Consider the following 65,000-nt stretch of genomic DNA (forward strand, 5'->3'; position numbering starts at 1 on the left):
CAAAGGGATATTCATTGTCTGCTTTTTTCTATATCTATCTACCAATAGGTTCCTTTCTTTAAGAGGCACTGGAAAACCTCCCTGGTCTTTGTGGTTGAATCTGTGTTTGAAATTCTCATGCTCGACTGAGGGTCTTTATACAGTAGATAATTGTATTTGTGGGGTACAGAGATGAGGTAGTCATTCAAAAATCATGCTAAACACCATTAATATTATTGAGTTCATGTAACTTGTGACTTGTTAAGACATTTTTTACTCCTGAACTTATGTAGGCTTGCCATAACAAAGGGGTTGAATACTTATTGACTCAAGATATCACAGTTTAAAATGTTCAATGAATTTGTAAAAATATAGAAAAAAAAATTCACAAAATAATATTGAAATCATTCCACTTTGACATAATGTGATGTGTGTAGGCCAGTGACACAACATCTCAATTGAATTCATTTTAAATTCAACGGTAAACAGCTGTCTCTGATTGGGAACCAATTCAGGCCACCATAGGCCTACATAAACCTAGACATACTAAAACCCCATAGATGTACAAAAACCTAGACAGGACAAAAACTAAACAAACCACCCTCGTCACACCCTGACCTAACCAAAATAATAAAGAAAACAAAGATAACTAAGGTCAGGGCGTGACAGTGTGAATACATTCTGAAGGCGCTGTAGATTCCCTTGGATTGTTTGGCTCTTCTATTGAATTTAAGGGCGGCAGGGTAGCCTAGTGGTTAGAGCGTTGGACTAGTAACCGAAAGGTTTCACGTTTAAATCCCCGAGCTGACAAGGTACAAATCTTGTGAGACAAATCTGTCGTTCTGCCCCTGAACAGGCAGTTAACCCACTGTTCCTAGGCCGTCATTGAAAATAACCATTTGTTCTTAACTGACTTGCCTGGTTAAATAAAGGTAAAAAAAATAAATACAAAATTTAGATTAGTTTCTGTCTGATTGTAAGACGACTGAGTACCCCACCAATTCTCCCACCATTTCATACGTAATGACCGTATTATTTTAAGTCTACACTGAGTATACAAAACATTAAGGAACACCTGCTCTTTCCATGACACAGACTGACCAGGTGAATCCAGGTGAAAGCTATGATCCCTTATTGATGTCACTTGTTAAATCCACTTCAATCAGTGTAGATGAAGAGGAAGAGACAGGTTTAAATCATTATTTTTAAAGCCTCGAGTCAATTGAGACATGGATTGTGTATGTGTTGACATTCAGAGGGTGAATTGGCAAGACAAAAAATATTTAAGTTCCTTTGACCAGGGTATGGTAGTAGTTGCCAGCCGCACCAGTTTGAGTTTTGAGCTTTGTGAGCACTAATGGTGTTGAACGCTGAGCTCTAGTCAAATTGAGTCAACATGGGCCAGTAATCCCTGTGGACTGCTTTCGAAAACCCCTTGCCCCCCACGGGCCTGGGGCCAGGGGCCAGGGGCTTCAGCCCCGGTAAGGTGATGCATTAACCTGGCCCTGCTTGTAGAGTCCATGCCCCTGACAAATTGAGTCTGTTCTGAGGACAAAAGGGGAGTGCAACTCAATATTAGGACAGTGTTCCTAATGTTTTGTCCACTCTGCGTATTTATTTAAGTCTACACTGTGATAATAGTTACAAGTTTTCAAATATTACTATTGTTGATAGTCGTATCACTTCATCACTTGTAAATTATGATGCATATATTTTCACACATTTAAGTTGTCTCTTGGAATCAGCAAGGTTTCTGTCTCTTTGCGGTAGGTTATATGACATGCATGAGCAAACCTATGACAAACTGGAACTGGTGTAAAGGACTCTTTGATGATCTTTTTGGTAAGTAATTATAGTGTATAAAAAACAACAACAACATTAAGATGGCTAGAAATGAAGACCCCAGAAGACGGGGAGATGTTTCTACGTTTTGAAGTATAAGTAGTTTGAATACAATTAGTCGACCGGTTAATTAAATGTTGTCTAATTTTTTACTGTGGATTTACTCTAGCTTCATCACCAAAGAGGAAACGACAGTACAAAGGTAAGTCAATAATAAACAACTTGTCCTGTGCATGATAAGTTCACGTTTAACAGGGTTTCCCTCGCCACTGAGACCTATCTGAAACCTATCCCTTAAATATATATATATTTTTATTTTCCCCCTCAAGACTTCCTCATCTGTTCAATCCACGGTGGGATTACTGCAACAGCGAAATGCTAGAACTTGTTTTACGAGGTAATACTCTTTCTTGTGAGGAAATGTATGACATTTCCCTTGTCAAAATGTATTCATTTGTGTTTTCTTTTCTTTTCTTGGTTTGTTTTTAGGGGACGGTTATGCATTTGCAGGTTTCCAAAGCAACAGGTGACCAGTAGAAACACGACAAAAAAAAAAAATTAATAACGTATTTTGAATGAATCATCCACAAACACAAGAGTTTGATTATACCTTGAAAATCATTATTTTGTTTTATCTTTAACATTTTGAAACTATTTTTTTTTTAAATGTAAAGCACTAAGACTGTCTTTTATTACATAGACAATGAATAAACATATAAATCACAATTAAATGTTCAACTTTGGATACAAAACACACATGGGATTGTTTTTCAAATCCACAACAATGACTTCACAGTGTTTGCAACCCACTGTATTTAAAATGTCCACAGTATTTTAGTGTCCACATTATTCTACAGTGTCCACAGTATTAGTGTCCACAGTATTTGTGTCCACAGTATTTTAGTGTCCACATTATTCTACAGTGTCCACAGTATTTGTGTCCACAGTATTTTACAGTGTCTACAGTATTTTAGTGTCTACAGTATTTTAGTGTCCACAGTATTTTACAGTGTCCACATTATTAGTGTCCACAGTATTTGACCGTGTCTCGAGTATTTTAGTGTCCACAGTATTTGTGTCCACAGTATTTTAGTCCACATTATTCTAGTGTCCACAGTATTTTACAGTGTCTAGAGTATTTTAGTGCCCACAGTATTTTAGTGTCTAGAGTATTTTAGTGTCCACAGTATTTTACAGTGTCCACAGTATTAGTGTCCACAGTATTTTACAGTGTCTAGAGTATTTTAGTGTCCACAGTATTTAACAGTGTCCACATTATTAGTGTCCACAGTATTTTACCGTGTCCACAGTATTTTACCGTGTCCACAGTATTTTAGTGTCCACAGTATTTTACAGTGTCTAGAGTATTTTAGTGTCCACAGTATTTTACAGTGTCCACCGTATTAGTGTCCACAGTATTTTAGTGTCTAGAGTATTTTAGTGTCCACAGTATTTAACAGTGTCCACAGTATTTTACCGTGTCCACAGTATTTTACCGTGTCCACAGTATTTTACCGTGTCCACAGTATTTTACCGTGTCCACAGTATTAGTGTCCACAGTATTTTACCGTGTCCACAGTATTTTACCGTGTCTAGAGTATTTTACCGTGTCTAGAGTATTTTACCGTGTCGAGAGTATTTTACTGCATCTAGAGTATTTTACCGCGTCTAGAGTATTTTACCGCATCTAGAGTATTTTACCGTGTCTAGAGTATTTTACCGTGTCTAGAGTATTTTACCGTGTCTAGAGTATTTTACCGTGTCTAGAGTATTTTACCGTGTCTAGAGTATTTTACAGTGTCTAGAGTATTTTACAGTGTCTAGTGTCTAGAGTCTAGAGTATTTTACCGTGTCTAGAGTATTTTACAGTGCCTAGAGTCTAGAGTATTTTACCGTGTCTAGAGTATTTTACCGTGTCTAGAGTATTTTACCGTGTCTACAGTATTTTACCGTGTCTACAGTATTTTACAGTGTCTAGAGTATTTTACCGTGTCTAGAGTATTTTACCGTGTCTAGAGTATTTTACAGTGTCTAGAGCCTAGAGTATTTTACCGTGTCTAGAGTATTTTACAGTGTCTAGAGTCTAGAGTATTTTACCGTGTCTAGAGTATTTTACCGTGTCTACAGTATTTTACCGTGTCTACAGTATTTTACCGTGTCTACAGTATTTTAGTGTCTAGAGTATTTTACCGTGTCTAGAGTATTTTACCGTGTCTAGAGTATTTTACCGTGTCTAGAGTATTTTACCGTGTCTAGAGTATTTTACCGTGTCTACAGTATTTTACCGTGTCTAGAGTATTTTACAGTGTCTAGAGTCTAGAGTATTTTACAGTGTCTAGAGTATTTTACAGTGCCTAGAGTCTAGAGTATTTTACCGTGTCTAGAGTATTTTACCGTGTCTAGAGTATTTTACCGTGTCTACAGTATTTTACCGTGTCTACAGTATTTTACAGTGTCTAGAGTATTTTACCGTGTCTAGAGTATTTTACCGTGTCTAGAGTATTTTACCGTGTCTAGAGTATTTTACCGTGTCTAGAGTATTTTACAGTGTCTAGAGTCTAGAGTATTTTACCGTGTCTAGAGTATTTTACAGTGTCTAGAGTCTAGAGTATTTTACCGTGTCTAGAGTATTTTACCGTGTCTACAGTATTTTACCGTGTCTACAGTATTTTACCGTGTCTACAGTATTTTACCGTGTCTACAGTATTTTAGTGTCTAGAGTATTTTACCGTGTCTAGAGTATTTTACCGTGTCTAGAGTATTTTACCGTGTCTAGAGTATTTTACCGTGTCTAGAGTATTTTACCGTGTCTACAGTATTTTACCGTGTCTACAGTATTTTACAGTGTCTACAGTATTTTACAGTGTCTAGAGTATTTTACCGTGTCTAGAGTATTTTACTGTGTCTACAGTATTTTACCGTGTCTACAGTATTTTACCCTGTCTAGAGTATTTTACCGTGTCTAGAGTATTTTACCGTGTCTAGAGTATTTTACCGTGTCTAGAGTATTTTACCGTGTCTAGAGTATTTTACCGTGTCTACAGTATTTTACAGTGTCTACAGTATTTTACAGTGTCTACAGTATTTTACCGTGTCTAGAGTATTTTACCGTGTCTACAGTATTTTACCGTGTCTACAGTATTTTACCCTGTCTAGAGTATTTTACCGTGTCTAGAGTATTTTACCGTGTCTACAGTATTTTACCCTGTCTAGAGTATTTTACCGTGTCTAGAGTATTTTACCGTGTCTAGAGTATTTTACCGTGTCTAGAGTATTTTACTGTGTCTAGAGTCTAGAGTATTTTACCGTGTCTACAGTATTTTACCGTGTCTACAGTATTTTACCGTGTCTATAGTATTTTACCGTGTCTAGAGTATTTTACTGTATTCTACAGTGTTCACGGTATTCTAGTGTCCAGGGTAATTCTAGTGTCCACGGTATTCTAGTGTTCACAGTATTCTAGTGTTCACAGTATTCTAGTGTTCACGGTATTCTAGTGTTCACGGTATTCTAGTGTTCACGGTATTCTAGTGTCCACGGTCCATTCCAAACAAAGTTGATGCAACTTGTTATGAGGATGTTCTAGTAAATCAGACTACATTTGATAAGAGTTGGGCGTAATATATATGTATCCTTCTCAGTCTTTGCATAGGGTTTTCACTTTTGATTGAACCACTATGTAAAAGTGTAGTTTGGTATGGAGTTGTGAAGTGAGAAAATCCAGTTGACATTCAGCATCTTTTACTGTAGACCACCAAGTGAAATCCATAACACCAAAACAATCCAGTCCATCTTTTTACTGTAGACCACCAAGTGAAATCCATAACACCAAAAAATCCAGTCCATCTTTTTACTGTAGACCACCAAGTGAAATCCATAACACCAAAACAATCCAGTCCATCTTTTACTGTAGACCACCAAGTGAAATCCATAACACCAAAACAATCCAGTCCATCTTTTTACTGTAGACCACCAAGTGAAATCCATAACACCAAAACAATCCAGTCCATCTTTTTACTGTAGACCACCAAGTGAAATCCATAACACCAAAACAATCCAGTCCATCTTTTACTGTAGACCACCAAGTGAAATCCATAGCACCAAAATAATCCAGTCCATCTTTTACTGTAGACCACCAAGTGAAATCCATAACACCAAAAAATCCAGTCCATCTTTTTACTGTAGACCACCAAGTGAAATCCATAACACCAAAACAATCCAGTCCATCTTTTACTGTAGACCACCAAGTGAAATCCATAACACCAAAACAATCCAGTCCATCTTTTTACTGTAGACCACCAAGTGAAATCCATAACACCAAAACAATCCAGTCCATCTTTTTACTGTAGACCACCAAGTGAAATCCATAACACCAAAACAATCCAGTCCATCTTTTACTGTAGACCACCAAGTGAAATCCATAGCACCAAAATAATCCAGTCCATCTTTTACTGTAGACCACCAAGTGAAATCCATAACACCAAAAAATCCAGTCCATCTTTTTACTGTAGACCACCAAGTGAAATCCATAACACCAAAACAATCCAGTCCATCTTTTACTGTAGACCACCAAGTGAAATCCATAACACCAAAACAATCCAGTCCATCTTTTTACTGTAGACCACCAAGTGAAATCCATAGCACCAAAAGAATCCAGTCCATCTTTTACTGTAGACCACCAAGTGAAATCCATAACACAACAAGTCTGTATTTTCCAACCAGGTTACTGTAGTATGACACCATTCAAAAACAAATGAACCAAACCACTTATTGATGCAATTTTATTGAGCCACTGGTCAAATAAGCATTCACGTTGTCGTTATATTGTAAAAGATGACCATGTTCTTTAACAAACACAATATTACAGATTCATCTGTATTCGTCATGTAAAATATGATGCATTACTCAGCGATAATTCTAATCAAAACTTCACCGTGTGGTAGTGAATAAATAAACTATCATGAGTGTGTGTGTGTGTGCTTTTGCCTGGCAAATAACAACTCTAGCTATGCCTCCACCTTCTTTCTCATCATTAGTGTGAAATGAAATAACCTGTAATGAAATAACCTGTAATGAAATAGCCTGTAATGAAATAGCCTGTAGCCAAAGAAAGTGGTGGAACGTTGGACATTCAACATGGATAAGCGTCAGAGAAACAGCATTTAACAATACAAATACAATAAAATAATTTAGTTGAACTTAACAGTGGCCCACCTATTCAGGTGACCTCTTTACCTCGTATGATTCAAAACGGAAACTAAAGTTCTTCTCGGGACATGGAGTTGTCCTAGCCCGATTCCCGGATCTGTTTGTGTCGTCTTGCCAACTTACAACTCAAAATGACAGCAGTGGAGTTGGTAATAACAGCACAAACCGATCTGGGACTCGGGCTAGAGTTGTCCTGTCATAAGTACCACAATTCTTGAGAGCGTAAAATTATTCTGAACACCTTAATAAACATAAAATGCTTCCATTAAAATAAAACATTATTTTCAGAGTCCCAAATGGCACCTTATTCCCTATTTATAGTGCACTACTTTAGACCAGAGCTCTATAGAACCCTATTCCCTATATATAGTGCACTACTTTAGACCAGAGCCCTATGGCACCCTATTCCCTATATAGTGCACTACTTTAGACCAGAGCCCTATGGCACCCTATTCCCTATATAGTGCACTACTTTAGACCAGAGCCCTATGGCACCCTATTCCCTATATAGTGCACTACTTTAGACCAGAGCCATATGGCACCCTATTCCTTACAGAGTGCACTACTTTTGACTAGAGCCTATAAGGCTCTGGTCAAAAGTAGTGACCTAAATAGGGATAGGGGATAGTTTTCCATTTGGGATGCACCCTTAAAAATCAGTTTCAGGTCCTTTGGATAACAGTAAAACCTGCTTTCAAATTGCTTCAAGAGAAACCAACAGTTCACAAAAAAAAAAAAAGTTTCCTTTCTTCTGCAATTGCACGATAGTCTCTTTCTTAGCCAACGTGCCTTGGGGTACAGCTACATAATGTTGCCCTTCCATCTGATGGGCCCGACCAGAACACGTCGTCATTGATCATTGCGAGGAGTCTCCCATCAGGTGGACAATGAGTTCGTAGGTGGAGAGGACGATGGCTGTGTTGGGGATCTGTCTGATGAGCTGTGGAATGAGTCCTCTGTAAAACGCAGCGTAGCCCTCCTCCACTGCCACCAACCGGGCTGTCTGGAAGAAGTACAGATATTTGCTGCCCTCTTCTCGCAGCCTTGTCCGAATCACCTCTGATGAAGGGAGACAAGACGCGTTAGAAGGTGATTTTGAATGAAGTTTACAGAGTATTTGACCCAAAGATGGAAGGAACGTTGGGAGTTTAATCTAAAAAAGACTGTTCACTCAAAAGGTCAAGTCTGTAGCTTTCTGGGCGACCCAACCAATAACACATAGAAATGCGAGTTATAGAGCTGTCGTTCTCATTGAAAGCCAGTCTAATAAGCTGTAGAGCCATTCTATGAGCGCCATTTCGATGCTTCCCCCTTTTTTATTTTTTAAAAGTTTAGATTTGGTTTTGTACACAGGCTTCAAAACAGCTTTAAAATGGATGTTTGGGTTATTCAAAAGACATTTCACAGGGGTTTAGATTTGTACAGATTTTAATGATTCTCTACTACACATCTTGTTTTGGCACAAACTGAAATTAGGCGAACATGATAGAATTTTGAGTCACGATGTGCGTTTGCTTATTCCACAGTAGACTCGATGGCCGTTGACTGGGCCGTTGTCATTTAAACAGCTACGGCTTGGCCTCCGACATCAATGTGCATTTTGTCCGTTGAGCTGTGGTTTGACAAGTTAATATCCTAACATCTTATTCACTACCCATTAATCCCCATGCTTACCGTGCGGGTAGGCTATGCAGGAAGCACAGCCCTTAGCGAAGGCAGCCGCCATCATCAGGCCTAGGAAGTCCGACGCCCCTTTTTCCGTCTCGCTGTTCGGCGACGTGAAGCGCGCTTCGTTCAGGCGTTTCTTCAGCGTCTCGTAGATGAGGAAACAGATCATGGTCTCGGAGATGCCAGCGTAGGACGCCGTCAGGCCCCGGTAGAAACCTCTCATGCCCTCGGTCTTGTAAACGTTACGGGCACACTGCAGCGCGTTCGTCTTCTTCTCCCCTCGCGCCCTGGAGGAAATTATCGAAGGTTAGATTAGACTGAAATAAACATTTTTTTAAGTAGGAACTTAAAATTAGTGGAAAACAGAAGAAAAACGGAGTGGTTCTATTTGAACCAATAGGAAATACTTGTTTTGCGCCAGGTTGCTATGGTTCGCCTCAATGCGGGGCTCCCGTGTGGCATAGCGGTCTAAGGCACTGCATCTCAGTGCTAGAGGCGTCACTACAGACCCCGGTTCGAATCCAGGCTGTATCATAACCGGCTGTGATTGGGAGCCCCATAGGGCGGCACACAATGGGACCAGCGTCGTACGGGTTTGGACAGGGTAGGCTGTCATTGAGGTGAGGTGTCCCCTAAAGCACCAGGTGTAGAGGTGTCCCCTAAAGCACCAGGTGTAGAGGTGTCAGGAGCTAGTCAACACTTCCCCTCCCCAAAACACATAAGTTGTCGTGTGGAGAAGTCAGCATACCTCAGACTCCAGTCAAATATGGAGTCTGAGGTACAAGCATTTCGCTACACCCGCAATAACATCGGCTATACACGTGTCTGTGACCAATAACATCTGCTATACACGTGAATGTAACCAATAACATTTGATTTGAATAGGTCACAGGACAAGATGAGGGGGGCATTCTCTCTCAAACAATACATCCTATATTCCATTTCCTTTCTCAAATATACATTTCAGTATATATATTTTTTAGCATCTTAATACATTTCAGAATATATCTTAGAAGAATATTTGATGAATTTTTCCTCTAGCAGTTAACACTAGTTTGAGGGACGAGCTATATAACACTAGTTTGAGGGACGAGCTACATAACACTAGTTTGAGGGACGAGCTACATGACACTAGTTTGAGGGACGAGCTACATGACACTAGTTTGAGGGACGAGCTACATGACACTAGTTTGAGGGACGAGCTACATGACACTAGTTTGAGGGACGAGCTACATGACACTAGTTTGAGGGACGAGCCATATGACACTAGTTTGAGGGACGAGCTACATAACACTAGTTTGAGGGACGAGCTATATAATACTAGTTTGAGGGACGAGCTATATAATACTAGTTTGAGGGACGAGCTATATAACACTAGTTTATAACACTAGTTTGAGGGACGAGCTACATAACACTAGTTTGAGGGACGAGCTATATGACACTAGTTTGAGGGACGAGCTACATAACACTAGTTTGAGGGACGAGCTATATAATACTAGTTTGAAGGACGAGCTATAACACTAGTTTGAGGGACGAGCTATATAACACTAGTTTATAACACTAGTTTGAGGGACGAGCTACATAACACTAGTTTGAGGGACGAGCTATATGACACTAGTTCGAGGGACGAGCTATATGACACTAGTTCGAGGGACGAGCTATATGACACTAGTTTGAGGGACGAGCTACATGACACTAGTTTGAGGGACGAGCTACATAACACTAGTTCGAGGGACGAGCTATATGACACTAGTTTGAGGGACGAGCTACATGACACTCGTTTGAGGGACGAGCTACATGACACTAGTTTGAGGGACGAGCTACATGACACTAGTTTGAGGGACGAGCTATATAACACTAGTTTGAGGTACGAGCTACATGACACTAGTTTGAGGGACGAGCTATATAACACTAGTTTGAGGGACGAGCTATATGACACTAGTTTGAGGGACGAGCTATATAACACTAGTTCGAGGGACGAGCTACATGACACTAGTTTGAGGGACGAGCTATATGACACTAGTTTGAGGGACGAGCTATATAACACTAGTTCGAGGGACGAGCTATAACACTAGTTTGAGGGATGAGCTACATAACACTAGTTTATAATACTAGTTTGAGGGACGAGCTACATAACACTAGTTTATAACACTAGTTTGAGGGATGAGCTACATAACACTAGTTTATAATACTACTTTGAGGGACGAGCTATATGACACTAGTTTGAGGGACGAGCTACATAACACTAGTTTGAGGGACGAGCTACGTGACACTAGTTTGAGGGACGAGCTACGTGACACTAGTTTGAGGGACGAGCTACGTGACACTAGTTTGAGGGACGAGCTATATGACACTAGTTTGAGGGACGAGCTATATTTTTTATTTATTTTTTATTTTACCTTTATTTAACCAGGCAAGTCAGTTAAGAACAAATTCTTATTTTCAATGACGGCCTGGGAACAGTGGGTTAACTGCCTGTTCAGGGGCAGAACGACAGATTTGTACCTTGTCAGCTCGGGGGTTTGAACTCGCAACCTTCCGGTTACTAGTCCAACGCTCTAACCACTAGGCTACCCTGCCTCAAACACTAGTTTGAGGGACGAGCTATATGACAATAGTTTGAGGGACGAGCTATATGACACTAGTTTGAGGGACGAGCTATATAACACTAGTTTGAGGGACGAGCTACATGACACTAGTTTGAGGGACGAGCTATATGACACTAGTTTGAGGGACGAGCTATAGAACACTAGTTTGAGGGACGAGCTATAGAACACTAGTTTGAGGGACGAGCTATATAACACTAGTTTGAGGGACGAGCTACATGACACTAGTTTGAGGGACGAGCTATATGACACTAGTTTGAGGGACGAGCTACATGACACTAGTTTGAGGGACGATCTATATAACACTAGTTTGAGGGACGAGCTATATGGACAAGTCCAAAGGGTAAACAGGATTTTAGGTCACCAGTTAACCTGCTTATCCTTGTAACTGACTTCAACACAGTCCTCTCTGCTCCAAAAAAATGGCACCCCCATATTCCCTACATAGTGCACTACTTTTGAATAGGGCTCTGGTCAAAAGTAGTGCCCTATATTAGGGAATAGGGGGAGGGGGGGTGCAATTTGGTACGCAAGCAGCCGCTTAATATAGCCTCCTCCTCCTCCTCCCACACAGCCTAATGCGTCAGCAGCTCGGGTATTTATGGACCTGCCTGGTCACATGTTAAACCATGCTGCACTGCGTAACACAAGGACAGCACTGCAGCTAAGATGTGGGGGCTCGTCAAAGGGCACATTACACGTGGTGGTGACCGGTGACTAGACTAGTTACAGTAACCCTGACATGGTCTGTACCATTAGTAGAGAACAAACTCTTGAAGGTGTCCGTCTGCATTTAAAGATGTAATCAAAAGATTTTAAAATAAATAAATAAATAAAACAAGAGCTGAACAGGTTAGGAATGTACTACATATATAACAGGAATGTACTACATATATAACAGGAATGTACTACATATATAACAGGAATGTACTACATATATAACAGGAATGTACTACATATATAACAGGAATGTACTACATATATAACAGGAATGTAAAGTACATATATAACAGGAATGTAAAGTACATATATAACAGGAATGTACTACATATATAACAGGAATGTACTACATATATAACAGGAATGTACTACATATATAACAGGAATGTACTACATATATAACAGGAATGTACTACATATATAACAGGAATGTACTACATATATAACAGGAATGTAAAGTACATATATAACAGGAATGTAAAGTACATATATAACAGGAATGTACTACATATATAACAGGAATGTACTACATATATAACAGGAATGTACTACATATATAACAGGAATGTAAAGTACATATATAACAGGAATGTAAAGTACATATATAACAGGAATGTACTACATATATAACAGGAATGTACTACATATATAACAGGAATGTAAAGTACATATATAACAGGAATGTACTACATATATAACAGGAATGTACTACATATATAACAGGAATGTAAAGTACATATATAACAGGAATGTACTACATATATAACAGGAATGTAAAGTACATATATAACAGGAATGTACTACATATATAACAGGAATGTACTACATATATAACAGGATGTACTACATATATAACAGGAATGTACTACATATATAACAGGAATGTACTACATATATAACAGGAATGTACTACATATATAACAGGAATGTACTACATATATAACAGGAATGTAAAGTACATATATAACAGGAATGTACTACATATATAACAGGAATGTACTACATATATAACAGGAATGTACTACATATATAACAGGATGTACTACATATATAACAGGAATGTACTACATATATAACAGGAATGTAAAGTACATATATAACAGGAATGTAAAGTACATATATAACAGGAATGTACTACATATATAACAGGAATGTACTACATATATAACAGGAATGTACTACATATATAACAGGAATGTACTACATATATAACAGGAATGTAAAGTACATATATAACAGGAATGTAAAGTACATATATAACAGGAATGTACTACATATATAACAGGAATGTAAAGTACATATATAACAGGAATGTACTACATATATAACAGGAATGTACTACATATATAACAGGAATGTAAAGTACATATATAACAGGAATGTACTACATATATAACAGGAATGTAAAGTACATATATAACAGGAATGTACTACATATATAACAGGAATGTACTACATATATAACAGGATGTACTACATATATAACAGGAATGTACTACATATATAACAGGAATGTACTACATATATAACAGGAATGTACTACATATATAACAGGAATGTACTACATATATAACAGGAATGTAAAGTACATATATAACAGGAATGTACTACATATATAACAGGATGTACTACATATATAACAGGAATGTACTACATATATAACAGGAATGTACTACATATATAACAGGAATGTAAAGTACATATATAACAGGATGTACTACATATATAACAGGAATGTACTACATATATAACAGGAATGTAAAGTACATATATAACAGGAATGTACTACATATATAACAGGAATGTACTACATATATAACAGGAATGTACTACATATATAACAGGAATGTACTACATATATAACAGGAATGTACTACATATATAACAGGAATGTACTACATATATAACAGGAATGTAAAGTACATATATAACAGGAATGTACTACATATATAACAGGAATGTACTACATATATAACAGGATGTACTACATATATAACAGGAATGTACTACATATATAACAGGAATGTAAAGTACATATATAACAGGAATGTAAAGTACATATATAACAGGAATGTACTACATATATAACAGGAATGTACTACATATATAACAGGAATGTACTACATATATAACAGGAATGTAAAGTACATATATAACAGGAATGTACTACATATATAACAGGAATGTACTACATATATAACAGGAATGTACTACATATATAACAGGAATGTAAAGTACATATATAACAGGAATGTACTACATATATAACAGGAATGTAAAGTACATATATAACAGGAATGTACTACATATATAACAGGAATGTAAAGTACATACTTTCTCTCCAGCTGCATCCTGGTCTTAACCATCCAGACAGGGTTCATGAGGGAGTTTGTAACAAAGGCTGAAACAGGAAGTAGAAATAGAGAGTTTCATGTCATATCACTGGATGGAGCAGGAGAGAGAGACGAGAGAGAGAGCGAGACAGAGAGAGACAGAGAGAGACACAGACAGAGAGAGACACAGACAGAGAGAGACACAGACAGAGAGAGACACAGACAGACAGACAGACAGACAGACAGACAGACAGACAGACAGACAGACAGACAGACAGACAGACAGACAGTGAGTGAGTTCAGGGAAAGAACAAAAGGTCAGGGAGGTCAAATCCTCCAGGATTCCTGACAGAGCAGAAATTAAATCATTGTACAACACATTATAAAAAGTGTGCAAAGCTGTCCATCAAGGCAAAGGGTGGCTATTTTGAATAATCTCCAGTATATTCTGATTTGTTTAACACTGTTTTTGTGGTTACTACATGATTCCATATGTGTTATTTCATAGTTTTGATGTCTTCACTATTATTCTGTCCAAACTTTTGACTGGTACTGTGCGTGTGTAAATACATACATACATACATACATGTTTTGGTGAACAAAATTCCCTCTATTTTTTTTCTTCATCGTGCTTAGATGCAAATGTTGCTCCTGTTTACACAACAGGTATAAAAAGCATTTGTTTGCATAAAGGCGGAAGCATTTACACGAATCCATCGCTTTGCGTTTCATACAGAATGAGGGTGTAGTGCTTCCACAGACACAGGGCTCTATATCCTCTACGTCCCAGGGCTCTATATCCTCTACGTCCCAGGGCTCTATATCCTCTACTTCCCAGGGCTCTACTTCCCAGGGCTCTACGTCCCAGGGCTCTACGTCCCAGGGCTCTATATCCTCTACGTCTCAGGGCTCTACGTCCCAGGGCTCTATATCCTCTACGTCCCAGGGCTCTATATCCTCTACGTCCCAGGGCTCTATATCCTCTACGTCCCAGGGCTCTATATCATCTACGTCCCAGGGCTCTATATCCTCTACGTCCCAGGGCTCTATATCCTCTACGTCCCAGGGCTCTATATCCTCTACGTCCAAGGGCTCTACGTCCCAGGGCTCTATATCCTCTACAATCCAGGGCTCTATATCCTCTACGTCCAAGGGCTCTACGTCCCAGGGCTCTATATCCTCTATGACCCAGGGCTCTATATCCTCTACGTCCAAGGGCTCTACGTCCCAGGGCTCTATATCCTCTACGCCCAAGGGCTCTACGTCCCAGGGCTCTATATCCTCTACGACACAGGGCTCTATATCCTCTACGTCCAAGGGCTCTACGTCCCAGGGCTCTATATCCTCTACGTCCCAGGGCTCTATATCCTCTACGTCCCAGGGCTCTATATCCTCTACGTCCCAGGGCTCTACGTCCCAGGGCTCTATATCCTCTACGATCCAGGGCTCTATATCCTCTACGTCCAAGGGCTCTACGTCCCAGGGCTCTATATCCTCTATGACCCAGGGCTCTATATCCTCTACGTCCAAGGGCTCTACGTCCCAGGGCTCTATATCCTCTACGTCCAAGGGCTCTACGTCCCAGGGCTCTATATCCTCTACGACACAGGGCTCTATATCCTCTACGTCCCAGGGCTCTATATCCTCTACGTCCCAGGGCTCTATATCCTCTACGCCGCAGGGCTCTACGTCCCAGGGCTCTATATCCTCTACGTCCCAGGGCTCTATGTCCTCTACGTCCCAGGGCTCTATGTCCTCTACGTCCCAGGGCTCTATATCCTCTACGTCCCAGGGCTCTACGTCCCAGGGCTCTACGTTCCAGGGCTCTATATCCTCTACGTCCCAGGGTTCTATATCCTCTACGTCCCAGGGCTCTATATCCTCTACGTCCAAGGGCTCTATATCCTCTACGTCCCAGGGCTCTATATCTTCTACGTCCCAGGGCTCTACGTCCCAGTGCTCTATATCCTCTATGTCCCAGGGCTCTATATCCTCTACGTCCCAGGGCTCTATGTCCTCTACGTCCCAGGGCTCTATATCCTCTACTTCCCAGGGCTCTACTTCCCAGGGCTCTACGTCCCAGGGCTCTACGTCCCAGGGCTCTATATCCTCTACGTCTCAGGGCTCTACGTCCCAGGGCTCTATATCCTCTACGTCCCAGGGCTCTATATCATCTACGTCCCAGGGCTCTATATCCTCTACGTCCCAGGGCTCTATATCCTCTACGTCCCAGGGCTCTATATCCTCTACGTCCCAGGGCTCTACGTCCCAGGGCTCTATATCCTCTACGATCCAGGGCTCTATATCCTCTACGTCCAAGGGCTCTACGTCCCAGGGCTCTATATCCTCTATGACCCAGGGCTCTATATCCTCTACGTCCAAGGGCTCTACGTCCCAGGGCTCTATATCCTCTACGTCCAAGGGCTCTACGTCCCAGGGCTCTATATCCTCTACGACACAGGGCTCTATATCCTCTACGTCCCAGGGCTCTATATCCTCTACGTCCCAGGGCTCTATATCCTCTACGCCGCAGGGCTCTACGTCCCAGGGCTCTATATCCTCTACGTCCCAGGGCTCTATGTCCTCTACGTCCCAGGGCTCTATGTCCTCTACGTCCCAGGGCTCTATATCCTCTACGTCCCAGGGCTCTACGTCCCAGGGCTCTACGTCCCAGGGCTCTATATCCTCTACGTCCCAGGGCTCTATATCCTCTACGTCCCAGGGTTCTATATCCTCTACGTCCCAGGGCTCTATATCCTCTACGTCCAAGGGCTCTACGTCCCAGGGCTCTATATCCTCTACGTCCCAGGGCTCTATATCCTCTACGTCCCAGGGCTCTACGTCCCAGTGCTCTATATCCTCTACGTCCCAGGGCTCTATATCCTCTACGTCCCAGGGCTCTATGTCCTCTACGTCCCAGGGCTCTATATCCTCTACTTCCCAGGGCTCTACGTCCCAGGGCTCTACGTCCCAGGGCTCTATATCCTCTACGTCCCAGGGCTCTACGTCCCAGGGCTCTACGTCCTCTACGTCCCAGGGCTCTATATCCTCTACGTCCCAACGTGTTCTGCTTCAGACTGAGTCTCACCTGCAAAGCCAGCTGAGGACATGTGCACCACTCCACTGTTGGGGACGAAGACCCCGTTGAACGTCTCTTTCGCCTTCTTGTAGGCAGCAAAATAAATAGCTCTGCAACGACACAAGACGGAGGGAGGTGAGAAAATGGAAATGACAAATTGGTGATAACCCCCTGAATGAATGAATAATGATCCCATCTTTAGAAGTGTGTGTGTGTATGTGTGTGTGTGTGTGTGTGTGTGTGTGTGTGTGTGTATGTGTGTGTGTGTGTGTAACATCACGTTTCCCAGAGATGCCTGTGCTGTGAAGCAGCAGTCTCTGACAGGGCTAGCCAAACATGCTGTCTGTCCTGTCCAGAGCAGTCTCATTTTTTTCTGCTATGCATTTGGAACAGCCAACCCCAATCCCTGTGTGTGTGTGTGTGTGTGTGTGTGTGTGTGTGTGTGTGGGGGGGGGGGGGGGGGGGAAGAGTTCACAGGCAGGAGCAGAATGGGCTGATTAAGAACAGAGAGGGAGGATTAGATGGCTGATACTTAGTGAGGACTGTATACTATGTAGTGTATACTATGTAGTGTATACTATGTAGTGTATATAAACCCTGGGGTGGAAAAGGGCTCAGGTCTACATTGGGATCATCCTGTTACCTCCGTTAAAGTAAAGAACATCAAAAGGCCTGAAGCTGTGTTTTTCTTGTATCCCCCCCTCTGTCAGTATACAGTATAACCACGTCTGGCTTTCCAATAATATCCCGCTCCGTGAATGAAAACAAAGGGTTCCATGAAATACGGACTACTTTCTGTTAATGTTTACATGACCACGGGTCAATGTCTTAACGATGTCACCCTCTATCCCTAGAAAAATCAACACTATACTGCAACTGTGTCACTTATAAAGCGGCGTCGTGTTCATCAGGGCACAGTGTAGCAAAAAAAAAAAAATTTTTTTTTTGCGACGGAAAACAAAAGCACGCGTTTCTTATTGGACGAGTTCAGATAGAAGCTCTCCATTTTGTGTCTACTGAACAGGCCCCTGCTTTGTTCTCTTCCACCTCACCATTCTGCTCTGCCATCCTATCACCACAGGTTACTGGAGCTGCCATCCTATCGCCACAGGTTACTGGAGCTGCCATCCTATCACCACAGGTTACTGGAGTTGCCATCCTATCGCCACAGGAGGTTACTGGAGCTGCCATCCTATCACCACAGGTTACTGGAGCTGCCATCCTATCACCACAGGTTACTGGAGCTGCCATCCTATCGCCACAGATTACTGGAGCTGCCATCCTATCGCCACAGGAGGTTACTGGAGCTGCCATCCTATCACCACAGGTTACTGGAGCTGCCATCCTATCACCACAGGTTACTGGAGCTGCCATCCTATCACCACAGGTTACTGGAGCTGCCATCCTATCACCACAGGTTACTGGAGCTGCCATCCTATCACCACAGGTTACTGGAGCTGCCATCCTATCACCACAGGTTACTGGAGTTGCCATCCTATCGCCACAGGAGGTTACTGGAGCTGCCATCCTATCACCACAGGTTACTGGAGCTGCCATCCTATCACCACAGGTTACTGGAGCTGCCATCCTATCGCCACAGGAGGTTACTGGAGCTGCCATCCTATCGCCACAGGAGGTTACTGGAGCTGCCATCCTATCACCACAGGTTACTGGAGCTGCCATCCTATCACCACAGGTTACTGGAGCTGCCATCCTATCACCACAGGTTACTGGAGCTGCCATCCTATCACCACAGGTTACTGGAGCTGCCATCCTATCACCACAGGTTACTGGAGCTGCCATCCTATCACCACAGGTTACTGGAGCTGCCATCCTATCACCACAGGTTACTGGAGCTTCCATCCTATCACCACAGGTTACTGGAGCTGCCATCCTATCACCACAGGTTACTGGAGCTGCCATCCTATCGCCACAGGTTACTGGAGCTGCCATCCTATCACCACAGGTTACTGGAGCTGCCATCCTATCACCACAGGTTACTGGAGCTGCCATCCTATCACCACAGGTTACTGGAGCTGCCATCCTATCGCCACAGGAGGTTACTGGAGCTGCCATCCTATCGCCACAGGTTACTGGAGCTGCCATCCTATCACCACAGGAGGTTACTGGAGCTGCCATCCTATCACCACAGGTTACTGGAGCTGCCATCCTATCGCCACAGGTTACTGGAGCTGCCATCCTATCACCACAGGTTACTGGAGCTGCCATCCTATCACCACAGGTTACTGAAGCTGCCATCCTATCACCACAGGTTACTGGAGCTGCCATCCTATCACCACAGGTTACTGGAGCTGCCATCCAATCGCCACAGGTTACTGGAGCTGCCATCCTATCACCACAGGTTACTGGAGCTGCCATCCTATCGCCACAGGTTACTGAAGCTGCCATCCTATCGCCACAGGTTACTGAAGCTGCCATCCTATCACCACAGGTTACTGGAGCTGCCATCCTATCACCACAGGAGGTTACTGGAGCTGCCATCCTATCACCACAGGAGGTTCCTGGAGCTGCCATCCTATCACCACAGGAGGTTCCTGGAGCTGCCATCCTATCACCACAGGTTACTGGAGCTGCCATCCTATCACCACAAGAGGTTCCTGGAGCTGCCATCCTATCACCACAGGTTACTGGAGCTTCCATCCTATCACCACAGGTTACTGGAGCTGTCATCCTATCACCACAGGAGGTTACTGGAGCTGCCATCCTATCACCACAGGAGGTTCCTGGAGTTGCCATCCTATCACCACAAGAGGTTCCTGGAGCTGCCATCCTATCACCACAGGAGGTTACTGGAGCTGCCATCCTATCACCACAGGTTACTGGAGCTGCCATCCTATCGCCACAGGTTACTGGAGCTGCCATCCTATCACCACAGGTTACTGGAGCTGCCATCCTATCGCCACAGGTTACTGGAGCTGCCATCCTATCACAACAGGAGGTTCCTGGAGCTGCCATCCTATCACCACAGGTTACTGGAGCTGCCATCCTATCGCCACAGGAGGTTCCTGGAGCTGCCATCCTATCACCACAGGTTACTGGAGCTGCCATCCTATCACCACAGGAGGTTCCTGGAGCTGCCATCCTATCACCACAGGTTACTGGAGCTGCCATCCTATCACCACAGGAGGTTCCTGGAGCTGCCATCCTATCACCACAGGTTACTGGAGCTGCCATCCTATCACCACAGGAGGTTCCTGGAGCTGCCATCCTATCACCACAGGAGGTTACTAGAGCTGTCATCCTATCACCACAGGTTACTGGAGCTGCCATCCTATCACCACAGGAGGTTACTGGAGCTCATTAGTGATTGGAGGATTGGTAACCAGATGCTGAAGTTAACGGAAAGAACATCACTCCAGTAGATTATTGGCCTTTCATTTTAAGAAAAGGCCAACTATTTCCCCATATCCTTAGGAGATGGTTAGATTAGAAAACATAATAATAACTGGGCCCAGGTTGGGGTAATCTGGGCCTTTCGCACCAACACAGTGAAACAAAGGAAAACCCTGTTATTAGGAAATGGTGTTGTCGTAAGATATTGTTCCTGCCCAGTTGTTAAAGTCTAACCATCTGTCAATTGAGATGGCATGGTGTGTGTGTGTGTGTGTGTGTGTCATGTTAGTGCACACGGAAAGTTAGAAACACATCCACACACAAAACAGTACTTCCACCAAATCCACTCTGTTAAATGCAGTGTAGAAGGTGGACTGCAGGGTGGGCTTACCTTGAAGGGGCGACACCGACAAGATTTGGACCCAGTCCCCGGAAAAGAGACCTTGGACCCTCTTTTTCTAGAATTGACCTAGAAATGGGAAGATTTTTTTTTTTTTAAATACATTTTTCATTGACTTCTAAAAAAAAAAGGTTTCTCATTGTGATGAATCTTTTTTTTGCAGAAGATTCTTCTGAGTTTGTTCCGTAAAATTCACACACAGTTTGCTCACACACACAGGTATTGTTCTCACACACTCACAGGTATCGTTCTCACACACTCACAGGTATCGTTCTCACACACACACAGGTATCGTTCTCACACACACACACAGGTATCGTTCTCACATACACGCAGGTATCGTTCTCACATACACGCAGGTATCGTTCTCACATACACACAGGTATCGTTCTCACATACACACAGGTATCGTTCTCACATACACGCAGGTATCGTTCTCACACACTCACAGGTATCGTTCTCACACACTCACAGGTATCGTTCTCACATACACTTATTTATGACCCTAGGAAAGGATGACCTTTATGCCAGTAGCTGACAAACAGGTATGAGTCAGGTGGGTGGACACACCGACAGGTATGAGTCAGGTGGGTGGACACACCGACAGGTATGAGTCAGGTGGGTGGACACACCGACAGGTATGAGCCAGGTGGGTGGACACACCGACAGGTATGAGCCAGGTGGGTGGACACACCGACAGGTATGAGCCAGGTGGGTGGACACACCTACAGGTATGAGCCAGGTGGGTGGACACACCTACAGGTATGAGCCAGGTGGGTGGACACACCTACAGGTATGAGCCAGGTGGGTGGACACACCTACAGGTATGAGCCAGGTGGGTGGACACACCTACAGGTATGAGCCAGGTGGGTGGACACATCGACAGGTATGAGCCAGGAGGGTGGACACACCGACAGGTACGAGCCAGGAGGGTGGACACACCGACAGGTACGAGCCAGGTGGGTGGACACACCGACAGGTATGAGCCAGGTGGGTGGACACCCCGACAGGTATGAGCCAGGTGGGTGGACACCCCGACAGGTATGAGCCAGGTGGGTGGACACACCTACAGGTATGAGCCAGGTGGGTGGACACACCGACAGGTACGAGCCAGGAGGGTGGACACACCGACAGGTACGAGCCAGGAGGGTGGACACCCCGACAGGTATGAGCCAGGTGGGTGGACACCCCGACAGGTATGAGCCAGGTGGGTGGACACCCCGACAGGTATGAGCCAGGTGGGTGGACACACCTACAGGTATGAGCCAGGTGGGTGGACACACCGACAGGTATGAGCCAGGAGGGTGGACACACCGACAGGTACGAGCCAGGAGGGTGGACACCCCGACAGGTACGAGCCAGGTGGGTGGACACCCCGACAGGTATGAGCCAGGTGGGTGGACACACCTACAGGTCGGCTGATGCATAAGTCCCACTCTCTGCTATATAAAAGCACAGCTGTTTTCTAGGACAATGTTGCCCGCACATTTTGGTCCCCTCTCCCTCACTGTAACTACGTCATTTTAGTCAACTAGGCCTAAAAGAAAAACACTGTTCATGTTACTACGCGGCACAATACGGACTTACAGAGTTAGTTATATCGCCAAAGTAAAGACAGCAACCAAGCATGAACTTCTCACATTGGAAAAAAACAAAACAAGGATTTTGAATACAACAATGATTGGCTAAATGAACCAAAACAGATACTTGAAGGCTGTTGTGTAACTTAAGAGTTGCAATGGCTCATGTCCAAACTGCACTGGGTAAACCGGTTGACAATATTATTTGAGCCAATCACCCATTCAGCGGGAGTCCTGCCCACACTGGTTCAGTCAGTCAGCCAAAGGCCTCAAGCTCTAAATCCTTGAAGTGAGAAACATGAGAAACCCCCAGAGCACAGTAGAAGTGGTCAATTCAGCACAGCTTCCTCTTCGTGTTCAATTTGGCAGAGGCACAGTGACACCATGGCTCTCACACCAGCGAACCGATTGCTGCAGCTGTACATAGTCCATCTGTAAAGAACCCACCCAATCTATCTATCTCATCCCCATACTGTTTTTATTTACTTTTCTGCTCTTTTGCCCACCAGTATCTCTACTCGCACATCATCATCTGCTCATTTATCAACTCAGTGTTAATCTGCTAAATTGTAATTCTTCGCTACTATTGGCCTATTTATTGCCTACCTCCTCATGCATTTTGCACACACTGTATATAGACTTTCTTTTTTCTCTCCTGTGTCACTGACTTGTTTATTCCATGTTATTCCATGTGTTGTTGTCTGTGTCAAACTTGTTTTAAACTAGTTTTAAACACCCTCTGTGGACTGAGGCAACCCTGCTTGCTTCCTGCCCAAAACAGGCCCTGAGCCTCAGGCTCAGCACTTACATAAGTAGCATCAGCACTTACATAAGTAGTCCTCACTGTACGTGTGTGTCCTTGCCTGCCTTCCTAGTAGTAAAACACATTCCCAACATGCTCTGTGGTGGAGGCGGCAGTGTGTCTGTGCTCCCCACACCTGGACGAAGAGAGATTAGATCAGAGCAGGATTCTCAGTCTTTAATCTTAAATACTTCTTTATAGAATATTAATTTAAACTGAACAAAAATATAAAAACACAACAAATGTTGGTCTCATGTTTCATGACCTGAAATAAAAGATTCCAGAAAAATGTCCAAATTAAAAAAAAAAAAAAAGCTTATTTCTCTCAAATGTTGTGCACAAATTTGTTCTAACACATCTGTTAGTGAGCATTTCTCCTTTGCCGAGATAATCCATCCACCTGACAGGTGTGACATATCAAGAAGCTGATTTAAAAAAAGGATGATCATTACACAGGTGCACCTTGGGCTGGGGACAATTAAAACAACTAAAAAGTGCAGTTTTTTGTCATACAACACAACCCCACAAATGTCTCAAGTTGAGAGAGCAGTTGGCATGCTGACTGCAGGAATATCCACCAGAGCTGTTGCCAGAGAATTTATAATGTTTCTTCTCTACCATAAGCCGCTTTCAATGTCATTTTAGAGAATTTGGCAGTACGTCCAATCCGGATTCTACACCTGCGGGACTGTCGGAGACCACGAAAACTGTGGGTTTGCACAACTTGAAGAATTTCTGCAACAAACAAAAAAACTGTCAGAAACCACATCCACTGACAGCTGGAACAGCGGGCATCTGGCAATCAGGAGAGTACTATACCAAGTGGATCGGACATTGTTATGGGTAGGGAACGCAGGGGGGGTGAAAGTTGATCATATCCTGATCCTACACGAGGCTGTGGTATTAGTTCTTCCTGCTGTGGCGCTGTTCACTTGTCTCCTTCTATAGACGGGTGGGGTTGTTTAGCCAAAAAATGTTTTTTTTAAAAATGATGCGTGCGCCACCGTGGTGTAAAACAGGCAGGGTTGGCTTAGAATCAAAGGATTGTTGACGTCATGGAAACTATATATTTTCTCTCCATGGTAACAACTATATCAAGCACGTGGTTTCCATGTAGTTAATACCACTTCATTCCCCCATGTTCCGGCCATTATTACGAGCTGTCCTGCCCTCGGCGGCCTCCTGTTCCCCCTCACTTATACGAGCCCCTCACCGTAAGACCCACAGTAGAGACTGTCCCCACGTTAATTGAGCTCACCAGCTTGTAGCCCTAAAAACCAGTAATGAGTTACTTCTGGTTGGTTCAGTCATTCCTATGGGGAAAATTAATTGGGGAAAGAATAAGGTTGTGGGATAGACGACAATAATAAGGTCTGAGGTGAACACAGGCTTAGGAGATCTGACCTCTGTGAATTATGAAGACTTCATGTTTTGTTCTATGAGATAATATCAGTCAGTTAACATGACCTCTATGAATGATGAAGACTTCATGTTTTGTTCTATGAGATAATATCAGTCAGTTAACATGACCTCTGTGAATGATGAAGACTTCCTGTTTTGTTCTATGAGATAATATCAGTCAGTTAACATGACCTCTATGAATGATGAAGACTTCATGTGAGCTTCAGAATTCACAAAAAGTGACGTTAGCCGATGTAGCTTATATCATAGAACAAAACGTATACGATCTCCTAAACCTGTGTTTACCTCAGACCTTATATTCAGTGATTATCCAAAAACGGCATTCATTTTCCCCATAGGCTTTGTCCAACGAACAATGGAGGAGTGCCTACAAAAAGACGCCATTTCCATTTCCCTCTATTATAAGAAGAACAACCCCTTACCGTAACACCCATTGTAGATGAGCATATGCTAATAAGGAAGGACAACCCCTTACCGTAAGACCCATTGTAGATGAGCACCATGCTAATAAGGAATGACAACCCCTTATCGTAACACCCATTGTAGATGAGCATATGCTAATAAGGAAGGACAACCCCTTACCGTAAGACCCATAGTAGATGAGCCCCATGCTAATAATAAAGACAACCCCTTACCGTAAGACCCATAGTAGACTACACGCTAATAATAATAAGAAGAGGAACAACCCCTTACCGTAAGACCCATAGTAGATGAGCCCCATGCTAATAAGGAAGGACAACCCCTTACCGTAAGACACATTGTAGATGAGCCCCATGATAATAATAAAGACAACCCCTTACCGTAAGACACATTGTAGATGAGCCCCATGCTAATAAGGAAGGACAACCCCTTACCGTAAGACCCATAGTAGATGAGCCCCGTGCTAATAATAAAGACAACCCCTTACCGTAAGACCCATAGTAGACTAGCCCCATGCTAATAAGGAAGGACAACCCCTTACCGTAAAAGCCATAGTAGACTAGCCCCATGCTAATAAGGAAGGACAACCCCTTACCGTAAAAGCCATAGTAGACTAGCCCCATGCTAATAAGGAAGGACAACCCCTTACCGTAAAAGCCATAGTAGACTAGCCCCATGCTAATAAGGAAGGACAACCCCTTACCGTAAAAGCCATAGTAGACTAGCCCCATGCTAATAAGGAAGGACAACCCCTTACCGTAAAAGCCATAGTAGACTAGCCCCATGCTAATAAGGAAGGACAACCCCTTACCCTAAGACCCATAGTAGACTAGCGCCACACTAATAAGAAGAAAAGGGACAACCCCTTACCGTAAGACCCATAGTAGACTAGCCCCATGCTAATAAGGAAGGACAACCCCTTACCGTAAGACCCATAGTAGACTAGCCCCATGCTAATAAGGAAGGACAACCCCTTACCCTAAGACCCATAGTAGACTAGCGCCACACTAATAAGAAGAAAAGGGACAACCCCTTACCGTAAGACCCATTGTAGATGAGCCCCATGCTAATAAGGAAGGACAACCCCTTACCGTAAGACCCATTGTAGATGAGCCCCATGCTAATAAGGAAGGACAACCCCTTACCGTAAGACCTGCAGCAGGCCAGGTGGTGTAATGGTGCCTGAGCCTGGTCTGATGACCCCAGTACCATTGAGAGTGCCCAGTTGGACCTGGAACATGGGCCGTAGCGTGATGCCTGAAGACTGCAACCTGGTCTTCAGCACCTCCAGAGGACAAGTCACAATGGCTCCCACCGTGCCGCTACATCTGCAGAGAGGAAGTTGAACATTTGTTGACAACATTTCTATAACACGGTAACAACAATATATAGGTCAGGGCTTTTAAGTCATCTGCACTACATCTTTAACGAGAAAAGGAAAACTAATCAATAAGACATTATTAATAAATTACTAACATGACGGAGGACAATAGAGACGGAGCTCAAGTAACCCGTGTAAAAGATTACCAGAAGTGGATTACCGCCAGAGGTGGAGAATGTTTGCTGACAAATGAGTGACCAGGTTTTTTTTTATGTGTCAGGGGTAGAACACACAAAAAAAGGCATCCCTATAGCCCAGGGGTGGGCAACTCCAGTCCTCGAGGCCTGATGGGTGTAACACTTGTTCTCCATCCCTAGCAAACACCGCGGATTAATCAAATTGCATTCTAAAACTGGAGATCGTGATTAGGTGATTATTGGAGTCCGATGTGTTAGCTGGGGGCAAAACTGTGACACCAATTAGACCCTCGAGGACTGGAATTGCTCACCCTCTCTATATCCTGAGCCTAATAGACGTTTAAATCTCCAAACCATGCACTTTATTTAATTTATGACTGTAACAAGTCAGGGATAGTCTCGAGTGACATCATAAAAATACCCGTCTACAACCCCTGTCCATCCAAGACAAGTTTAGACGGGAGACAGAATCAGATTAGTTTAGCATAAGCTTCATCTAGTGTGTCAATCCTGTACTCCCTGCCCTGTACTCTGTGTCTAAAGGGCAGGTCAACTGCCAAATGCAAGGGATTCCAATTCCTAACACCCAGCTAGACATCCATTCACTGTTTATCATGTCATTCCTCCTAGCGGCCTGGGACACCATAAGATAAGATAAATGATACAGAGTCACATAACCCTACGCACCCTTGGGAACTAACCGTAAAATGGCTACAGGCCAGATGCCCTGATTGACACTCAAAGTTAAATGTTTACATTTGAAACTACCACTCACTGGGCATTCATTTACAAATGAAGGCACTGTGAGAGTCCTGTGTAAATATAGACTAGTTCTCAATGTCATGCCTGGAAAGTGCACTGCACCGTGGCAGCCTATGCAAAGTACCAGGACCTGCAGGACAAGTGAAACTAGATGTAGGATCTCAAGCAAAAAAAATAATGTAGTACTGTCTGAAATGATAAGAGGAAACTAATCTGTTTGCTCCAATCAACTGTAGATACACAATGGGGTGTGTGAAGTAGCTACTAATCTTCTTTTTTTTGAATTATCATATCATGCATGATATGACAAATAAAGTTATTATCACCATTCTGGTACTTCTTGTCATTGGCTAAGATATTCAGACACACACACACACACACGATAGATATACTACATATGACTGGGATTTATATTCCTCTGTGGGATTATTATAGTATCAGTGTGTAGTAAATGCAATATCGGCGCTAGGTATTGAATGGTGCTTTCCCAAATATCAACAGCTGTCAATGGATGACCTTAACTGATTGAGTGATAAGTACTGGCTTCCAAAACAAGGTTTCAGCTTCCAGGTTAAAGAGATGGTTGGACTCGCTCTCGCTCTCTCTCACGACTTGCTAGCTAGTGTAGCTAGCTATATATTAGCTAATATACATTTTTAGGATGGGTACCTTAAGATCCTCTTTCCCCTCTATGGCAGAATCAAATGTTATCTATGTATAGTTTAGAGTCGGCCATTGTGTAAACTGCAGTAGCTAACACGGAGACAGTTTGCTAGTTTAGCACTTAGCATGCTCTATAAATCAGGGATTCCCCAAACTGTGGCTCCCCTCCCTTGGTGCACGTTGTTATTTTGTCCTAGCGCTACACAGCTGATTCAAACTTTGGTTATTTGAATCAGCTGTGTAGTGTTAGGACAAAATAACCAACTCATCTTCAAGCTTTGGTTATTTGTATCAGCTGTGTAGTGTTAGGACAAAATAACCAACTCATCGTCAAGCTTTGGTTATTTGAATCAGCTGTGTAGTGTTAGGACAAAATAACCAACTCATCTTCAAGCTTTGGTTATTTGTATCAGCTGTGTAGTGTTAGGACAAAATAACAAAACATGCACGGAGCCTCAGACCGACTTTTTGGGAAACTCTCATGAAGATAATACATTTTTAAAAAACGATGATTAATTTTAAAAAAAGTTAAGGTTAGGCATAAGGTTAGTGCTATTGTTTAGGTTTAAAATCTGATTTTACGAAGATACATTTTAGAAATAGGGCAAAGAGTTTTGTGGCAACCATGTGACGTTAATGAGGGTCAGAAAGACTGCGCCACTTGACATCTAATACCACATCAAATTAAAAACATTCATCATCTTGATATTTACGACGCTGGTGTTTTATTATATCTCAAGTGTTATCAACTTTATAGAAATAGACAGCATCACAAATGGCTAAGATGCTCACATTTCCTGCATAAAGTTAGCTAACGTAAATGTTAACGTGATAGCTAGAATAGCGGCTAGCTCGCTTCAGAAATCAATATGCGGTTGATTAATAACAGTGAGAATGATACTAATTGGCCACCTGACATTGCATAACTACTCTTGAACCTGTACATTTGCTTGACGAGACGAGGTATAGGACGAGATACCCAGCCGGTACCGGTTCAAACTAAACGGATGATACTAAAAAAGGGGGTGCGTTCGTAAAAGCATCAGTTAATTCTGCGCTCTAAAATCGAAAGTAAAAAGCCGAAGCGAGTTTATCGAACGCACCCCAGTAAACATATACTAGTTAACCAGTTAACAAAACAACTCGTCTGAAACACATCGACATTGTACATCATTACAGGTAGCTAACAAACGCATGTTATAGCTAGCTAGCCAGCTAGCCCTTCTCACGCCATCGGGAACGAGAGGCAAATAGCTAGCTACTGTAACTTCCCTTTCAATACAAATATTCAGCTACGCTATCTAGCTGTCACATTTGAGGGGGAAAAAATGTCGGATAGGATGACTTACCCCCCCGCGAAGAGATGTAATAACGTATTATTATTCTGTGCCATTTTTTTTTTTTTAAACACTATAACCATAATCTTATTTTTCTTCCCGTAAATATAATATTTATGAATCAGAGACTTCAATGTGGCTTTTCTTGCTCATCAACTGTTGTCCTCCACCCGGCTTTCTCTGAATAGGACCAACTCTGCTGCAACAGCATCTGAAGAGATTAATTAATTTGCGTCATGGGGGGCTGGTAGGGGGAGTTGTCCGTGACGTAGAGAGGTCTGACAACAGCACAGGGGGTGTCTCTTTTATTTATGGAAAGAAGATTGACCAATTGATTGACAGAACGGTTGACAACAAAGAGAAATGAATAGTATCCAATAGAAACAATGTACTCAAAGTCTGATGTCCTATTCTACCCTTAGTCAATGTTACTGATAAAAATAACTTTACAGGTGGAAGCAATTGCCATTTAACGTTACTTTCACTGAGCCATTGTACTAAGAGAGAACATAAAGGAGAGAGGACAGAAAGCTATCTTAATGCATACAGAGTGATTCCACTAGTGGACACACACAAGGCTATCTCTCAATCCATAGAGTTGAAGGTCTCCACACCATAGAGAATGATAGAGGCCTCTAGATGTGGATAACCCAACTTTTTGCATGGACATTGCCATTGAGGGCTTCCACCATTTTAAAGTAGTCAACTGGGTGGGGATTCCTATGGGTTAAGGAAGGATTGCTTATTTCCTTCCAGGTCATCAGGAGGGCTCAGCCAATTAATTATACTCGTGAGCAAACATTCCATAACTACAGGTGGTTGTAAATCGCCAATCTTGGCTTTATACTTGTTCAAACAACACCCTCCAGGGGGCAGTATGCACCTTTTCAGTTTGTTTACCAACTCATAGAAGTAGTAGAAGAAAATGGACTGCTTCAAAATGGAGATGACCCATGCTCTCTCAGACACCATAATGAGACAGATACAATGATGCGATGTCTATCTAAGTCTATGGTCTATACCTGTGACCACTTCAGCACAACAACCCCACCTACCCCCACCTATTGAAAGGGTAAAGGCTTGATTTGTACTGGGCCACAGGCTGGCTTTTTCCAGTTTTCAACAGACCAATTGTCTGCTGCTAGGTTTATTACTAATTTACAAAAGTGAACCGATATGTGAATTCATAGGCTGCGATTCTGGATACTGATCAATAAGTTACAAACGTCCCAGTTTTCACCACACACAACAACAACAAAAAACATTTGTTTTCATAACATCTGGATGACAATTTTAGCAGGGGCAACTATGTTAAACACCAATGATTTGTTTTGGTTTTAATACTGCACAGCACCTTCACCTGTTTGAGAACAAAGTAAATCCCCTTTTGTCTTACAGTAGGCCTGTATGCCAATCATCTACCTACTTCTACTTTTCCCTAAAACAAGCAGGCATAAAAAAATATATATATACATATCGTTCTTCCATTTTAGTTTAGGGGGTGAACATGACACCTGGACACCATGACCATTCACTGTGGCATCCGAAAGAGGTCTGTAGACACGTGACATGGAGTGTTGTGTGTCTACTGAGCGGCCAGCCAGCCCACCCAGCCAGCCAATGAGAGGTGAGGGTGTGCAAACCCGGGTTCAAGCACTATTGGATATGCTTGATTGAGTGTGCCTGTTGAAATGGAACCAATCAGAAAGACAAAAAAAAAAAAAACACAAACATCGACCATCTGGCACTAAAACAAATGCTCAAAGTATTTTGAAAGATTTGAAATAGTGGTTGAACCCAGGTATGGAGGTGTGTAAGAGGTGGAATGTCATTGGATGGCTCACATTCTTACCAAGGGGAAATAGCTTCAGTATCAGGTTCTTCCTGCCCAGAAACTCCAGAGAGGTTTAAGACGGTCATTCTTACCCACATCCATGAGGCGTTTTAATGAGAGTAATGATTAACTGAAATTCTGATGTCTTCTTATGAACATTTTGTTGCTTGTTTCCCCAGAGTAGGATCCACAACAGCATTTCATAACTCTTTTGAATCCATTATTTTCTGGCTGTTAAGATGCATGTGCCTTCATGTCTGTTTTGTTTTTGTTTTTTTGAAATCATGTGTTTGTCATTATTACAGGTCTTGTCCTCATGATTTATTGATGTGGAGAGATAAAACAATTTCCCCAAGTTGGGATCAATAAATGTACTACTTGACGATGATATCAAGGGTTCATCACCTATGAAATAGACAGATAAGTAGGTTATTCAACCACCTGGAAATAGTGCTGTTTGTCAGTGGAAAGTTGCTCTCAGGGAACCGGTTTTATTGGTCAGGGTAATGAAAAATAAAAACAATTCCAGGAGATCGTCACCATTTTGTCATTTTAGAGCATTTAAAACCTCAACAATTCACTTAATATTATACAAATATGTCTGGTTTCATAAATGATATTGAATCATATTATGAACAATGACAAATATCTTCATTCTTTTTTATTTATTTATACCCAGGGAGACATTAAAAACAGGTACGTTGACTTATAGAAAAGTAGTGGACGGTCAGTTTGTTTTTTTGATGCAAGAGGCAACTCTGCAGAATGATCTTGAGCGAAAATCAGTTTTGATATGGTCTTAATGATCACACAGTGCTAAGTCGCGACAGCAAATGATTCACTTGGAGTGAAATGTTTTAGAAAGAGATTCGGCTGAAGGTTCATACAGGTAGTTGGTGCTAGAAGGCCAGTAATCTGCTCTTTGGTATCCCCCTGACGACTAGATAAGGAAGAACCTGGCGGAGCTCCCATTTCCTACTAAATCAGACGTCTTCATCCAAAGTGAGTGCATATTTTTTCGTGTGGGTGGCCCCAGCGGGAATCAAACCCCATGATTATTGGAAGCGACAGTTGAGTTTCAAATTTTTACCATTTTCAAACTTTACACACAAAAAAAATATTTAAAAAAATACCCACTTGGTTCTATTACCTTGTCAATACTTTGGAGGACTCCATGAAATTATACACAACAGCACAACACAAAATATATTTTGAAATAAACTTTTATTATGGAAGTTACTACATAAAGAAAATTAAAATGAGCAAACTAGAAAAAAACCGATCGACGCAGTCAATGCCCAGCACAACGCCGACTACATCCGCCCATTTAAAAAAAAAAAGTAGACCACTATACAGGAAACAGAGTACCGTTTGAACATATGCTTTCCAACTAAAACAAAACAATAGATATTAAAAATTAAAAGAAGACCCCACACCTTCCAAAGACATCCCCACACACATTTCAGAATTACCTAACCATCCCTTATACCCAAACAAGTCCTTGATACACATGAAAAGAGTCCATGGGTCCGAAGCAGAGAGAAAGACTATTGGTCACGGACATTGTACAGTGAATGGCTTGGCGACCAATGACAAAACAGTCTGCTAGTACATGTTAGAAATTCTCACAGCGATGTCATCATTCATATATAAAAAGCTCTTCCATAAAAATCTGTTGGGGACATCGGTACATTTAACAGGTGCTTCAAATATTGCATGGAGAAAACCTGATTGCTCTGCTGCGCTGAGTTAAAAGGCACACTTCACCCAAATAAAATTATACTTTCTTTTTTTTTCACCCTGAAAGCAGTCTATGGATAACGGGATTCTAGGTAAACGAACCCAAAGCTTGGATTGTACTCCGTCCTTGTCCAGACAGCTTATACTGTCATTGGGGGGGGGGGGGGGGGGGGGGGGGGGGGTGTAATTTGGGTGAACTGTCCCTTTAAAAGGTTGGGGGTAGGTGTACGGTCACCTTGAAGGACACACTGCGGTGCTGGTGTTTCCAGGAGTAATGGAGTTGTATCACCACCTTAGTAACAGGTGGTCAGTGCATGGCCATCACCAGGCGCACGCAGTCTGGGCTGAGATCAACCATCATCTACTGGAGAGTGTGAGGAAGGTGAGCACTAACTAACTTTATTAAAAACCTTCCAAGGAAATCTCATAAAATCTCTCAAGTATATAAAAAGGAGTACCATTTCCTGATGGATCACTAAAAAAGAGGAGGAACAAGTAAAGATGAGAAATGGCACCACCTTGTGGTTGGAAAATGTTTACAAATAGTTTTCAACACGCAATAAACCCATCTGTTATACCACACAACGGCCCTCCACCAAACTGAAGGGGGGGGGGTTGGACTCCAACACAACAAACCCATCTGTTATACCACACAACGGCCCTCCACCAAACTGAAGGGGGGGGGGTTGGACTCCAACACAACAAACCCATCTGTTATACCACACAACGGCCCTCCACCAAACTGAAGGGGGGGGGGGGGGGGGTTGGACTCCAACACAACAAACCCATCTGTTATACCACACAACGGCCCTCCACCAAACTGAAGGGGGGGGGGGGGGGGGGGGGGGTTGGACTCCAACACAACAAACCAACTATTTACCAACAGGACATGTCATGCAGCAATCACTTGATTGAATTTTCATTTAAGAAGACAAGACGGAAAAGGAGAGAAAGTCAAAATCACTATTAAGGAGGTGTTGCGGTCACAACAGACTGACCGTACCATTTAAACTCATTGCACTTCAACACAGACAGACAAGACATATTGTAGTACCAATATGGCAGTCATCTCAAAGCCCTCTGGACCAGCAAAGATACGCATAAAGCCCTCTGCATGTCATGCCTGTCATCAACGTGGATATCTCAGTATATGATTGAAGTAAACCATCATAAACAGGATTATAGAACTCAAATAAAAAAAGACTTGACCCATTACCAACCATGGTCTCTACGGCTTCCTGAACACTCCAAGCATCACACAATGATGTTCTTCTCACTCTGTGGTGTGACTGGTACAAACCAACCCTGAGGGCTGGGAAGGATGAGTCAGAGCTCGAACCGAGAGGCTGGAGTGATGTGTTGAGTTGTTGAACTGGTTGAGCTACCCTTCTGATGGGGAAAATCCCAGAGACAGACAGAGCGAGGGAGAGACATGTTTTCTGTATGTATTGAGATAACAGACGGGGCAGTCAGAGGAGAGAGAGAGAGACATGTTCTGTGTATGTATTGAGACAACAGACAGGGCAGTCAGAGGAGAGAGAGAGAGACATGTTCTGTGTATGTATTGAGACAACAGACGGGGCAGTCAGAGGAGAGAGACATGTTCTGTGTATGTATTGAGACAACAGACGGGGCAGTCAGAGGAGAGAGAGAGAGACATGTTCTGTGTATGTATTGAGACAACAGACGGGGCAGTCAGAGGAGAGAGAGAGAGACATGTTTTCTGTATGTATTGAGACAACAGACGGGGCAGTCAGAGGAGAGAGACATGTTCTGTGTATGTATTGAGACAACAGACAGGGCAGTCAGAGGAGAGAGACATGTTCTGTGTATGTATTGAGACAACAGACAGGGCAGTCAGAGGAGAGAGACATGTTCTGTGTATGTATTGAGACAACAGACGGGGCAGTCAGAGGAGAGAGACATGTTCTGTGTATGTATTGAGACAACAGACAGGGCAGTCAGAGGAGAGAGACATGTTCTGTGTATGTATTGAGACAACAGACAGGGCAGTCAGAGGAGAGAGACATGTTTTCTGTATGTATTGAGACAACAGACAGGGCAGTCAGAGGTGAGAGACATGTTCTGTGTATGTATTGAGACAACAGACAGGGCAGTCAGAGGTGAGAGACATGTTCTGTGTATGTATTGAGACAACAGACAGGGCAGTCAGAGGAGAGAGAGAGAGACATGTTCTGTGTATGTATTGAGACAACAGACAGGGCAGTCAGAGGAGAGAGAGAGAGACATGTTCTGTGTATGTATTGAGACAACAGACAGGGCAGTCAGAGGTGAGAGACATGTTCTGTGTATGTATTGAGACAACAGACAGGGCAGTCAGAGGAGAGAGACATGTTCTGTGTATGTATTGAGACAACAGACAGGGCAGTCAGAGGTGAGAGACATGTTCTGTGTATGTATTGAGACAACAGACAGGGCAGTCAGAGGTGAGAGACATGTTCTGTGTATGTATTGAGACAACAGACAGGGCAGTCAGAGGAGAGAGACATGTTCTGTGTATGTATTGAGACAACAGACAGGGCAGTCAGAGGAGAGAGACATGTTTTCTGTATGTATTGAGACAACAGACGGGGCAGTCAGAGGAGAGAGACATGTTCTGTGTATGTATTGAGACAACAGACAGGGCAGTCAGAGGAGAGAGAGAGAGAGAGAGAGAGAGACATGTTCTGTGTATGTATTGAGACAACAGACAGGGCAGTCAGAGGAGAGAGAGAGAGAGAGAGAGAGACATGTTCTGTGTATGTATTGAGGCAACAGACGGGGCAGTCCACAGATCTAAGAGATGTTCTCTATGTTGTGCTGAGGGGGTCATTGGTAGAGCAGGTAATTCTTGAGAGAGGCTGGTAGAGGCAGACCATGGATCTCACTCAGTCGTTCTCTGCCCAGAGCTACCCTCACGGAGCACCGACACAGGTCCATCAGAGGGAGAGGCTCAGCTGGGGAGGGAAGAGAGATATTTAGAGTACAGCACAGCAAAATAGACGTCTACATTTTAGTTTAACTTAAATAGAGAGCGAGACAGACAGAGCAGTCACACCCCTCAACTTTTTCCACATTTTGTTGTGTCACAGCCTGCATTTAAAATGGGTTTAATTTTAATTATTTTGTCACTGGCCTGCCTATAGACAATACCCCATAATGTCAAAGTGGAATTATTTTTCTGAAATGTTTACAAATGAATTAAAAATGAAAAGCTGAAATGTCTTGACTCAATAAGTATTCAACCCCTTTGTTATGGCCTAAATAAGTTCAGAAGCCAAAATTTGCTTGACAAGTCACAAGCTTCATGGACTTGGACTTGCTGTGTGCAATAATGAAATATCCCTTTGAGCATTGTGAAGTTATTCGTTACACTTTGGACGGTGTATCAATACACCCAGTCACTACAAAGATACAGACTTCCATCCTAACTCAGTTGCCGGAGAGGAAGGAAACTTCTCAGGGATTTCACCATGAGGCCAATGGTGATTTTAAAACAGTTAGAGTTTAATGGCTGTGATAGGAGAAAACTGAGGATGGATCAACAACATCGTAGTTACTCCACAACACTAACCTAATTGACAGAGTGAAAAGAGGGAAGCCTGTACAGAATACAAATATTCCAAAACATCCATCCTGTTTGCCACAAGAAACTAAAGTAAAACTGCAAAAAATGTGGCAAAGCAATAAACTTGTTCTTGATTACAAAAAGTGTTATGTTCATTACTTATTTTCAAGCATCGTTTTAATGTCACATGTACAAGTACAGGGGTGGTTGCATCATGTTATGGGTATGCTTGTAATCGTTAAGGACTGGGGAGTTTTTTTTATACATTTTTAATTCTAGAGGAAAACCTGGTTCAGTCTGTTTTCCACCAGATACTGGGAGATGAATTCACCTTCCAGCAGGACAATAACCTAAAACACAAGGCCAAATCTACACTGGAGTTGCTTACCAAGAAGACAGTTAATGCTCCTGAGTGGCAGAGTTACAGTTTTGACTTAAATCTACTTGAAAAGCATTTTAAGATCTTGCCATAGGTTGTCTATAAATAATACATTTGACTGAGCTTGACGAATTTAGAAACTAAAATTAAAAAATATATATTCATTTTTTTAAATGGAAAATCTTGTGTTCATATCTCACAACCTCCGTGGGATTTTCGAGTTGCCTATGTGCGAGTAAATACCAAAATAACACACTTGATTTATGCTACGTTAAAAAGTGGGTGGTTCGAGCCCTGAATGCTGATTGGCTGAGAGCCTTGGTATATCAGACCGTAATATCACGTGTATGACAAAACAATACTTTTTTACTGCGCTAATTTAGTTGGTAACCAGTTTATAATAGCAATAAAAAGGTACCTCTGAGGTTTGTGGTATATGAACAATATACCACGGCTAAGGACTGCAAAGCGTCGTGCCTAAGAACCGTCCTTAGCCGTGGTATATTGGCTATATACCACAAACCCCCGAGGTGCCTTATCGGTTAATTATAGCACGCTAGATGTGTCAGAACAGATATTAGCAAAGTAATACATGAGCTTCCCAGACAGATATCAAATAACCAAATATGAAGAGAAACAAAATCACATTGGTTGATTATCAGTCCAGGGCTTTTAGCCAGAATAAGGCGTAGGGGGGGGGGCCTCCCGGGTGGCGCAGTGGTTAAAAAAAATAAAAGAATAAGACGCAGGCTACTTCGCAAGAGAAGAGCAAAATAACCTGTTATACTAAGCTACAAAAACATGCTAGTTAAATGTTCTGATAACACTGTTAGATTAACTAGACTAAAGATTATTATCGTTGTGAACAAACCTCAATTTGGCTAACATTTTCCCAGCCTAATTATAAATATATATATATATATATTTTAAAAACGGAGAGTCTGCGACAACAATCGGATTGATTGATTTATCGAGTCCACACGCTTGTCACATAGCAGCGCGATAACACCGTCTCAATCGTAACGGTGCTGAAATTATTGTTGACCACACACAGCTATTACTTTAATAAACTATTTAAAATGGTTAGATGACTTTGGGGAGTTTCAGTAAGCAACAACATGATAAATGTCTTCAAAAATGCCATTAGCCTACTTTTAATTCCAATATTTTCATAATTCAGTGATATTTATTTCCACAGTAATGATTGTTCCATCCAGTAGTGGCTGAGAAATATGTGGGAAGTGATGGGACATGAACTGCTACAAGGTCGGTAACAGATTAATAACTTCTAATGTGATATTGTACCCCCTAGCCCAATTGTCCTTTCTTTGTGTGTGTGTGTGTGTGTGTGTGTGTACACACACACACTGCTAAAAAAAATAAAGGGAACACTAAAATAACACATCCTAGATCTGAATGAATTAAATATTCTTATTAAATACTTTTTTCTTTACATAGTTGAATGTGCTGACAACAAAATCACAAAAATGATCAATGGAAATCAAATGTATCAACCCATGGAGGTCAGGATTTGGAGTCACACTCAAAATTAAAGTGGAAAACCACACTACAGGCTGATCCAACTTTGATGTAATGTCCTTAAAACAAGTCAAAATGAGGCTCAGTAGTGTGTGTGGCCTCCACGTGCCTGTATGACCTCCCTACAACGCCTGGGCATGCTCCTGATGAGGTGGCGGATGGTCTCCTGAGGGATCTCCTCCCAGACCTGGACTAAAGCATCCACCAACTCCTGGACAGTCTGTGGTGCAACGTGGCGTTGGTGGATGGAGCGAGACATGATGTCCCAGATGTGCTCAATTGGATTCAGGTCTGGGAAACGGGCGGGCCAGTCCATAGCATCAATGCCTTCCTCTTGCAGGAACTGCTGACACACTCCAGCCACATGAGGTCTAGCATTGTCTTGCATTAGGAGGAACCCAGGGCCAACCGCACCAGCATATGGTCTCACAAGGGGTCTGAGGATCTCATCTCGGTACCTAATGGCAGTCAGGCTACCTCTGGCGACCACATGGAGGGCTGTGCGGCCCCCCAAAGAAATGCCACCCCACACCATGACTAACCCACCGCCAAACCGGTCATGCTGGAGGATGTTGTAGGCAGCAGAACGTTCTCCACGGCGTCGCCAGACTCTGTCACGTCTGTCACATGTGCTCAGTGTGAACCTGCTTTCATCTGTGAAGAGCACAGGGCGCCAGTGGCGAATTTGCCAATCTTGGTGTTCTCTGGCAAATGCCAAACGTCCTGCACGGTGTTGGGCTGTAAGCACAACCCCCACCTGTGGATGTCGGGCCCTCATACCACCCTCATGGAGTCCGTTTCTGACCGTTTGAGCAGACACATGCACATTTGTGGCCTGCTGGAGGTCATTTTGCAGGGCTCTGGCAGTGCTCCTCCTGCTCCTCCTTGCACAAAGGCAGAGGTAGCGGTCCCGCTGCTGGGTTGTTGCCCTCCTACGGCCTCCTCCACGTCTCCTGATGTACTGGCCTGTCTCCTGGTAGCGCCTCCATGCTCTGGACACTACGCTGACAGACACAGCAAACCTTCTTGCCACAGCTCGAATTGATGTGCCATCCTGGATGAGCTGCACTACCTGAGCCACTTGTGTGGGTTGTAGACTCCGTCTCATGCTACCACTAGAGTGAAAGCACCGCCAGCATTCAAAAGTGACCAAAACATCAGCCAGGAAGCATAGGAACTGAGAAGTGGTCTGTGGTCACCACCTGCAGAACCACTCCTTTATTGGGGGTGTCTTGCTAATTGCCTATAATTTCCACCTGTTGTCTATTCCATTTGCACAACAGGATGTGAAATTTATTGTCAATCAGTGTTGCTTCCTAAGTGGACAGTTTGACTTCACAGAAGTGTGATTGACTTGGAGTTACATTGTGTCATTTAAGTGTTCCCGTAACTTTTTTGAGCAGTATATATATATATATATATATATATATATATATATATATTAACACACACACACACACACACACACTTATGTTCCCACATGTACTTCCTGTAGTGATTTGTTAAAAAAAATAAACAGACGCTGCCTAGCAACCATCATGACAAAGCATCAGAAATGAATGAATGAACGCCCATTGCTTAAGCCCGGACATTACGACTAGTCTTATTTTTGGTTGGTGCAACAGGTATCAATTTCGATCCTAAAGTTGGACGTAGCTACGCCCGACCTAGCATTTAAGACCAACGGTTTTATTTACGCCCAACTGGTTGCATCCTGCCCCTGGTGTGGAAATCTCTTCAGCCTTATTCACACTGCAGACCTTGAAACTCGTAAATGGATTACGGACTGTCCAAACAGCAAGTTATAAGTGACCAAATCGGATGTGTGTGTGTTCAGAAAGCAGCCATTTGCTGACATGGCTACACTAGTTATCATAGTAACGAGGGGTGTGCGCACAGTGGTGTACGCTGATTGGGTGGTGGTGCTCATACTTCCTTCCGCACCACAAGGTCTGCCGCTGACTGGATGTATTGTCGCACCTCGATCTTCTGCACAGATTCCATCAGAGAGTTGGGGCCCCGACGGTAAATCTCAGTAAGACAAAAATGATGGTGTTCGAAAATAGGTCTTGTTGCCAGGATCCCAAATACAAAATTCCATCTCAACACCTTTGCCCTAGAGCACACAAAAAAATTATACCTACAGTACTTGGGCCTAAACATCAGCACCACAGATAGATTAACTTTCACAAAGCTGTGAACCGTCTGAGACAAGGCAAATTCAAAATCCCAATTAGGATCTGTCTAAAAAAAATATATATTTTTAAATATTTCAAAATCAGTTATAGAACCCAACAGGTTTTTTTTACCCTTATTTTACCAGGTAAGTTGAATTCAACTCAAGAATTCACAAAATTTGACAAAACACCAAATTGAGACTGCATACAGAATTCTGCAAAAACATCCTCTGTGGACAACGTAAACACACCAAATAATGCAGAATTAGACCGATACACACTAATTATCAAAATCCAGAAGAGAGACGTTAAATTCTACAACCACTTAAAAGGAAGCAATTCCCAAACCATCCATAACAGAGCCATCAGCTACAGAGAGAAGAGTCCCCTGAGCAAGCTGTTCCTGTTCAAACACAAACCCCACAGAGCCCCAGGACAGCAACACAATTAGATCCAAACAAATCATGAGAAAACAAAAAGATAATGACTTAACTCATTGGAAAGAATTAACAAAAAAAAAAAACTGAGCAAACTGGAATGCTATTTGGCCCTAAACTGAGTACACAGTGGCAGAATACCTGTCCACTGTGACTGACCCAAATTCAAAGGAAAGCTTTGACTATGTAGACTCAGTGAGCATAGCCTTGCTATTGAGAAAAGCCGCTGTAAGGCAGGCATGGCTCTTCAGAGTAGAAACGCTAAGTGCACACTGACCAGAAAATGAGGTGGAAATTAAGCGGAACTTTCCAACCTCCTGCCAAATGTACGACCAGAGAGACATTTCCCGCAGATTATACACTCACAAATAATAAAAAAAAGACAATTTTGATAAACTCCCATACACAAAGTGTGTGAAATACCAGTGTGCCATCACAGCAGCAAGATGTGTGACCTGTTGCCACAAGAAAAAGGGGCAACCAGTGAAGAACACACACCATTGTAAATTTACAACCCATATTTATTCACTTTCCCTTTTGTACTTCAACTATTGGCTGGGCCGTATTTTATGGTACACCGGTATTGAGGCACGGACAGGTTTGGGTTTTTAAACTTTACCTTCTATACCAGTATCTGAATGTTTGGTTTGTTAAATGTGATATGTCGTGTGTAACGTGCCTTTTTAGTTGACTCCACTACTGGAGTCATCTCTCTGATCTTTACGCCGCTTTCCATAGCCCCGCCCCCTGTCAATCAAGGAGTGCATTTGATGTTGCTTGACCATGAAACCCTTGCGGTCTGTCTGCATGATGAATGCAGCACAAGCAACAATGTTGAAGACAACAATGCTGTTTTCGTTGTTTCTTAATATAAATCCACTAACGTTCTATGACACTAGTTTGCCTTTTCTTTGCAAGTTAAGCCTACATCATGTCAGCCGCTAATGATAATCGTTAGTTAGCTGATAAATGTACAGAGTCAGAGCAAAAGTAACTAGCTACACAGCCTGATAATACCAGTGACTGTGTAGACCTAAATTAGCATGTTGTTTGTGCAACAGTGTCTTCTAAATCAAAGAGGAATATGTTAGTTACATGAAGCAGCTAAGAGAAAACCTTAAATGGAGCCAAATATTATAGTGTCCCCTAGGAAACACTTATCAACACTTTGGTTCCTACCCTGTCACAATAACTCCTCCCTGGCATTTTAATTTGTTGTCTTGTCAAAACACTATTCAAAATGCACATTATTATATTGTAACTATACAATTAGAATAATCATTCTATTTCCATGATTCCAACAGTTCACCCAAGTGTTTTGTTCTAAATCACAAGTCAAATCGCAATTGCAACATTTGGTTAAAAATAAAAGCTTAGATTGTTTGCCCATATCGTACAGGCCAAGTGGCAGTGTGGAAATGATCTCAAGTGAAATCAAGAAATGGATGAAAATGCTGAAAATTGTTGAATAGAACAGTATAAACCAATCAGAATGGAGGAAGACCCATTGACCTAGTGTGTGTGTGTGTTGCCTCCCTAGGGTCAAGCACTAGTCACGAAGCAAATTTAGAACTTACATTGTTCAAAAACATAAAATACTGTAAAAAAATAAATACATTTAAAAAAAAGTGAAAAATAGTGTAATATTTTGGCAATATTGTCTAGCCCCAACTATTTTCATATTGTTACAACACAGTACATGGCCATAATATAAACATTTTACATTTCTATTATTTAAAAAATTTTCAGTATAATGTAACGATTAACTTAATGTTTGCTATTCATTTCTAAGGTATTGTTTACTGTTCATTTCTGATTGCCAAAGCAAGTGAAAAAACAATATAAGCATGTTTCCCATGCCACCAAAAGCCCTTTGGGGGGAGAGAGAGAGAGAGAGAACGTCAAGCTCCCCACAGTTTCCAACACCATCATTAAGTTTGCTGACGACACAACGGTGGTAGGTAGGCCTGATCACCGACAACGATGAGACAGCCTATAGGGAGGTCAGAGACCTGGCAGTGTGGTGTTGCCAGGACAACAACCTCTCCCTCAACTTGATCAAGACAACTGCGCTGATCGTGGACTACAGGAAAAGGAAGGCTGAACAGGACCCCATTAACATCAACGGGGCTGTAGTGGAACGGGTCGAGAGCTTCAAGTTCCTTGGTGTCCACATCACCAACAAACTATCATGGTCAAAATATACCAAGACAGTCATGAAGAGGGCACGACAACCGCCTTTTCCTCCTCAGGAGACCAGTTGCATCACCGCCTGTTATGGCATCCGTAAGGCTCTACAGAGGGTAGTGCGTACAGCCCAGTACATCACTGAGTCCAAGCTTCCTGCCATCCAGGACCTGTATATCAGAGGGTAGTGAGTACAGCCCAGTACATCACTGGAGCTCCATGCCATCCAGGACCTGTATACTAGGCGGTGTCAGAGGAAGGCCCCCAAAAATGTATCAGAGACTTTCTGCTACCGCACAGCAAGCGGTACCGGAGTGCCAAGTCTAGGTCCAAAAGGCTCCTTATTAACAGCTTCAAGCCATAAGACTCCTGAACAATTAATCAAATGGTCACCTGGACTGTTTACATTGACCGACCCCCTTTGTTTTTACACTGCTGCTACTCAATGTTTATTATCTATGCATAGCCACTTTAGCCCGACCTACAATTACCTGGACCCCCGCACATTGACTCGGTACTGGTACCCCCCCTGTACATAGCCACATTGTTACTTTAGTTTATTTACAAAATATTTTCTTAAGAAGTACATGGGTTGGTTGACACACCCTGACAAATAACATTTGATTAGATTCTTGCTGCAGAATGAGACGTTCTAGAATAGAGAAGGACTTGGGGTCAGAGTTTTTCGTGGTCAGATTGCATGCTGGGAGGGAAAAAGAAACTCCAGGTTTGAATGCTCTTAAAATGCATCCTTCCTTGAATGGCTTTTGACATAAATTGGTGAAAGCAATGCAATGGAAAGCTGGCTTAAGGAGCCTGCATACTAGGCTCGGTTTACTCGCAGAACTCAGCTAGGTGGACGACGGTGCCTCTCGCACACTCCCTTAAAAAAGACCTTCGCTTGGAAAATGAGAAGAGTCCTATTGGCCCCAGTGTATTACTGTTTGTCTCACTGCAGCAACATAGCCAGTATAAAAATTAATTACACCTTTCTTGATGACGTTTTTTTTTTTTGCAGAGGAGATCTTAGGTTGCATTATTTTACATCTAAGATGTTTGATGCACATTTTTTCACTTGACAAATATTACACTACAACTAGTCGTCGTCTCACTGACAAACACTTGGTTGAAGAATCGCATCCATAGTTGACTCCTACTAGGTACTACTATTGACCAATCACAGATGAAGGGGCGTCGACTTCGGTTACCGAACTTCAACTTGCCTCAAGTAAAGAATGTGTGCGAACAGCCCCCCAAAAAAACCTACCAAACACCAAAACGTCACAGTCATAATATAAAACGCAACATGTAAAGTGTTGGTACCATGTTTCATGAGCTGAAATAAAAGATCCCTGAAATGTTCTATACGCACAAAAAGCTTCTCTCATAAATTTTGTGCACTAATTTGTTTACATCCCTGTTACTGAGCATTTCTCCTTTGCCAAGAGAGTCTATCCATCTGACAGGTGTGGCATATCAAAAAGCTGATTAAACAGCATGATCATTACACAGGTGCACCTTGTGCCGGGGACAATAAAAGGCCACTAAAATGTGCAGTTGTGTAACAACACAATGCCACAGATGTCTCAAGATTTGAGGGAGCGTGTAATTGCTGACTGCAGGAATGTTCACCAGAGCTGTTGCCAGATAATTGAATGTTCATTTCTCTACCATAAGCAGCTTCCAACGTCGTTTAAGAGAATTTGGCAGTACTTTCAACCGGCCTCACAACCATCAGGCCACGTGTAACTACATCAGCCCAGGACCGCCACATCCGGCTTCTTCACCTGCGGGATCGCCTGAGACCAGCCACCGGGACAGCTGATGAAACTAAGGAGTATTTATGTCTGTAACAAAGCCCCTTTGTGGGGAAAAAAAAGGCATTCTGACTGGATGGGCCTGGCTTCCCAGTGGATGGGCCTGGCTTCCCAGTGGATGGGCCTGGCTTCCCAGTGGATGGGCCTGGCTTCCCAGTGGATGGGCCTGGCTTCCCAGTGGGTGGGCCTGGCTTCCCAGTGGGTGGGCCTGGCTTCCCAGTGGGTGGGCCTGGCTTCCCAGTGGGTGGGCCTCTGCCCAGTCTTGTGAAATGTATAGATTTGGGCCTAATACATTTATTTAAATGGACTGATTTCCTTATATGAACTGTAACTCAGTAAAAATCATTGAGATTGTTGCATGTTGCACACTGAACAGCAACGCGTTGGACCTGGGTAACATACAGGTTTTTACAGTATACTATACTAGTTGTCAGATCAATAACTTGAAGGGACTATTCTCTTGCCACTCCTTACTACAGAAAATGCTACCCAGACCTAGATCAAAGTGATCAACAGGTTTGTGAAATGATTACATTTGTTGTATCTGGGGCATAGAAGAGAGAGAGATAAAAAAAAAAAGAGATTTAATAACAATGCCAATGGCACATTATCAGGTTGTGCCCAACTGGCTTACATAATAGTTGTAATCAGTGGCTCTAGCCTGGTCCCAGATCTGTTTAGGCTGTCTTGCTGAATTGGCAGGCTAAAGTTTGGGAAAACAGTACAAATAGATCTGGGACCAGGCTTGCCTAACAGTGTAATCTGCAGATGCCTCTAACTTGGTCCCAGATCGATTTCTGCCATTTATCATAGAAGTAGGCAAGACCACACTATCAGATCTGGGACCGGGCTAGCCTAACTGAAGTCTGTTCTAGCCTGGTTCCAGATCTGTTTGTGTTGTCTTGCCAACTCCTTTACATTAACAGGACTCTGGCAAGAGAGAACAAAGGTCTGGGTCCAGGCTACAAATCCTCAGTTCTCTGGTGTAACCTTGATGTGCAGTAAAACGGGGTCGACCTTTGATATGTACTGTTACACCCAAGTCCATTACATCACCAAGTTGTACTCAAAACTGTGGTCTAAAGTAGTGCACTTCTAACTACAGAGTCCTATTGGCCCTGGTCTAAAGTAGTGCACTACTACTACAGAGTTCTATTGGCCCTGGTCTAAAGTAGTGCACTACTACTACAGAGTCCTATTGGCCCTGGTCTAAAGTAGTGCACTACTACTACAGAGTCCTATTGGCCCTGGTCTAAAGTAGTGCACTACTACTACTACAGAGTCCTATTGGTCCTGGTCTAAAGTAGTGCACTACTACTACTACAGAGTCCTATTGGCCCTGGTCTAAAGTAGTGCACTACTACTACAGAGTCCTATTGGCCCTGGTCTAAAGTAGTGCACTACTACTACAGAGTCATATTGGCCCTGGTCTAAAGTAGTGCACTACTACTACTACAGAGTCCTATTGGCCCTGGTCTAAAGTAGTGCACTACTACTACAGAGTCCTATTGGCCCTGGTCTAAAGTAGTGCACTACTACTACTACAGAGTCCTATTGGCCCTGGTCTAAAGTAGTGCACTACTACTACTACTACAGAGTCCTATTGGCCCTGGTCTAAAGTAGTGCACTACTACTACTACAGAGTCCTATTGGCCCTGGTCTAAAGTAGTGCACTACTACTACAGAGTCCTATTGGCCCTGGTCTAAAGTAGTGCACTACTACTACTACAGAGTCCTATTGGCCCTGGTCTAAAGTAGTGCACTACTACTACTACTACAGAGTCCTATTGGCCCTGGTCTAAAGTAGTGCACTACTACTACTACAGAGTCCTATTGGTCCTGGTCTAAAGTAGTGCACTACTACTACTACAGAGTCCTATTGGCCCTGGTCTAAAGTAGTGCACTACTACTACAGAGTCCTATTGGCCCTGGTCTAAAGTAGTGCACTACTACTACAGAGTCATATTGGCCCTGGTCTAAAGTAGTGCACTACTACTACTACAGAGTCCTATTATCCCTGGTCTAAAGTAGTGCACTACTACTACAGAGTCCTATTGGCCCTGGTCTAAAGTAGTGCACTACTACTACTACAGAGTCCTATTGGTCCTGGTCTAAAGTAGTGCACTACCACAGAGTCCTATTGGCCCTGGTCTAAAGTAGTGGACTACTACTACAGAGTCCTATTGTCCCTGGTCTAAAGTAGTGCACTACCACAGAGTCCTATTGGCCCTGGTCTAAAGTAGTGCACTACTACTAACTACAGAGTCCTATTGGTCCTGGTCTAAAGTAGTGCACTACTACTAACTACAGAGTCCTATTGGCCCTGGTCTAAAGTAGTGGACTACTACTACAGAGTCCTATTGGCCCTGGTCTAAAGTAGTGCACTACTACTACAGAGTCCTATTGGTCCTGGTCTAAAGTAGTGCACTACTACTACTACAGAGTCCTATTGGCCCTGGTCTAAAGTAGTGCACTACTACTACTACTACAGAGTCCTATTGGCCCTGGTCTAAAGTAGTGCACTACTACTACAGAGTCCTATTGGTCCTGGTCTAAAGTAGTGCACTACTACTACAGAGTCCTATTGGCCCTGGTCTAAAGTAGTGCACTACTACTACAGAGTCCTATTGGCCCTGGTCTAAAGTAGTACACTACTACTACTACAGAGTCCTATTGGCCCTGGTCTAAAGTAGTGCACTACTACTACTACTACAGAGTCCTATTGGCCCTGGTCTAAAGTAGTGCACTACTAACTACAGAGTCCTATTGGCCCTGGTCTAAAGTAGTGCACTACTACTACTACTACAGAGTCCTATTGGCCCTGGTCTAAAGTAGTGCACTACTACAACTACAGAGTCCTATTGGTCCTGGTCTAAAGTAGTGCACTACTACTACTACAACAGAGTCCTATTGTCCCTGGTGTAAAGTAGTGCACTACTACTACTACAGAGTCCTATTGTTCCTGGTCTAAAGTAGTGCACTACTACAGAGTCCTATTGGTCCTGGTCTAAAGTAGTGCACTACTACTACGGAGTCCTATTGGCCCTGGTCTAAAGTAGTGCACTACTACTACAGAGTCCTATTGGCCCTGGTCTAAAGTAGTGCACTACTAACTACAGAGTCCCATTGGTCCTGGTCTAAAGTAGTGCACTACTACTACAAAGTCCTATTGGTCCTGGTCTAAAGTAGTGCACTACTAACTACAGAGTCCTATTGGCCCTGGTCTAAAGTAGTGCACTACTACTACAGAGTCCCATTGGTCCTGGTCTAAAGTAGTGCACTACTACTACAGAGTCCCATTGGTCCTGGTCTAAAGTAGTGCACTACTAACTACAGAGTCCTATTGGTCCTGGTTTAAAGTAGTGCACTACTACTACAAAGTCCTATTGGTCCTGGTCTAAAGTAGTGCACTACTAACTACAGAGTCCTATTGGCCCTGGTCTAAAGTAGTGCACTACTAACTACAGAGTCCTATTGGTCCTGGTCTAAAGTAGTGCACTACTACTACAAAGTCCTATTGGTCCTGGTCTAAAGTAGTGCACTACTACTACTACAGAGTCCTATTGGCCCTGGTCTAAAGTAGTGCACTACTACTACAAAGTCCTATTGGTCCTGGTCTAAAGTAGTGCACTACTAACTACAGAGTCCTATTGGTCCTGGTCTAAAGTAGTGCACTACTACTACTACAGAGTCCTATTGGCCCTGGTCTAAAGTAGTGCACTACTACTACAGAGTCCTATTGGTCCTGGTCTAAAGTAGTGCACTACTACTACTACAGAGTCCTATTGGCCCTGGTCTAAAGTAGTGCACTACTAACTACAGAGTCCCATTGGTCCTGGTCTAAAGTAGTGCACTACTACTACAGAGTCCTATTGGTCCTGGTCTAAAGTAGTGCACTACTACTACAGAGTCCTATTGGCCCTGGTCTAAAATAGTGCACTACTACTACAGAGTCCTATTGGCCCTGGTCTAAAGTAGTGCACTACTACTACAGAGTCCTATTGGCCCTGGTCTAAAGTAGTGCACTACTACTACAGAGTCCTATTGGCCCTGGTCTAAAGTAGTGCACTACTACTACAGAGTCCTATTGGCCCTGGTCTAAAGTAGTGCACTACTACTACAAAGTCCTATTGGTCCTGGTCTAAAGTAGTGCACTACTAACTACAGAGTCCTATTGGCCCTGGTCTAAAGTAGTGCACTACTACTACAGAGTCCTATTGGCCCTGGTCTAAAGTAGTGCACTACTACAAAGTCCTATTGGTCCTGGTCTAAAGTAGTGCACTACTACTACAGAGTCCTATTGGTCCTGGTCTAAAGTAGTGCACTACTACAGAGTCCTATTGGTCCTGGTCTAAAGTAGTGCACTACTACTACAGAGTCCCATTGGCCCTAGTCTAAAGTAGTGCACTACTAACTACAGAGTCCTATTGGTCCTGGTCTAAAGTAGTGCACTACTACTACAGAGTCCTATTGGCCCTGGTCTAAAGTAGTGCACTACTACAGAGTCATATTGGCCCTGGTTTAAAGTAGTGCACTACTACTACTACAGAGTCCTATTGGCCCTGGTCTAAAGTAGTGCACCACTACAGAGTCCTATTGGCCCTGGTCTAAAATAGTGCACTACTACTACAGAGTCCTATTTGCCCTGGTCTAAAGTAGTGCACTACTACAGAGTCCTATTGGCCCTGGTCTAAAGTAGTGCACTACTACTGAGTCCTATTGGACCTGGTCTAAAGTAGTGCACTACTACAGAGTCCCATTGGTCCTGGTCTAAAGTAGTGCACTACTACTACTACTACAGAGTCCTATTGGCCCTGGTCTAAAATAGTGCACTACTACTACAGAGTCCTATTTGCCCTGGTCTAAAGTAGTGCACTACTACAGAGTCCTATTGGCCCTGGTCTAAAGTAGTGCACTACTACTACAACAGAGTCCTATTGGCCCTGGTCTAAAGTAGTGCACTACTACTACTACTACAACAGAGTCCTATTGGCCCTGGTCTAAAATAGTGCACTACTACTACAGAGTCCTATTGGCCCTGGTCTAAAGTAGTGCACTACTAGTACTACAGAGTCCTATTGGCCCTGGTCTAAAGTAGTGCACTACTAGTACTACAGAGTCCTATTGGCCCTGGTCTAAAGTAGTGCACTACTACTACAGAGTCCTATTGGCCCTGGTCTAAAGTAGTGCACTACTACTACAGAGTCCCATTGGCCCTGGTCTAAAGTAGTGCACTACTACTACTACTACAGAGTCCTATTGGCCCTGGTCTAAAATAGTGCACTACTACTACAGAGTCATATTGGCCCTGGTCTAAAGTAGTGCACTACTACAGAGTCCTATTAGCACTGGTCTAAAGTAGTGCACTACTACAGAGTCCTATTGGCCCTGGTCTAAAGTAGTGCACTACTACAGAGTCCTATTGGCCCTGGTCTAAAGTAGTGCACTACTACAGAGTCCTATTGGCCCTGGTCTAAAGTAGTGCACTACTACAGAGTCCTATTGGCCCTGGTCTAAAGTAGTGCACTACTACAGAGTCCTATTGGCCCTGGTCTAAAGTAGTGCACTACTACAGAGTCCTATTGGCCCTGGTCTAAAGTAGTGCACTACTACAGAGTCCTATTGGCCCTGGTCTAAAGTAGTGCACTACTACAGAGTCCTATTGGCCCTGGTCTAAAGTAGTGCACTACTACAGAGTCCTATTGGCCCTGGTCTAAAGTAGTGCACTACTACAGAGTCCTATTGGCCCTGGTCTAAAGTAGTGCACTACTACTACTACAGAGTCCTATTGGCCCTGGTCTAAAGTAGTGCACTACTACTACAGAGTCCTATTGGCCCTGGTCTAAAGTAGTGCACTACTACAGAGTCCTATTAGCCCTGGTCTAAAGTAGTGCACTACTACAGAGTCCTATTAGCCCTGGTCTAAAGTAGTGCACTATGTAGGGAATAGAGTGCCATTTGGGATGTCCTCACAATTTCAGTGTTTATTGATGTAATTAACTTGGGTGTAACAGAATGTTCAAAGGTTGGCCCCATTAAAATCATTAAAAACATGAACGCACACCAAGGCAACACCAGAGAAGCCTGATCTCAGATCTGTTTGTGTTCTCTTGGTCAATTCCTATGGTCCACTGTTAAATATATAGTAGTTGGCGACTAAACTGTTACGACTAAGATCTTCTCAGCAAAATTTTTTTTTTTTACAAAAAAATCAATATTAGATACATTTAGATTTTTTTTTAACAACATGTCAAATGCAGACCTGAAATTGTGTCTATGACCTAGTTCTGAATCACATCCGTCTGTACAACCCAATGTCTAGACAGACAGACACTGCTCCTAAAGTTCCCCAGGAGGACGCATTACAACCAGGCTGGGAAATTAACACCCGTCACCAGCCAAATGAGGGTAGATTTTGGCATTAGCGGGTAAGATGTCTATTTCACCAGCCCCATTCACACAGAACAGTTTTTAATCCACCCCCCACCCCCCTTCCCAATCCAAAGCCCAAATGTAGAAGTTGGTTGAATTGACCTGAAAGGCTAGTGAAGTGTGACATTATCCTGGTGGTGATTGGCTTAGTTACATCGTTTCGTTCACATGCTAGGTTGTTTTTCAATATTAGTTTGAGTCTGCTGCAACTGACTGCTGCAAACGTAGACAGAGATTCTCATCTCTGATAGACAGACACATGTGGTGGCAGGGTAGCCTAGTGGTTAGAGTGCTGGACTAGTAACCGGAAGGTTGCAAGTTCAAACCCCCGAGCTGACAAGGTACAAATCTGTCGTTCTGCCCCTGAACAAGGCAGTTAACCCACTAGTTCCTAGGCCGTCATTGAAAATAAGAATTTGTTCTTAACTGACTCGTCTAGTTAAATAAAGGTAAAATAAATGTAAAAAAAAAAATATGTGCTGTTAACTTAAAGGGGGCAGGTGAACACGTTGGTCTCACCTAATGACTCATATTTGGGGGTACATTGAGCGTGGAACACCCCCCCCCCCCAAAAAAAAACTGTAATTTAATCATTAAAAACACTCAATTTTATTGTGATCCTACATTTATTTGTGTTCCTAAATTTGAACTTGTAAAAAAAATAAAAATAGTCAGTGTTCGAGCCCTGAACTAATAATATATAAACCGTATCACTCAGTATTTAGTGGCAGAGCAAGGAACTTAGTCGATTGTTGACGTTCAGTTGTACAACCGTTTATCAGTTTGACTATTGTATCAAAATTACTTATTTTAACTAATTATTTAAAACTCATGTCACGAAGTTAATTGAGCAATACATTCTGTATTACTAGTTAGAAGTTTCTTGTTTTTAAAAACATTAACATTATTTTTCTGGTTAAAAAATAAAAAAAAGTGTATGGTAGATTCTCTCATTTTACCTGCCATTGACTGGTGGAGGGAAAAAGTTACATTTGCCAGATTCCAACCAATGTCCAGTCAGACACTGTTGCTATAGTTCCCGAGGAGGAAGTATTAAGTGATAGCTAGGAACACGTGCAGCAGCACTCATCTTTTCAACTGGAATATATAGAGTTGAGATAACTAGAGCCAACATGATTCTTTATCCTAATGCATGTCAGAGAGGCATGTTTGTTCTACATATAATATTTCTACGCGTTCCAAAGAACCCAAGACAACAGCTGGCTGTGAGACAAGGCTATAGTAGATTCCTATGGCGTTTAGAAAAAAAAAAGAAGAGTCTCAAATCATATCTCAGACCCAAGCCAACTCTGAACAATTACAGTTTAGAAAATATATTATAGGCCAGGGCACTCCAACCCTGTTCATGACAAGCTACCTTCCTGTAGGGTTTAACTCCAACCCTGTTCATGAAAAGCTAGTTTGAGCTCCAATCCTAATCTAGTCCACCTCATTCTCATCATTAACTGGATGATTAACTGAATCAGGTTAGTTACAACTGGGGCTGGAGTGAACCTATAGGAGGGTAGCTCTCCAGGAACAGGGCTGCAGTGAACCTATAGGAGGGTAGCTGACCAGGAACAGGGCTGGAGTGAACCTATAGGAGGGGAGCTGACCAGGAATAGGGTTGGAGTTTAAACCTACAGTAGGGTAGCTCTCCAGGAACAGGGTTGGAGAGCTCTGTTATAGGCACTACTTACGATCGAGTCCATTGATGTAGCGGATTCGTATTTCACAGTGCCCCCACACAGCACTGACGACAGGGTACAGCTTCCTCCCCTTGAGTCCTCTGAAAGCCACCCCTAAGTATTGTCCGTCCACAATATAGCTCAGAGTCCCCTCGTCCATGTCCAACACAACCAGGAATGAATCGGGGACTATAAACGTCTCATCCGGCTCCAGGAACGCAGGGTACATCTTACTGGGCTGATTCTTTCCATCGTGGTGAAGTCTATTCCGTCCCAGGTCCCAGCCCCAGGACTCGTGGTTATTACCCACCAGGGTCGTGTAGCCTACAGAATGAAGAGGCGCGTCTCCTGTCGCCACGCCGACGATGGCGTGCGTGCCCCGCTGTCTCATGGCCCAGCTGATCTCCCAGATGTGTAGCCCCCGGGTGTAGCCGATACAGGCACGGATGGCGTCCGTGCTCTGAGCCACGGGGTGCCGATGGAAGACCAGTTTGTTGTCGTCCTTGACGAAGATGTTGAGCGATCGGTCGTTGTTGTTCCACGAGTGCTGCATCTGGACCTCCTGTCCAGCAGGGGGCATGTCCAGCAGCAGATCCAGCCTGGAGGGCTTGTTATGGTCCAGAGCTGCCAACTCCAGAGGCCTGAATGCCGGGTCCCTCATGTCAATAGTCTTTATGCCTCCAGGAACACTCTGCCCCATGCTCCTCTGTGAAGTTAGAGCGCCCACAGAGCACTCCTTCTCCTGCCGAGTGCTCCTCTTCCCCCCCCCCCTTCAAAACAAAGAAGAAACTAAAAAAGGGGGTGAGCAAAGTAGTTTGTTTTCGGTTGCCCCCTCCTCACCACCTCTACAGCCTGCTTCTGTCACAGCCAATCAGGAGGCAAGGATTGGTGCCCCGTCACTGGTTGCCAGGTAACAGGATCAGGCCAGGTCTTGGTTCAAGCCCACCTGGGAAGAAATAGGAGGAGAAGAGAAAGGAGGAAGGGGAGATGGATGAGGAGGAGATTAGCCAGTAGGAAGGGAAGATGGATGAGGAGAGAGGTCGAACACGAATCATTACACCAACAACTTACATTGACTTCCTATTCCCCTATTACTATAATGTGTGGTTCAGTAAGGGCCTGGTGCTAGTAAAGTTAGCAAGGTTGTGGGTTCAATTCCCACATGCAGGAATCACAGACTAAAAAGGTATGCACTCAATGTATTGTAAATCACTCTGGATAAAAAGCATCTGCTAATTATATGAGATTAGTATTTTAAAACTGCCTCAGGTCAGCTCTTTAACCCACAGCTTCTGGCTAATCAACTAACTATGGCTGGTTATATATGTGCAACTGACCCTTTAAAACACACAGAGGATTTGATGTTAATATTATACGGTGTCCAATCACTGGAACACACTACAACATTACGAAATCATTTTGTCTTCAGAATATTTAAAATATTCCATGAAATGACTCCAAAAAGATTGGGGGCAACACCACCCATTACTGAAAGACCCCCCCCCCCCCCCCCAGAAAGTCTTAGTATGCCTAAATAACAGCGCATAAAAATACAACTTTGAGCTCACTGGGCTGATGAGAAGGTTGATTAGCTGAATTCAATTTCATGTTTTTCCCAGCTAAAATTACTATCAGAATGACACTCGCAAAAATAACTGACACAGTCTTCTACAAGGACTAACTAACTGTTACTAGGTCACTGGGGTAGTCGTCTGGTTTGGGTGTGTAAACCAAATAATATGTGGTTTCACATAAAGAACATTTTTTTGGGGGGGGGGGAGAAACCCACAAGAGCATCATTTGCAACTGAGAGGGCCCCGCTACCGACAGTGGAGAGAGGGCCCCGCTACCGACAGTGGAGAGAGGGCCCCGCTACCGACAGTGGAGAGAGGGCCCCGCTACCGACAGTGGAGAGAGGGCCCCGCTACCGACAGTGGAGAGAGGGCCCCGCTACCGACCGTGGAGAGAGGGCCCCGCTACCGACCGTGGAGAGAGGGCCCCGCTACCGACCGTGGAGAGAGGGCCCCGCTACCGACCGTGGAGAGAGGGCCCCGCTACCGACAGTGGAGAGAGGACCCTGCTACCGACAGTGGAGAGAGGGCCCCGCTACCGACAGTGGAGAGGAAGACTGTGACACTACTAGGAAATATACAGAGTACTTCCATCTCTGCTGTAAACTTCACTCTGTTCAGCCAAACTAAAATAAAATTCCCACAATTTCCAAAAATAGGAAATAAGGATTTCTTATGATACAGTTGTCTGGTCAGGGGATAGTAGGAAAAATAACCATACTGCTTCTGTCTTAAACATATAAACACACGCTGTTACAGTCTGTGGTTGTCCAGGGCAAGAAAACACAAGGCTACTGGTCTGGCTACACTGTGAATGCAGTGACCAGCTACTAGACAGACTTACAGAACACAGAGTCTCAGTCCCAAAAGGCACCATATTCCCTTCACAGTGCACCATATTCCCTTCACAGTGCACCATATTCCCTTCACAGTGCACCAAAAGGCACCATATTCCCTTCACAGTGCACCATATTCCCTTCACAGTGCACCATATTCCCTTCACAGTGCACCATATTCCCTTCACAGTGCAGTACTTGCCCCGCTACTGGACAGACCTACAAATCAACACCAAAGACTTGGCACCAAGCACAAGATGAGAACCTGATTCACTGTAGCATCCCAGACCCATCTGTGATGTTTTTGAATTCATTTCAAATGAAATACTTTGTCCCTTTTAGGGGAAATTTGCCTTGCAACATACAGCAGCTCCTACGTGCGTTTGTGCTGTGCAGCCCAGATCTGGTTTTGCCAATTTCTTGCCCCACTCAAATGTTGCAATCTTATGTAACAGCTGGTGTAGCTTGGCGCATTGCTTGGAACATTGTATTGCGCCAAGTGACGACTTAAAATCAATGGTTCAATTCAAATTCAAAATGTGTTTATTGTCGTCATGTGTTCCACATTGTCTAATAGGATGTCACGTGAACAAAATGATGCACTTTACTGGCTCGGCTCTGGTGTCACTACCGATCATCAGCATGTCTGATCAATTCTATCTGTATTCTGTCCATGTTGCTAGGGGACTAAAGACAGCCAGGGAACTGTGGTAACAGACAGGCAGGGTACTAAAGACAGCCAGGGAACTGTGGTATCACACAGACAACCAGGGTACTAAAGACAGCCAGGGAACTGTGGTAACAGACAGACAGGGAACTAAAGACAGCCAGGGTACTAAAGACAGCCAGGGAACTGTGGTAACAGACAGACAGGGAACTAAAGACAGCCAGGGTACTAAAGACAGCCAGGGAACTGTGGTAACAGACAACCAGGGAACTAAAGACAGCCAGGGAACTGTGGTAACAGACAACCAGGGAACTAAAGACAGCCAGGGAACTGTGGTAACAGACAACCAGGGAACTAAAGACAGCCAGGGAACTGTGGTAACAGACAGCCAGGGAACTAAAGACAGCCAGGGAACTGTGGTAACAGACAGCCAGGGAACTAAAGACAGCCAGGGAACTGTGGTAACAGACAACCAGGGAACTAAATACAGCCAGGGAACTGTGGTATCACACAGACAACCAGGGTACTAAAGACAGCCAGGGAACTGTGGTAACAGACAGGCAGGGTACTAAAGACAGCCAGGGAACTAATGACAGCCAGGGAACTAAAGACAGCCAGGGAACTAAAGACAGCCAGGGAACTAAAGACAGCCAGGGAACTAAAGACAGCCAGGGAACTAAAGACAGCCAGGGAACTAAAGACAGCCAGGGAACTAAAGACAGCCAGGGAACTAAAGACAGCCAGGGAACTAAAGACAGCCAGGGAACTAAAGACAGCCAGGGAACTAAAGACAGCCAGGGAACTAAAGACAGCCAGGGAACTAAAGACAGCCAGGGAACTAAAGACAGCCAGGGAACTAAAGACAGCCAGGGAACTGTGGTAACAGGAACTAAACCGTGCTAGCTGCTGCTGAGAAGGGAAAGGTTAGGCCCCACTAATTGAATTGTAGACAAGAGTTCATTGAGAAGCATTTTGGCTCTTTTTCTAATACAAGTAAACAACCATTTAAAATGGGGCATGTCTCCTCAATGATGGCCAAACAGAGGGGAAGAATACCCCAGCAGCGGGTGGCCACTCTCTGGGACTACTTCCCAAATGGCACCCTATGCCCTACATAGTGCCCTACTTTTGACCAGTACCCTATAGACCTTAGTCAAAAGTAGTGCACTAAATAGGGAACAGGGTACCATTTGGGATCACCGCCTGATGTAAACAATCGTCCTTCTCAATGCCCGTCCAGCCTTCAGGGCCTCAGTCCACGGGAGAATGAAACATGTTAATTTGCACATGCTTTGTGCTAGGGACTTTGGCTTTTGACTCAAATATCACCCTAGTCCCTATCTAGTGCACTACTTTTGATAGGGCTCTGGTCAAAAGTAGTGCACTATGTAGGGAATAGGGTGCCATTTGGGGGCTCAGATTTAACCATTCATTCCCCACGTTCTCAGAAGAACCACCACTGTTGTGGTGACACGTTCTGAATTTTATACCACACGCTTCACAGGCTATAGGTAATAGCAGAAATAGATTACATTTAAAATGATTAGCATATAGTGATGGTAACTAATGCCCCCTTTCCTGGCAGACGACCTGCATTTATTGTTTTTTTTTTAAACTTTCAGTTGAATCTAAGGACGCTTGCTGAACATTTGCCTGAGATACAACACTATGGTGCAGCACATTGGGTGCTCGTATCCGTCCCTATTCATATACACTGAAAATGAATGTGAGGGAAGGTGGAGAAGTAGAGAGGCTGGCGAGTTCGGTCCTGTCGCTGATTGTCTCGGGGGGTTTCCAGGCCCCTGGGTTAGTAATGAGCTGATTGAGATGCAGAGGGGACTCTAAAGGATTTAGCTGAGCCAAGGGAACACTTGGTCTCTTGTGTTGACAAAGTCTACATTTAGGCTGAATACTACTTGAACTTCTTTTGTGTCAAATTAAGATTTAGTTTAGGTGTGTAGGTCGCCAGCGATCATAACGTCCCGGGTTCTGGTCTTGCGGTTGAAGTGTAGACGCTACAGTACTAAAAACAGAGGACTATCACCAATGACCTAATCATGACGCCTCTCCAATAACAGGATCTAGCTAGCCTGGTAACAGACCTGATATGTCTCCGATAACAGGATCTAGCTAGCCTGGTAACAGACCGGATATATCTCCGATAACAGGATCTAGCTAGCCTGGTAACAGACCTGATATATCTCCGATAACAGGATCTAGCTAGCCTGGTAACAGATCTGATATATCTCCAATAACAGGATCTAGATAGCCTGGTAACAGACCTGATATATCTCCGATAACAGGATCTAGCTAGCCTGGTAACAGACCTGATATATCTCCAATAATAGGATCTAGCTAGCCTGGTAACAGACCTGATATATCTCCGATAACAGGATCTAGCTAACCTGGTAACAGACCTGATATATCTCCAATAATAGGATCTAGCTAGCCTGGTAACAGACCTGATATATCTCCGATAACAGGATCTAGCTAACCTGGTACTATAGATCTGTTTTGGGACCTAAATGCGACAGACACCATTGGTTATGATATGCCAGTAGGCACATTTTTTTTTTTTTTTTTTTTTTTAAATCAGCATTGCACACAAAGACATTTGTTTGAATGGCATTTAACAAGTCTATCGTATTGCTAGAATCAAATCAAATTTTATTTGTCACATACACATGGACGGTCAAGGATTCCCGAGGTTACTGCTTTTCTAGACCTACCACAACTCAGGGCAGCTGATGACGCGAGTTAGTCATTACCTGACCTATATAGCAAGGTATCTAGCCTAATCCCTAACACACAGAACATACACCCCGGCAGGAAGTCAGCTACGACCACTGGACTGGCCCACTAGCAAGGTATCTAGCCTAATCCCTAACACACAGAACATACACCCAGCAGGAAGTCAGCTACGACCACTGGACTGGCCCACTAGCAAGGTATCTAGCCTATTCCCTAACACACAGAACATACACCCCGGCAGGAAGTCAGCTACGACCACTGGACTGGCCCACTAGCAAGGTATCTAGCCTAATCCCTAACACACAGAACATACACCCCGGCAGGAAGTCAGCTACGGCCACTGGACTGGCCCACTAGCAAGGCATCTAGCCTAATCCCTAACACACAGAACATACACCCCGGCAGGAAGTCAGCTACGGCCACTGGACTGGCCCACTAGCAAGGCATCTAGCCTAATCCCTAACACACAGAACATACACCCCGGCAGGAAGTCAGCTACAACCACTGGACTGGCCCACTAGCAAGGTATCTAGCCTAATCCCTAACACACAGAACATACACCCCGGCAGGAAGTCAGCTACGGCCACTGGACTGGCCCACTAGCAAGATGAAGAAGGTACGGTTACTTTGTATCCTTAACACAGGAAGCGTGTTCCTACTCATAATCATTTAGAGAAGTGCGGGTGTGGCGGCAAAAAGACTGATGAGATAGATTCCTTGTTGAAAATAAATGAATACAATTCTGACTTCGTGTCATTTAAATTTGATAAATTAACCAAGCTATATCCTTATTCATGACATATTGGTTTGCGTCTAATAAACCATGAATAGTCAATTATTCAGACAGGGAAGCCAAAGTAAAAGCCGAAACAAAAGATCTACAACAACAAAAACACACGAACGAAATAAAACTCACCTTGGCTTGGCAACTTCTTGTTTTCAACCAATAAAACCTACAGAGAGGATTGGAAAAGCGAGTTTGTTTTTCTCCAATTTAAACACAATACCCAAGCTATTGCTTTGCTGTTCGTTCTATCCTCTCCAATCCTTCCACCTCTTTCCCATTTTGGGTTGGACATGAATTAGGTAAAACGATGGCTGCCCTAACGTGTACTATCCAGTCACGTGGTCCAATAGATCCCAGCAGGGGCGAATTCATTACGCCGTTTCTGTTGAGAAACGCTTCTTACACGGAAGCAAACGGGACGAAACGGGGAGGGACCTACCTGAATTTGTTCAATAAAAACTCTGTGCACTAATGAATACACACCTATATATAAGCGCTTCCCGACAGAGCGACTCCGCCATATACATGTTTTTCTGTTTATGGGACGGTTTATTACAGCAAGGCCCTGAGATGGCTTGTGCTGTGGGAAAACATTTGGTCAGTGACTGTTCAGTTATGCACAAGACTGAGTCAACATTTACGTTTTTTCTTTCATTTGACAACGCCGAGGAGTCACTGGACTGTGACAAGGATATATAAAGGTAAAACTATAGGCTCAATAGGGCCTTCGTAACTAACCCTGTTCGATCAACAGTTTATGTGAGGTTTTTTTGTGATGATTACACTTTTCACAGGGATGCCACTTACTCTATATCCCACAGACGACTGTTTAAAGTTCCCGCACAGTCATCCTATCCTAAGTAAAAAATAGCATTTGAATGACCAAAACATCACTCATAACATTTTTACACTATTAAAACAGAATTTAAGAAATAGTACCTTTTCTCTCATCTCTAACTGTCAGGAAGCCTGAAAGAACAGGATGAGTGGGCGGGGAATTTATATTCATGAGTTCGCCTTGACTGACAGCTCTTTGAAACGCCCTTGTGGTCGTTGCCAGGTAACAAGGTAAACAATGGGTCACGTGTCATTGATGACTAGGTGAACAATGGGCCACATTTATTTGTATTTTAATTTTACCTTCATTTAACTAGGCAAGTCAGTTAAGAACAAATTCTTATTTTCAATGACGGCAGCGGAGGAGGGGGGGGCAGCGGAGGAGGGGGGGAGAGGCAGCGGAGGAGGGGGGGGGGGCAGCGGAGGAGGGGGGGGGGGGGGCAGCGAAGGAGGGGGGGGGGGCAGCGGAGGAGGGGGGGGGGGCAGCGGAGGAGGGGGGGGGCAGCGGAGGAGGGGGGGGAGGCAGCGGAGGAGGGGGGGGCAGCGGAGGAGGGGGGGGCAGCGGAGGAGGGGGGGGGCAGCGGAGGAGGGGCGGGGGGGGCAGCGGAGGAGGGGGACCTAAGCAGGCTTCGGGCACCCACTTGGCTGCAGTCACCCCCAAGATTGAATCGGGAGACAAATCCAGCTATGGCCTCTCTCATTGGGAAGACAGGGGTCCTGGGATGGACAGATCAGGCCTCTCTCATTGGGCAGACAGGGGTCCTGGGATGGACAGATCAGGCCTCTCTCATTGGGCAGACAGGGGTCCTGGGATGAAACAGCTCATGGCCTCTCTCACTGAGCAGACAGGGGTCCTGTGATGGACAAATCAGGCCTCTCTCACTGAGCAGACAGGGGTCCTGGGATGGACTGATCAGGCCTCTCTCATTGGGCAGACAGGGGTCCTGGGATGGACAGATCATGCCTCTCTCACTGGGCAGACAGGGGTCCTGGGATGGACAGATCAGGCCTCTCTCACTGGGCAGACAGGGGTCCTGGGATGGACAGCAAGCACAGCTTCCCAATGTACAGGGCTGGATCAAGGGTGAACAATTTTTTGAAAAGGGACATGTTTGTTTAAATGGATAGTGAATTTAATATCCTTTTACGCACTGTTCTGAGTTATGATGCTATCATTTCGTTGATGTCGCGATCTACTTATTAAATGTGTTTTCTGCTATCTTTGTACTCAATTTTAAATATGCGATATTTAGTTGTACACTTTTTTAGTGAAACTTTTCAATGTCAGTATTTGGAATTTGTGTGCCTGAAATGCTCAATTGATTTGCAATGAATAACTGTGATTTACATTATGTTGGGTCTATCTTCATAGACTTCACAGCATATCCCCCATTTTTTGACATGGGAAAGCTGATTTTATATTACAACCTGCCACGGTGGCTACCTGGAAACCTGATTTTATATTACAACCTGCCACGGTGGCTACCTGGAAACCTGATTTTATATTACAACCTGCCACGGTGGCTACCTGGAAACCTGATTTTATATTACAACCTGCCACGGTGGCTACCTGGAAACCTGATTTTATATTACAACCTGCCACGGTGGCTACCTGGAAACCTGAGTTTATATTACAACCTGCCACGGTGGCTACCTGGAAACCTGATTTTATATTACAACCTGCCACGGTGGCTACCTGGAAACCTGATTTTATATTACAACCTGCCACGGTGGCTACCTGGAAACCTGATTTTATATTACAACCTGCCACGGTGGCTACCTGGAAACATGATTTTATATTACAACCTGCCCCGGTGGCTACCTGGAAACCTGATTTTATATTACAACCTGCCACGGTGGCTACCTGGAAACCTGATTTTATATTACAACCTGCCCCGGTGGCTACCTGGAAACCTGATTTTTATATTACAACCTGCCACGGTGGCTACCTGGAAACCTGATTTTATATTACAACCTGCCACGGTGGCTACCTGGAAACCTGATTTTATATTACAACCTGCCACGGTGGCTACCTGGAAACCTGATTTTATATTACAACCTGCCACGGTGGCTACCTGGAAACCTGATTTTATATTACAACCTGCCCCGGTGGCTACCTGGAAACCTGATTTTATATTACAACCTGCCACGGTGGCTACCTGGAAACCTGATTTTATATTACAACCTGCCCCGGTGGCTACCTGGAAACCTGATTTTATATTACAACCTGCCACGGTGGCTACCTGGAAACCTGATTTTATATTACAACCTGCCACGGTGGCTACCTGGAAACCTGATTTTATATTACAACCTGCCACGGTGGCTACCTGGAAACCTGATTTTATATTACAACCTGCCACGGTGGCTACCTGGAAACCTGATTTTATAATACAACCTGCCCCGGTGGCTACCTGGAAACCTGATTTTTATATTACAACCTGCCACGGTGGCTACCTGGAAACCTGATTTTATATTACAACCTGCCACGGTGGCTACCTGGAAACCTGATTTTATATTACAACCTGCCACGGTGGCTACCTGTAAACCTGATTTTATATTACAACCTGCCACGGTGGCTACCTGGAAACCTGATTTTATATTACAACCTGCCCCGGTGGCTACCTGGAAACCTGATTTTATATTACAACCTGCCACGGTGGCTACCTGGAAACCTGATTTTATATTACAACCTGCCACGGTGGCTACCTGGAAACCTGATTTTATATTACAACCTGCCACGGTGGCTACCTGGAAACCTGATTTTATATTACAACCTGCCACGGTGGCTACCTGGAAACCTGATTTTATATTACAACCTGCCACGGTGGCTACCTGGAAACCTGATTTTATATTACAACCTGCCACGGTGGCTACCTGGAAACCTGATTTTATATTACAACCTGCCACGGTGGCTACCTGGAAACCTGATTTTATATTACAACCTGCCCCGGTGGCTACCTGGAAACCTGATTTTATATTACAACCTGCCACGGTGGCTACCTGGAAACCTGATTTTATATTACAACCTGCCACGGTGGCTACTTGGAAACCTGATTTTATATTACAACCTGCCACGGTGGCTACCTGGAAACCTGATTTTATATTACAACCTGCCACGGTGGCTACCTGGAAACCTGATTTTATATTACAACCTGCCACGGTGGCTACCTGGAAACCTGATTTTATATTACAACCTGCCACGGTGGCTACCTGGAAACCTGATTTTATATTACAACCTGCCACGGTGGCTACCTGGAAACCTGATTTTATATTACAACCTGCCACGGTGGCTACCTGGAAACCTGATTTTATATTACAACCTGCCACGGTGGCTACCTGGAAACCTGATTTTATATTACAACCTGCCACGGTGGCTACCTGGAAACATGATTTTATATTACAACCTGCCACGGTGGCTACCTGGAAACCTGATTTTATATTACAACCTGCCACGGTGGCTACCTGGAAACCTGATTTTATATTACAACCTGCCACGGTGGCTACCTGGAAACCTGATTTTATATTACAACCTGCCACGGTGGCTACCTGGAAACATGATTTTATATTACAACCTGCCACGGTGGCTACCTGGAAACCTGATTTTATATTACAACCTGCCACGGTGGCTACCTGGAAACCTGATTTTATATTACAACCTGCCACGGTGGCTACCTGGAAACCTGATTTTATATTACAACCTGCCCCGGTGGCTACCTGGAAACCTGATTTTATATTACAACCTGCCACGGTGGCTACCTGGAAATCTGTACAGACAGTAGATGATGTATTTGTTAAATGGTTTATTATTACAGCTTGATGATAGTGTAAGGACATGGGAAGAGAAATAATACTATACACATCCCAACTACTTTTTTGTTTTACGACATTCCTTCGTGTCAGCTGTGTGCTGGCAGTTCTCAGACAACGTAGGGGGGGGCGTAGGAATTGTAAGAACTACATCCGTGTAGTGACTATCAGGTGTGTTACAGATAAACTATCCCGCTCACAGCACAGGAGGCTTCCCGAGGGAAGGACGGCTCATAATTGTTTTTTTGTTGTT

At 43.5% G+C, this 65,000-nt stretch overlaps 2 protein-coding genes and 1 long non-coding RNA gene across 3 annotated transcripts; 1 reads left to right on the forward strand and 2 right to left on the reverse strand.

Annotated features, from left to right (window-relative positions):
* Window positions 1–1,989: 1,989 nt before the first annotated feature.
* On the forward strand, window positions 1,990–2,384 carry LOC139367786 (uncharacterized). Its single transcript, XR_011626885.1, has 3 exons — window positions 1,990–2,023; window positions 2,151–2,218; window positions 2,311–2,384. It is a non-coding gene; the product is annotated as an uncharacterized lncRNA (long non-coding RNA).
* A 4,202-nt stretch (window positions 2,385–6,586) lies between these two features.
* LOC139368991 (solute carrier family 25 member 33) lies at window positions 6,587–29,915 on the reverse strand. Its single transcript, XM_071108528.1, has 7 exons — window positions 29,706–29,915; window positions 26,559–26,741; window positions 21,181–21,258; window positions 17,445–17,545; window positions 14,358–14,424; window positions 8,704–8,984; window positions 6,587–8,088 (listed from the first exon to the last, which is right to left on the reverse strand). The coding sequence occupies exons 1-7, from the start codon at window positions 29,774–29,776 to the stop codon at window positions 7,886–7,888; spliced, it is 984 nt and encodes a 327-aa protein (XP_070964629.1). The 5' UTR covers window positions 29,777–29,915; the 3' UTR covers window positions 6,587–7,885.
* A 6,093-nt stretch (window positions 29,916–36,008) lies between these two features.
* On the reverse strand, window positions 36,009–60,605 carry LOC139367787 (SPRY domain-containing SOCS box protein 1-like). Its single transcript, XM_071106119.1, has 3 exons — window positions 60,233–60,605; window positions 53,504–54,437; window positions 36,009–36,224 (listed from the first exon to the last, which is right to left on the reverse strand). The coding sequence occupies exons 2-3, from the start codon at window positions 54,189–54,191 to the stop codon at window positions 36,097–36,099; spliced, it is 816 nt and encodes a 271-aa protein (XP_070962220.1). The 5' UTR covers window positions 54,192–54,437; window positions 60,233–60,605; the 3' UTR covers window positions 36,009–36,096.
* Between the last annotated feature and the right edge of the window lie 4,395 nt (window positions 60,606–65,000).

This window comes from Oncorhynchus clarkii, chromosome 16 (genome assembly GCF_045791955.1).
Source record: "Oncorhynchus clarkii lewisi isolate Uvic-CL-2024 chromosome 16, UVic_Ocla_1.0, whole genome shotgun sequence".
Lineage (NCBI taxonomy): Eukaryota > Metazoa > Chordata > Actinopteri > Salmoniformes > Salmonidae > Oncorhynchus > Oncorhynchus clarkii.

Coding starts and splice junctions, on each gene's coding strand:
- LOC139368991 (XM_071108528.1), bottom strand. CDS start 29,776: ATGGTTATAGTGTTTAAAAAAAAAAAAATGGCACAGAATAATAATACG. Junction 17,546..21,180: donor GTCGGTGTCGCCCCTTCAAG/GTAAGCCCACCC, acceptor GTGTCGTTGCAG/AGCTATTTATTTTGCTGCCT. Junction 8,089..8,703: donor CTGCATAGCCTACCCGCACG/GTAAGCATGGGG, acceptor TCCCTTCATCAG/AGGTGATTCGGACAAGGCTG.
- LOC139367787 (XM_071106119.1), bottom strand. CDS start 54,191: ATGGGGCAGAGTGTTCCTGGAGGCATAAAGACTATTGACATGAGGGAC. Junction 36,225..53,503: donor CTACATCAATGGACTCGATC/GTAAGTAGTGCC, acceptor TTCCCTCCCCAG/CTGAGCCTCTCCCTCTGATG.